General features: G+C 40.6%; 1 protein-coding gene across 7 annotated transcripts; it reads left to right on the top strand.

Moving 5' to 3' along the window:
• The first annotated feature begins 2,607 nt into the window (after nt 1-2,607).
• atf7ip (activating transcription factor 7 interacting protein) lies at nt 2,608-58,362 on the top strand. 7 transcript variants are annotated; one of them, XM_065001447.1, is made up of 16 exons: nt 2,608-2,913; nt 12,288-12,369; nt 36,380-36,425; nt 37,367-37,912; nt 38,120-38,612; nt 38,888-39,075; nt 39,245-39,382; nt 39,586-39,657; nt 40,170-40,228; nt 42,500-42,558; nt 42,740-43,360; nt 45,169-45,273; nt 45,466-45,561; nt 50,582-50,655; nt 53,197-53,294; nt 53,940-56,619. In XM_065001447.1, exons 1-16 carry the CDS (start codon nt 2,715-2,717, stop codon nt 54,106-54,108), a joined length of 3,045 nt encoding a protein of 1,014 aa, XP_064857519.1. In that variant the 5' UTR covers nt 2,608-2,714; the 3' UTR covers nt 54,109-56,619. The 7 variants fall into 7 exon arrangements, 6 of the variants coding, with proteins under 6 accessions (XP_064857519.1, XP_064857520.1, XP_064857518.1 ...); XR_010458726.1 differs by lacking the exon at nt 53,940-56,619 and adding an exon at nt 51,035-52,442 and having other exon boundaries at nt 2,618-2,913; nt 53,197-53,273; XM_065001448.1 differs by lacking the exon at nt 53,940-56,619 and adding an exon at nt 57,343-57,589 and having other exon boundaries at nt 2,623-2,913.
• The last annotated feature ends 13,727 nt before the right edge of the window (nt 58,363-72,089 follow it).

Raw genomic sequence — 72,089 nt, forward strand, 5'->3', positions numbered from 1 at the left:
CTAGGCAAGTAAATTCTTATTTACAATGACAGCCTAGGAACAGTGAGTTAAGTGCCTTTTTCAGGGGCAGAAAGACAGATTTTTACTTTGACAGCTTGGGGATTGTTCTAGCAACCTTTTGGTTATTGGCCCAATGCTATAACCACTAGGCTACCTGCAGTTTACAAAGCATAATGAGGAATAAAAATATATTTGATTGAACTTGTTTGCAAAAAATTGGTTAGAGATCTTAAATATTACTTTAATTTGTATCTCCTGTAGCTTTAGAATCGTGTCAAAGTTAGTTCTTGTTTCAGTAAAGTCTTTGGTCAAGTTTGCGTGAGTCAACCAAAAACACCCGAATGATTGGCTGACAAATAGTGCCTCAATGCAGGTGATGGCTGCATGGTGCGGTTGGTTTGAAGCAACTGCAGCGACTTGAAGACAACTTCGTTAAAGACTGTTAAAGAGGATCAAAACTGCAATGTATCATGGGTAAATTGTGACTGACTGACTGATCTACAAATAATAATGAGCAGTTATTTATTAAACAAGGTTCTTTGTAGATCAGTCAGTCGGCATTTGCCTGCACTGTCGGCTGCAATGTTAAACAAGCCCATTAACGGCATGCCCTTTGATCACATGGTTTTTGTAAAGTTCATGCAGTCCACATGTAGGCGCAAGTCTGACAATTTTTGTCTCCATAATGCAACACAGTTGAGCTACTCGAACCATAGAGAATGATAGATGGCCTCTAGTGGCCAAAAGTCTGTGTTAGCATGGGAAGCACCATTGAGAGCTTCCACCATCTTAATGTAGTTAACTGGGTGGGACTTCCAACTTCATTGGCTGATCCCTCCTGAAGAAGAACAAAATGTACTACTTCAAAATGGAGATTGCCTCAATGGCGCTCCCAATGCAGTCACCGATGCTAAGATGGCAAAGATAAAGACGAGTCCTCTATCTATCTCTATGGCTTGAAGGTGCCCATTGTTTGTCTGTTTTTCAATGCCAGTTCTGCTTAATTTTAAGCTTGTCACACAGCTGGCTAGGGCTGGAAGCACCCCCTCCCTTTGTGGAGAACGGGGAGGAGCATACTACAGTCACTCTCTCACTGATGTTTGCTTGTGTGTGTGTTTGACTGTGTATGCGTGTACACCTTTCTCCAAGTTAACTGTGATGCAGTAAGTTTTAGCAGTGAGGGGGAAAACAATTATAAAGAATAGGCAGTTTACTCCTGATTGGGTTTTCCCAATTGGGGGAGGGGGGGGGGGGCTTATATACAATGAATTGAATGTGCGAGACAGATTTTTAACATGGTGATTCAATCAAATAAATCACCCCCCCCCCCCCCAAAAAAAATTAAGCGGTTCGCTATGGAAAGTGAATATAATCAATTCCAGAAAAACGCACAAACCAGGAGATTAACCGAACAAATTAAATACAGTGGCTACACAATAAAACGTGTTAATATGATAAATAAAATTCCAGACATTTCAGGCATAAACATTTTAATCACATATATATTTTTAAAGACCTCTATTGGTCATTGGTGGAACTACAGTGGCACAAGCAGACATTTTAATTGAGAAAGAGTTTGCCTGCAGAGGGGCCAGTGAGTCAAAATGGCCGACCTGAAAATAGCTCATAGGATGTGCGAAAATAAGTAAATGTCAGTAAATGTAATTTTTCTCAATTATGAATAAGTTAGCATATGTTATTTTGGCACTGGATGTGTTTATTGATCACATACATTGTACATATAGTCCTACTAAATCACTTTAACCTATGACCAGAACAATTTAGCACTTGAAGCAGTTGAGCATCTTTTTTGTTCAGTCTGGCCTAAAACGAGTCTTACCTTTACGATTTAGATCCTAAATTTGAAGCCACAAAACTAACAAATCACCACTGTCTATAGACATTTCGATTTTTAGACACTTATGTTGCTTTGCTACTATGAACAATTATAGCTTTTGAACAGTTTAAATGTTTAAACAGCTACCAAGAGAGCCCACAGATCACAAGCACTGGAGTTTCAGATGAAACTTTTCTAGGACGTGGGATGAATAAAAAAAAAAAGTACAATACCTAATTTCCACCAAAGATGTAATACTTTACTATAATTATAAGCTGTTATAAGTATACTTGTGTTGCCACTGTTCTTAAACAGACTCCTCCCACTTATGAATTCCACCCCTGCTCCCTTCATACTTCCCTCACCCTTCCCCCATCAGAAAAGACCACACCCCATCCCCCTCTTCTTGCCATGTCAGAAAACAGTCTTTAGCTCTTCCACTATGGCAGTCTTGTGACTAATGCTGTCTATTCTCCTAGTAGAGCAGGTAGTCTGTGAAAGTCTACACAAGTCTTTCATACCCTCAGGTGATCAGGTAGTCTGTGAAAGTCTACACAAGACTTTCTTAACCTCACAGATCTAAGAAAATCACGTTAGACCTGGTTCTGTTCTCTCTTCAACATATATAATTTCCTTCAACTTCTACTTACCTTGTTGAATTAAAAAAAAACTTCATAGACGACAGTATTCATACTGTACCTGATTTTTTTAAAAGCTACTCCTACCAGCTTTCACGTTGTTTTCTGTCATGGACGACATCTAGTAGGAGGTGCCTAGACTGCTCTCACGCACTCAACCCCCTCCCCTTGACTACGAAGGAGGAGGAGCTGGCAACACAGTGGTGGATGACTGACTGTTGTCGCTGAGAACAGTCTGCATGCACAGGTTTTGTTTTGGTGTTGTTTCTAGCCAGTGTGTCAGCGTCACTATCACGCTCATATTTACGTTTTTTCTCTCCCTTGGTTCAGTTTGCTATCCTCTGCACATTATAAACCGATATTGTGAGCGAGGAGCACATTCGGCTCGTGCGGATACCGGCTATATTTCGCGGGAAACAGGCAGGTTCAGAAGCATCGGTGAGTTAGCTAGCATGCTAGCTGTCTTAACTGTTTTTACAGATCATTCCAACAGTTTTGTTTTTGTCTATTTAAAATGTGTCACTTTCTCTATAAAATAGACGTTTCATTTTTTTTCTGTCATGTTCTTGAACGAGTAAGTGTAAAACATTAGCTTGCGATGTAGACTGGTCTTGGCAGGGACATGGACTAGAAAAAAAAATTGAGGTGGGGTGAAGGGGGGCGCTAGCTAGCTAACGTTAACTGTTAGCAAAATCATTTGAGATTTTTGCCTATTGAGTAGCGAACTACAATTGTTTGTTTATATATATATATATATTTAAAGATATATATATGTGTATATATATATGTGTGTTTATATATCTACCAAAATATATATATAAAAAAATGCACACATTTTTAATAAATAGATATATTTAAAGATGTGTGTGTATATATATATATATATATATATATATATATATATATATATATATTTTTTTAAAGGTGTTTGTGTGTGTGACACACACATTTTTTAAATATATATCTTTTGGTAGATATATATATATTTTTAATGTCTGTCTATACACACACTTTCATAATAATATATGTATGTGTGTGTGTGTACATATCTACCAAAAAATGGCTGCAAATGTAATCATATTTAGTATTTCTTATGTATGCTTTGTATTTGGCTGTAAATGTTTTGTTGTTGCCCAAAATGTTATGTTTCTTTGAAGACAAAAATGTGCTTTCATTGAAAAACATGTATCAAGTACAAGTGAATGTTGTCACGCTAACTACCATACTTTATATTTTTTGGTGTCAAATTTGGAAATGCACACGCCATCCATCATAACCTAGCCCAGTGATTCTCAATTGATGGGTCGTGACCCAAGGAGGTTTTGAGTGGGTCGCGGATGTCTGGAGTATTAAAAAAAAAAAAAAACTCTCGACTTAAACCAGGTAGAACATGTGTAGTATAGCAACACTATTTTGGTTGATTTTGTGATCTAAAGCCAGTGAGTTTATTAACATTCTTAATCAAGGACATTGGCAAAGTTGTATTATTGAAAATGAAAGCGTTGGGAATGTTGTTTCCTTGTCATATAATTACTGCATTTACTATCAATATAGCATAAAAAAATGTTTTTCAGATTGTGTTTTGGCAATGCGAATATTGGGTCGCAACTGAGACAACAGTCCCGGGGAAAAAACAGTTGAGAACCACTGATTCAGCCTATGTCCATGCACTCAGAATCTAGACAACCCCATTGGTTGAGATGATGTGATCCCCTTCAACCTTGACAACTTCTTTATAACCATGACGGCCACCAAACATTGACAAAGTTGTGAGTGCGAGACACTGGGGCTATAACAATAAATGTTGCTTCTTGCTATATAAATGAAGCAAGGAATTTGTTTCAAAAGGAATTGTCAATGATAGTAAATTAAAAGATTTATAAAATGTTTGCAGGGAAGCATGGAAGAAGCCTATGTAGGATTGGGTGATGCTGGAGGGTGTCAGATGAGATGTTGCAGTATTACGACGAAAGGGGTTATCTGGCTTAAATCATTTTGGTAATCAGACTGATTCAAGATCAGAATATTTGCAAATATTGTCAAGTTTGTAAATAGCCATCAACCATTTCAGTTTCAAAACTAGCAACCAAACAAAGAGCTAGTAATGTCAAACTACCATGAGATATTGAGACAAAGTGTTGGTACACACACTATGGAAACACAGACACAACATTGAATGACAAAAGGGAAAAATGGACAAGACTGGTCAGGATCTTTTCTTTAGAGCCACTGTATGAGGAGTCTCGCTCTAACATCATCAATAACATGTCAAATGTATGAGTAGGGTATAAATACATTTAGCATATGTCTAATTCAGTACCAGTAGGAACTTTAGGAAGCAACCTTAATGTGACTGCAAAGTATTTCCTGACATTGTTACAAATTGGGGATCAAGCACATGGAAAAAACCTACAGCAACTATGGTGGCCATTTTGAGTTGCTGCAATAATAAGTGGCACCGTCAGAAAATGTGGCAGCGCAGTGTTTGTGTGTGGGGGAGGGGAAGGGATAGTGAATAGTTAGCACTCAGCTAGCTGCATTAGCCTCCCAGGAAATACATAATAATTATGAACATAACTACATGATAACATTTTAGACAATCTGTTACTTTCAAAGTCTTGGGTCTTTGAAGAATACTGCCATTTTTGTTGTTGTTGGCTGTGTATAAGGCATGTTGAATATCTGCTCCCAATGTGCTCTCTATTGCAATTGGAACATTCTTTCGTCTCAGGTCTACAGAAATAGAAATGATGGTGAACGACACAATTACTTTCCGTAACACGTTTTCATTACATTGGAAAGATTATTATCAGATTAGATGTGGGCATAGGCCTAGAATGAGCTTTTCTCCTTCTGTTTCCACACAGTCCTAAAATGAACAGTATTGTAAACTGTGTGACTTACATCGAGGGCAGACACATCTCTCTTGGAGACATATTTTGCGCTGGAATTGGAATGCTTGTCTCGCTGTATGTACTAGCATACGTGAAAGGCTGTTCATGCTTGAAGAAACCTAGTGCACCCCTGGAAGCATCGTTTCAGGTAGGCCTAGATGTTTTTTACGCAAATTGTAATGAGTTTGGAACCACATTGGTTTTGAGGTAGTCTGTCTATTAGTGTAACGTAAAGCGTACGTAGAATTACAGAATTAATAGGCAATCTCCTTTAATGTGAACTATTTCAAGTTGTTTTTGATAAATATTGAAACACCTGTTATTGGTTTAGTTTCTTATATTTTTTTATATTTTTGAACGTAAAAAAATGTGTTTTTAATGTTCTAGCATTACTCTCCCCTCTTGTCTTGTTATTTGATCTCAACCCCCCCTGGCTTCTTAAAGTGGTACGGCCCTGGTTTGCTGTACTTTTCCACTCAGTACACAGTCAGTCTGTGAGTGACTGTGTTAGTGAGGGGGAGGGGTGTTCCAACTTCTCCTGTGTAGACCAATCGTTTACTGGATAGGTGTGTGTTTTTGTTTTGTATATTTGATCTATTGGTGCAACTTTCTGCGTGTGTGTTTTAGGCAAAATTGGGCTTTAAAAATAAGTTGTTTCAGGCACATTGGTGAATTAGTTCATGTTAATTTGTGTAGAGACTGAGATTACATTCGTTCTGGGGGGTTTTCAGTTCCCTAGTGTAAAGTAGTTTATTACCTTGAACGTTTCATTGTAAATATGAGTACCAGTAGTTCCAGTTTGTTCACACCAAGTGTGTGTGCCCCCTCATCCACTTTAGTCTCCCCTCTGAGGAAGATGGTACAGTCCTGCAGACAGTTATCCCTCCCCCATTGCTTTTCCAGGCTTCCATATGCCTGCGGTTTCGGGGCTAGCTGAAAAGGAGGCAGAACTCAGGACAAAAGCTAGGCTTAGCCTACCTGTCCTTGCGGTTGTCATAGACTATGTTAATATTTTATATTGACTAGTTAATAGCTATTGGGCGATTCCATGCCAGCGGGAGCGAAAAATATTTTTGTTATCTCCGATTGTTTTGGCAATTCTCACATAGAAACTTCATTGGGAGTTTTTTTTTACATTTGTATCACAAATCATATGATGAAAGTGTACATTTAAGGCCTTTTTTTTTAGACCTATACATGCTTCCTGTAAGACTATGATCAATGAACCATACATGATATTTCGGAATGTACACATACTCCATATTTCAGAGAACAATATAAGGAGGAAGATGTTGTCTGGATCATGCACGGTTCACAAATCATCGTGTCTTACAGGAGGCGTGTATCGGTCTAAAAAGGGCCTACATTGGCCACTTTAGTCATGATTTTTCTCAAAAATGGTTAGTGATACAAATGTTAAAAGTATTTTCAAACATTTTTAATCCCAATGAAGTTCTATGTAAGAATTACCAGAAAAATCTGATGTACCCAAAATATTTTTCGTTGATGTGGAATCGCCTTATTGCTAGATGAACTACCTTTGTAATAATACATCATTGTTGAATAATTACCTAATGTTAATAAAACATATGCACATTTTTGTAAGAAAAAACAGGTAAGCGTTCTTGTGTCATCCTAGTTTCAGATAAATAACTTTGTAGAAATGACTGTTGTAAGTTTTTCATATATAACGATAGCATGGCGAGTTTCTCCACATAGACACTATTTTGAATTTGGTTAACAAAGACGTTGTTGAGTTTATTTTGGTAAATTTTTCAATCTGGTTCAACAAGACACTTAACTGTTTGTGGTAGTTTTGGACTGTAACTGGTTCGAAACAATCCCTCTTTCACCTTCTGTCAAACCAAGATGTCTGCCTCAAGCAACCTCACCAACCCTGATCAGTCATACCCAACCTGTCTCGGGACCCAGAGTATGATCTAGCCTTATAATAATATATACCATTTAGCAGACTTTTATCCAAAGCGATTTACATCAGTGTGTGCATACATTTTAATGTGGATGGTCCTAGAGGGAATCAAACCCACAACCCTGCGACACTCCTTGATCAACCAGTTTCAGAATCGAACAGCCAGTTAGTCTATGGATGAACTATAGAGATCAGCTGGAGATAATCGCTGGCAGAACATAACCCAAGGGAGGGACTGACACCAATGCAGCACAAATATGAGAAATGTGCAATCAGTTCTGTGTGGGCAATCAGTAGCAAAGCAAGGAACCCCTGTCTGGCCTGGGAGGAAAACAGTCTCCAGATACTCACTTCATCAGTGCTTTGTTGTACAGTTTAGGCCTTCAAATTTGACAGACATTACAATAATCGGAATACCATTCAGATGCCTGTATTCTGTGATTCCTTTAGTTTTTTTGCATCGTGGAAGGTATTTAGTTCAGAAGTATGAAAGCTCAGAATACCAGTTGTGTGCGTAGTATTTGAAAATATGTGTTATGTACTTCATCTCAATCCGGAAATATTTAGGCTAGTGAGTGAGGTTGGACCACTTGAAGACTGCTACCACGTTGTGACTGTTGCTGTGAGTCGCTACAGAATTGTCGTGTGGGGGATGGGCAGCATAAAAAACGAGAGCAACATTTCACTCAAGATAGCCTACACTTAACAGGATTTGTGGAGTAACATTTGTGTGAAGGCCTACAGGTCAAGTCTATAACAGAACTATAAGGTGCAGCCACTCCACCCCACCCTTGAACGTTTTACACGTTCATGTGATAGACATCTTTAATGGTACTTTACATAACAGAAATATAGGCCTAACACCAGCATAACGTCTTGTACTAGCCTAATCCCATTTGTGGTCAGTTAGCAATGTAGGCTAGTCACTTACATATATTTATCTAATATGCATGTAGGCTAATGTAGGAAACGTATGCCATATATCACTCCTTGTTCTGGATCCCCGGGGCTATTCATGCCAGAATTCTTCAAAACTGAAGGTCGGAGTTAACACTGTAAAGTAGGAAGTAGAGTATTGAATGATTCTTCCCTTGTCTAAATAACATTGCTTAAACTGGTTTCAGCAGGTTCTAGCTGGTTCCTTTTACACTGCATCTGGATTGGCTAACGACCTGATTGAGAGAGCAGGGGGAGGAACATGTTCCCAATGTGGTCTTGAGTCAATATTTATGTTAGTCTTTGGTGCTTTGGACATTTCATGAATCATTTATTGTTTTATATCCCAAGGTCATTTAAACAGGTGGTTATTTAAATACTTAAAACATTTTTATGTATGTGTGTGTCAAAATGTCTGATGTACAAACTTGAGAGAAATTATGTGTTTATTGTCAGTGAGGAACGCATGAACCAACCTACATTATGGACGACAATCAGGTCTAATTATAATTACAACAATTATTATTCTGCTTATCACAGGAGTCATTCACATAAAGCCATGAACTGCTATTGAATAAAATACTTCATGGCACTCATTAGACCAGTAAAGAATATTATGTACAGTCTTGCAGATCTATAATAAGTGTCTATAATAAAAGTGTTCACAGAACCCCCAGGGTGTAATGTAGTGGTATATGTACTGTGTTGCTCGGGTCTAATGATTGCACCACTATCAGTTACTAGTATAGGGCCCTATAGAATCTGCATTGAGGAGAACAAGGACAGAATCACGGAATCCAGATATTAAAACAGAATTTATCAATATTCAAAAATATATTGAACTTAGTAGGAAATCAACTAAATGTATTGAACTTATTAGAAAATCCATTAAATTGCCCAAATTAATCATAAAACAATTCCTGCACTTTCTGAAAAGATACAGGAATGCCCCTCTGTATGTATGTTTGTGTGTGTGGTGCGTGCATATGTCTACACTTTGTGTTGCAATTAGCGATGATGCTAATGATAACCTTCTTCTGATAGCGATGGAAAGGCTTTCCTAAAAAAAAAACAACTAAATGTTAACTACAAAGTAATATGCCTACCTGGCAGAATGATATCATGATTATTTGCATCAATCCAGTGGCCATTTTGTTTTGCACACACTGCAAAGTGCAAGAGAAATGTTGCTAACCAAACAAAGGTCTCTTGCTGGTGCATTAATGGGTAACTACACCCCAAAATCATTCTATTTTTCTCAGACCTCGAGGGGTCTCCTGATGAGGTTTAAGCATAGTTGTGGACTTAGAATATCCAATTTTTTGTTTTTCTATAAATAAATGTGTGATTTTTGAGAGCGAAAACCTGGATAATCCCAGTGGGGGGGCAACTGAATTTGGGGGGGAAACTAAACGAATCAGGCAAAAAATAAAACATATTTTATAGTGCCCTATGTCTGTAGGCTACTTCAACATATTTTTTTTGTGGTAGCTCGTTAGCAAGGAATTTCTCGAATTGTTAGCAATATTTGGACTTTCAACATACAATTGATTTTTAGACAGATTGGGTAGTTCAACTTGAAATAGAACAACCTTGTGGATAAAGATGCCAGGGATTTTTGGGGGTTTGGCAGGGTTATAAATCTAAATTACACATCAGACTACTGAAATAAATCAAGCCCAAGGCATTTTTTTAATGACAATATAGGTCAGTTGTTTGTATTGGTTCAGACAAGACTAGATGAGACTTAGTTACATAAGGCCTGTTATGTTGTCAGCTTTATGTAAAAACAAAAACAGTGATCCGGAGGCTACCATATACACAGGGTGGGTGCCATGCGTCAAAAATTTGTTGCGGATTGAAGGCTAGATGTGACCAATGTTCTCGCTAAGCTGCGCTCTTGCACTCAGTATTTCGTACTTGCACACAGTATTTCTGGCAGTGCGGAACACAGGAAACAGAAGCCTGTGCAGATCCACGCATGGTGTCATGCTGATGGGATTCGATCTTGCAACCTTTCGGTTACTAGTCCAACGCTCTAACCACTAAACTACCTGCCGCCCCACCATTCTGACCCTGAACAAGGCAGTTAATCCACTCTTCCTAGGCCGTCATTGAAAATAAGAATTTGTTCCTAACTGACTTGTCTAGTTAAATAAAGGTAAAAAAACAAAACAAATGCAACTCCCATCTGGTTGAACATTCACTTAAGGTCACACAGCCTTTTGGACAGCTCTCAATTGCATAATTAATTTAACCAGGTAGGCCAGTTGAGAACAAGTTCTCATTTACAACTGCGACCTGGCCAAGATAAAGCACAGCATTGAGTATTGTTTTTGTCACAAAGCACCTAATCAGAGGGAACATTGGACCGACAGGGTAACAATTGGAAGTGGGATGGACGCCAAAGACTTGGGCTTTCCTACAAACCCAGAATTTGTGAACAATCGTTATTGTGTGAACAATTTGGACAGCTGTCATTAATTTAGCCCTTCTTTAACTACTAGAATATAGAGTAACAATTCCAAGCTTGACTGAATTCTAGAGGCACTCTGAGGTCAATGGTCAAGTTCTAAGGAGAACCCCAATGGTGAAAAAGAGGACACAAAGCTCAGTAAGATACTGGAGGAGGTCTGTAAACTGCATGAGAGCTGTTCAAATCAGTATCTCAGTCAAAGAGTCAGCGATCTTTCGGTTTCATTGATAGCGATAGGTTATGAATTGCGATCTTTCGGTACAATCCCCATTGTATGTATAATTATGGTAAGAATAAAATGATACCTTAAAGTAGGAGGAGTTTAATCTCTAGTCCTCCTGCACAAGTGAATGTTTCAGCCAACAGCTGCCAAGTGCTAAACCTGGCTGCGCACAGCAGCAGCACTGGCAGACATTTTGAGTTTCTGCTGGCAGTCCTCACGCAGTCTATGAAAGAGGAAGGGAGTGGGGGATGGGCATACTACGCAGTGAGCTATGAGCTGGCTAGTGTTCTACTGAATAACTGTAATATCAGCAGCATTTTTAAATGATCTATTTTATGTTTCATCTTGTAATCCAAGAAATATGCAAGAAACAGAAAACATAGTTTACCCCTTCTTGAGAGTCAGGACTATCATATTTTGTTTATGCATGTTCGCTTTATCATTGTATTGCTATTGCCATTAGTGATTTATAGGCCTTTTTAATTAAGTAAAAGTTATTTCTATATTTTTATACTTATCACTTCTCAGAAATTGTGTTTTCACCTGTGTTACTTGTGTAGCTTTTCTATCTGTAGTGTGCTCAGCTGCCATAATATTCCATACCGGTGTTCAGGTACAAGGAACATGATTGATCCCTGTATTGATTGATATTTGTCAAATTGTACAACTCGCAAACATTGATACATTTGATTATGGTGTCTAAGGTTATGTACTCTCTCAGGCTTTTTTTAAACATAACAGTTAAAGGTCCTTATTTTCATTTGCGTTCTTATTTTAGGACAGAAGTAATCTAGATATCTGGTGGTTAATTAAACGGTCCTCTCTAGCACCCTCTCTAGTTGGAGAAAAATCTTCTCCCCCTTCCTCTGTCAGAATGGTTTAGTCCTAGCTAGGCTGTAATTTTCCATGTAGCTACAGACTGCTAGTGTGGGGGAGGGGTGGTGCTAAGTGTGTCAGGCTGTGCACTCTAGTACTGACTGCGCTGCTAGCCTGTTGTTTTGCGTGCCAAAAACCAAGCTCTGTGCTGCATGCTTCTGCCAAAGTTACAAAAAAAAAGTATATTTTGCTTTTGTTTTAATAACTTAAGATGGCCACCCTGGGGTAAATCCCAAAGGGAGAAAATCCTTTTGTTTCCATCCTTTTGTTCTGAGTGTGTTACACTGTGCAGTTTCTCAGCCTGTGCTGGGTCAGTGTTGCCTGTGCTGGCTGTCTTGAGCCACGATGCTGAGATTGATGGTTTCACTGTGCGCACAGCCTTGTACAATAACACTCTATGCTGAAACAGATGGAACAGTCCAACCTTAGTCCCCCTCACCCTCCTGCTTTTTTTCTTCCTCCCTCTGCTGTTGCTAGTACAATCAACACAGCCAATCGAATCACGCGTACGACCACTGTCCAACGGAAGGCCTTCTTCTCCATACTACTCCTGTTCAAGGTTTACTTGATTTTCTTTATTTTTTTGAAGACTGTTGTACAGCTATAATGATGTTGCTCGGTTCTGACTATGATTTTTGGCCTACATTTCAGTATTTAACTTAGCCATTGTTCTATATATATTTTTAACGTTAAGTAGTGTTATGCTAACCACGATTCCGAAACGTAGATAATATATGTTTTTTTAGAATATGTTATTTAAACAAACAATTTTTCTTTTACAGAAGTGCTGTATTTGTGTTTTCTATTAGTAGAAAATATTTGTATATATTTACTGTCGTAAAAAAGTATAATTTTTGACATTTAGATTGTCATGCCCTGCTATTTAGGTGTGAGAACATGAGAGGGTTGGGGGAGAATGCTAGAAGACTTAAGTATTGTTTTCGCAGCAATGCTTTGCAATCAGTCCGAATGTGTAAAAATCTTTGTCTGACAAGTGAAAAAGGTCTTGAATCATCATTGGCACCAGAATAAGAACAGGAGCTTTAACAGGGAGGTAATATCTTTATATCTACCAATATTTTCTCATATTGTTTTCTTGGCTAATGGATTCTTATGGGAATCTATAAAAAAAAAAAACGACCAGACCACAAACTGGCTCCGATCAATACTGGGATATGAACACTGATCAAAGTTCATGTTGCGCTGGCTCCTCCCGCCTTACCACTAATTGAAAAACACACCTGGGGTTTGAAAGGTATAGGGGCGGCAGGTAGTCTCGTGGTTAGAGTGTTGGGTCAGTAACTGAAAGGTTTCTGGTTCAAATCCCAGAGCTGACAAGGTAAAAATCTGTCGTTCTGCCCCTGAACAAGTCGGTTAACTTGCTGTTCCCTGGTAGGCCTTCATTGTAAATAAAAACGTGTTTTTAACTGACTTCCCTAGTTAAATAAAGGTTCAATACGAAATGTAAAATCATCTTGGATGGAGTCCAATTAACAAAAGTTTCATTATTCAGATGCTGCTGTTTGGCCACATACCCCTCTAGAATTGTTATGAGCTATGAACAGAACACAGTACTAGTCAAGTACTACTAGCCTAGTAAATCACTAGTGTTGGTCAGAGGAGACAAACATTACCAAAGAAATAGAAGCAAGGACAAAATGGTGATGAGGAGTCTTTTTTTACTCCAGTTTGGAGGTATACAGCGTACAGTTTATCATCTATGGCATCAATTATCTATGGCCCACATCAATCAGTAAATGCTGTAGTATATAGTACAGTGGAGGAGGACTAGCTTGAACCGCATCATGGGAGCTTCAGGAGAAAATATACCCAAACTAAATATATTTAACCTAATTGCTCAGCATAAATTAACACAAAATGATGTGGGATGGATGAGGAAGTAGATCATAACTACTTTGAAAAAGAAACTTATCCTACTTTTTATACAAATAAAAACGAATGAAACAGCCTGTGCAAAATTGGCATACAGAGCACATAACATATTAACATGAAGGTGATGTAACTTGATACACTGTTGTACTACAGTGGATTGGATAAGTGTTCAGTTAGCAGTGTGTGATGGCTCAGTCTAGCTGGCTGTTCAAACAGCAGAGTTGGCGGACATTTTGTTTTTTCTGCAGTGAATCCGGAACACGTGTAATGAAAGAGGAATGGTCAGGGAAAGCCTGCGCACAGTTTGCAGTAACATTGGAATGTTAACAGAGCTGTTGTAACATAGCAGTGATTTTATTAGTTTTGTATCAAGGTAACTCATATCAGAGATGAAAAAATAACATGTTAATAATTATTATAGTAAAGTTATGAGGCAAAATGTTACTGAACATATTATTTTTCATCTTCCATTCAAAGGACATTTTGGTCAAATAAGTATCTCAATCAAAGTGTCAGCGTTCTTTTGATTTCTTTGTTCGCAATAGGAGTCCATAGAACAGACAAAGAATGTCATAAATTGCGATCGTTCGATACATTCCCTATTTTATGTATAATTATGCGACGAGTAAAATGATACCTAAAAGTAGGAGGAGTTTAAACTCGTCCTCTTGCTCAAGTTGATGTTTCAGTCAACAGCTGCCAAGTGCTAAACCTGATTGAACACTGGCAGACATTTTGAGTTTCTGCAGGCAGTCCTCACACAATCTATGAAAGAGGAAGGGAGTGGGGGATGGGCATACTACGCAGTGCGCTATTAGCTGGCTAGTGTTCTACTGAATAACTGTAATCTCAGCAGCATTTTTAAATTATCTAATTTTGGTTTCGTCTCATAATCCAGACACTATGAAAGATACAGAAAACAGGTTAGACCTGCCTCTCAAGAATGATGTTTTTATTGGTGTTTACTTTATCATAGTATTGACATTGCCATTAGTGATTATAGGCCTATTAACTAATTAAAAATACTTATTTCTAAACAATTATCATCTCACTTTCTTCTCAGAAATTCAAATTCAAATCACATTTTATTTGTCACATGCACCGAATACATCAGGTGTATACCTTACAGTGAAATGCTTACTTACAAGCCCTTAACCAACAATGCTTTAAGAAGTTTTAAGAAAAATAAGGATTAAGTAAAAAATGTAAAATATAAGTAACAAATAATTAAACAACAGCAGTAAAATAACAATAGCGAGGCTATATACAGGGGGTACCAGTACAGAGTCAATGTGGAGGCTATATACAGGGGGTACCAGTACAGAGTCAATGTGGAGGCTATATACAGGGGGTACCAGTACAGAGTCTATGTGCGGGGGCACCGGCTAGTCGAGGTAATATGTACATATAGGTAGCATTAAAGTGACTATGCATTGATAATAAACAGATAGTAGTACTAGTAGTAGTAGTAGTAGCAGTAGCAGCAGTGTAAAAGAGGGGTCTAGGTAGCGCTTTCATTAGCTGTTCAGGAGTCTTATGGCTTGGGGGTAGAAGCTGTTAAGAAGCGTTTTGTACCAAGACTTGGCGCTCCGGTACCGTTTGCTGTGCGGTTGCAGAGAGAACAGTCTATGACTAGGGTGGCTGGAATCTTTGACCATTTTTAGGGCCTCCCTCAGACACCGCCTGGTATAGAGGTCCTGGATGGCAGGAAGCTTGGCCCCAGTGATGTACTGTGCCGTACGCACTACCCTCTGTAGTGTCTTGCAGGTCGGAGACCGAGCAGTTGCCATACCAGGCAGTGATGCAACCAGTCAGGATGCTCTCGATGGTGCAGCTGTAGAACGTTTTGAGTTTCTGAGGACCCATGCCAAATCTTTTCAGTCTCCTGAGGGGGAATAGGTTTTGTCGTGCTCTCTTCACGACTGTCTTGGTGTGTTTAGACCATGATAGTTTGTTGGTGATGTAAACGCCAAGGAACTTGAAGCTTTCAACCTGCTCCACTACAGCCCTGTCGATGAGAATGGGGGAATGCTCGGTCCTCCTTTTCCTGTAGTCCACAATCATCTCCTTTGTCTTGGTCACGTTGAGTGAGAGATTGTTGTCCTGGCACCACACGGCCAGGTCTTTGACCTCCTCCCTATAGGCTGTCTCATCGTTGCCAGTGATCAACACTGTTGTGTTGTCTGCAAACTTAATGTGTTGGAGTTGGAGTTGTGCCTTGCCGTGCAGTCATTAGTGAACAGGGAGTACAGGAGGGGACTAAGCACGCACCCCTGTGGGGCCCCCGCGTTGAGGATCAGCATGGCAGATGTGTTGTTACCTACCCTTACCACGTGGGGCAGCCCACCAGGAAGTCCAGGATCCAGTTGCAGAGGGAGGTGTTTAGTCCCAGGATCCTTCGCTTAGTGATGAGCTTTGAAGGTACTATGGTATTGAACGCTGAGCTGTAGTCAATGAATAGCATTCTCACATAGGTGTTCCTTTTGTCAAGGTGGGAAAGGATAGTGTTGAGTGCAATAGAGTTTGCGTCATCTGTTGGGGCGGTATGCAAATTGGAGTCGGTCTAGGTTTCTGGAATAATGGTGTTGATGTGAGCCATGACCAGCCTTTCAAATCACGTCATGCCTACAGACGTGAGTGCTACAGGTCGGTAGTCATTTAGGCATGTTACCTTAGTGTTCTTGGGAACATGGACTATGATCTGCTTGCAATATGTTTGTATTACAGACGGTCAGGGACAGGTTGAAAATGTCAGTGAAGACATTTGCCAGTTGGTCAGCGCATGCTTGTTAACGCAGATGAAAAACACACAACAGGTTAACATTCACAAGGCCGCAGGGCCAGACGGATTACCAGGACATGTACTCCTGTGTATCTTTTCTGTCTATAGTGTGCTCAGCTGCCCTAATATTCCATACTGGTCAGGGCTCGACATAAATGCTTGTCCTCTTGTCCAGGAAAAGTTTTTTTTAAATTGTCGGACAAGAAGAATATAGATTTAAGTTGTCCGAATGGACAAGTAAAACAAATCACAATAAATTCACAATATCAAACAAGGAGGGCCCTGATACAATATTCAATAGACAATGGCTTAATATTAAAATCTATTTTTCATGTACATAAATAATAAAGACTACATGTCATAGGGTAGGTGACATGCACATTGGCTACAGCCTTGTGTCCAAACCTATGCTGACATGAGGGAGACGCCAGAAAATGTAGCAAAGTTTTAATGAGATTTTTAATTGCATAAATATAGGCTAAGCGGCCGTCTAGTTTGACAAATATTTTGAAGGATTATTAGCCTAACATTAACATCTAAAGGCTTGATTCTGTTGACATAGGCTACACGAGTCAGGGTTTGTTCAGATTAAATGGTCACAAAACCGGAGAGTGAAGGACAGTGCCGGGTGCCAGATCACACACCTTGAATCTGAGCAGAGGCAGGCAGCATTTTGAAACTATTTAACCATAAATGTAATTGTCTAAAACTTGGAAGTTTTATGTGTCATATTAGTAACCAATGCTAGTTGATGCATCTTTAGATCTCCCCTCCCCTCGATATTTTCATCTCTGTCACATGAAACCACTTGGTATTTTCCTGCTAATTGCATTTTAGAACATTTGATGTATTGTTTATTCTCCCAGGAATTATTTTCTAAAGACATAAAAAGTATTTGGTTGTAATTGTAATGTTGCAATATTTTATTGGCTACGGAAAATGGCCAACCATCCTCCAGAAGAGCCTTAAAGTTGTATTTTGAGACTTGAATGTGCAAAGAAGCCATTAGGCTGAGTGTGGCCAACATTTTTGTCTGATTCTCTATGGTAAAAAAAGGTTCCTTGCGTCATACAATGATGTAAAAATTGTGTCACAGACCTTTTTTTTTTGGAACAAGTGTTTGAGCTTTTGGACAAGTAAAAAATGGCTAAAAAAAGTTCATGTCGAGCCCACCTGGTGTAAAGGCACATGGAGAATAATTGATCCCTGTAATGATTGATATCTGTCCAATTTTACAACTCGTAAACATTGATACATTCGACTATGGTGTCTAAGGTTATATACTCTCGGGATTTTTTGAACATAACAGTTAAAGGTCATTACTTTCATTAGCGTTCTCATTTTAGGACAGAAGTAGTCTAGATTTCTGGTGTTTTAATTAAACGGTTTTATCTCTCCAGCTCCCCCTCTAGTTGTGTAAAAAAAAAAAAAAAAAAAAATCCTCCCCCTACCTCTGTCAGAATGGTTTAGTCCTAGCTAGGCTGTAATTTTCCATGCTGCTGCAGACTGCTAGGGTGGGTGAGGGGTGGCCGCTAAGCTTGTCAGGTTGTGCGCTTTAGCACTGACTGTGCTGTTAGCCTGTTTTTTTGCAGGCAAAAAGAAGTCTCTGTGCTGCATGCTTCTGCCAAAGTTACTAAATAAGTAGTCTATTTTGCTTTTGTAGTAACTTTTAAGATGGCCATTCTGAGGTAAATCCTAAAGGCAGAAAATTATTTTGTTTCCATCCTTTTGTTCTGAGGGTGTTACATTGTGCAGTTAGTCAGCCTGTGCTGGGTCAGTGTTGCCTGTGCTGGTCATGTTTAGCGATGAGGCTGAGACTGATGGTTTCACTGTGCGCACGTGTGCACAACCTTGCAAAAGAACACACTATGGTGAAACAGATGGCACAGTCTGACCTCAGCCCCCCTCACCCTCCCGCTTTTTTCTTCCTTCCTCTGCTGTTGCTAGTTCCCTCAACACAAACTAATCACGCCAAACTAATCACGCGTACGACCTCTGTCCAACGGAAGGCCTACTTCTCCAGACTATTCCTTTTCAAGGTTTACTTGAATTTCTTATATATATTTTTAAAACGCCTATACCCAAGTTACACTATTCTGACTAGTATCTACACTTCAGTATTTAACTTAGCTACTATTCTATTTGTTTGTTTGTTGGCTAAAGAGTGCTACGTTAACAGTGCTTCCAAAACGTAGATAATGCGTTTAAAAAAAACGTATTTATGTAACACTAATGCCGTTTTATTTGGTCATTGTGTGTTTTGTCTTAGGAACATTTGTATTTTTGTAAAAAAATATGCAAATTTTTGGCATTTAGATATTCATGTCCAGCTATTTGTATGATAGAGGTGAGAGGGTCTGAACAGTTTGGGGACAATACTAGAAACCTTAAGTATTGTGATAGCAGCAATGCTTTGCCACAATTTTGTCTGACAAGTGAAAAAGGTATTGAATCATCATTGGCACAAGAATAGGAGCTTGAACAGGAAAGTGATACCTTCATATCTACCAATATTTTCTCCTTAGTTTCCCGGCTAATTGAGTCAAATGAGGATCTTGGAAAATTAACTGTAAAAGGCGACAAAACCACAAACGGTCTTTGATCAACACTGGGATATGAACACTCATCAAAGCTCATGTTGTGTGGCTCCTCCCGCCTTGCCACTAATTGAAAAACACACCTGAGGATTGAAAGGTAGAGATCATCTTGGATCTGGTCCAATTAACAAAAGTCTAATTATTCAGAGGCTGTCAAGTCATTTGTCCTCGCCGAGGCAGTGAAAAGTAAGTGGAGAAATTCTTTAAGATTTCTGCAGACCACCCACCTCAGCCAAATCAGTTGTGAATGTAAAATTCAACGTACAATGTTTACTCAACATTGCTGAGACTGATCGCCTACCTTGTGTATTGGGAGAGGTCTAAAAGGGGAGGGAATTTTCACAGAAATTGTAATCTGAAAGGAGTTTCTGAAATGTATGCCGGCAGACAGAGGATGCAGCTCACATAGGTCTAGCAACAGAACATTAGAGCACTCTGCACTTGGATCAGGGCCTTATTTAACAGGAGAGAACATTCACTAAATAAAACTATCTTGGACTAGGCTTGAAGCCCAGCCCGTCTCTGCTAACTTTTTGGTTTGACCATATCCTCTCACTGCTGTGTAGCAAGACAGGCGAGTTGTATTTATTCACTTTTTACTTCGTATTGCCCTATGCTAATGCTAATGATTGACAGATCAGCAGTATTTTACAATGACAAATGAGAGGACTTGCCTTCCTGTATACCTGCATAGTTTTTGAAAGTAATTTTCAGATGTTTGCCAGTGCCTGTGTTTTCATACGGATGAATTCAGGAATGGGCAGATCGCTGGAAATCTATTTATAATGCGCTCCAATCACAGACGTGCCCATGAATTTTCAAGGCTTTCCCTGATTTTACACATCTGTGAATTATTGTGCTGCTGTGTAGCCACATATCCATCTGGAATTGTTGTGAGCTATGAACAGAACACAGTACTAGTCAAGTACTACTAGCCTAGTAAATCACTAAGGTTGGTCAGAGGAGACAAACATTACCAAAGGAATAGAAGCAAGGACAAAATGGTGATGAGGAGTGGGTTTTTTTCTCCAGTTTGGAGGTATACAGTGGACAGTTTACAGCCATTGCAGACCAGAAACCAATCATCTATGGCCCACATCAATCAGTAAATGCTGTAGTATATAGCAGAAGATTAGCTTGAACCGCATAATGGGAGCTTCAGGAGAAAATATACCCAAACGAAATACATTTAACCTAATTGATCGGCATAACCAAACAGAAAATGGTGTGGGATGGATGAGGAAGTAAAAAGCAAACTTAACCTAAACCTTAACCTAAAAAGCTAACTTAACCCACTTTTTATACAAATAAAAATGAATGAAACCATCTATGTCAAATTGGCATACAGAGCAAATAATTTAACATGAAGGTGATGTAAGTTGATGCACTTTTGTACTCCAGTGGATTGGATATGTGTTCAGTTAGTAGCGTGTGAGAGCTCAGCCTGGCAGTGCACACAGCAGAACTGGCGGACATTTTGTTTTTTTCTGCAGTGAATCCAGTTTTTTCTGCAGTGAATGAAAAAGGAGTGGGTGGGGAAACGACGCGCACTGTGCAATAACATTGGAATGTGAATAGCGCCATTGTAACATAATAGGATGTGATTTCACCTCATTCGTTTTATATCAAGGAAACTCATCAGAGATTAGAAAATAACATGTTAATAATTCTTATTGTAAAGTTTAGGAAAAATGTGACTAAACAATTTTTCATCATCCATTCGAAGACATTTGGGTAAAATCAGTCTTGCAATCAGAGAGTCAGCAACCTTTTGGTTTCTTTGTTAGCAATAGGAGTCCATACAAGAGACAAATAATTATCAATCTTTCAGTAGAATCAAAAATATGAATGCAACATATGAAGTGTTGGTCTCATGTTTCATGAGCTGAAATAAAAGATCCCAGAAATGTTCCATGTGCACTTAAAGCTTATTTTTCTCATCTTGTTGACCAATTTGTTTACATCCCTGTTAGTGAGCATTTCTCCTTTGTCAAGATAATCCATCCACCTGACAGGTGTGGCATATCAAGAAGCTGATTAAACATCATGCTCATTACACAGGTGCACTTTCTGCTGGGGACAATAAAATGCCACTCTAAAATGTGCATTTTTAACACCCAACACAATGCCACATGTCTCAAGTTTTGAGGGAGTGTGCAATTGGCACGCTGACTGCAGGAATGTCCAACAGCTGTTGCCAGAAAATTGAATATTCATTTCTCTACCATAAGCCGCTCCGGCATCGTTTTAGAGAATTTGGCAGTACATCCAACTGGTCTCACAGCCGCAGACCACTTTTAACCATGCCAGCCCAGGACCTCCACATCCGGCTTCTTCACCTGTGAGATCGTCGATGAGACCAGCCACCCGGACAGCTGATGAAACTGTGGGTTTGCACAACCAAAGAATTTCTGCACAAACTACCAGAAACAGTCTCGGGAAGCTCATCTGCGTGCTCGTTGTCTTCACCCGTGTCTTGACCTGATGACAGTTTTGCGTCGTAACTGATTTCAGTGGGAAAAGGCTCCATTCGATGGCCACTGGCACGCTGCAGAAGTGTGCTCTTCACGGATGAATCCCGATTTCAACTATACTGGACAGATGGCAGAGAGCGTAGAGTGTATGGCGTCATTTGAGCGAGCGGTTTGCTGATGTCAACGTTGTGAACAGAGTGCCCCAGGGTGCCATTGGGGTTATGGTATGGGCAGGCATAAGCTACACACAACGAACACAATTGCATTTTATAATTTGCGATTTGAATGCACAAAGATCTGCCGCCATCACCTCATTTTTCAGCATGATAATGCACAGCCCCATGTCTCAAAGATCTGTACACAATTTCTGGAAGCAGAAAATGTCCCAGTTCTTCCATGGCCTGCATACTCACAAGACATGTCACCAATTGAGCATGTTTGGGATGCTATGGATCAATGTGTACGACAGCGTGGTCCACATCCCTTCGATATCCAGCAACTTCGCACAGCCATTGAAAAGGAGTGGGACAACATTCCACAGGCTACAATCAACAGCCTAATCATCTCTATGTGAAGGAGCTGCATGAGGCTAATTGGTGTTCACACCAGATACTGACTGGTTTTCTGATCAATGCCCCTACCTCTTTTTTAAAATAAATATGTGACCAACAGATGCATATCTGTATTCCCAGTCATGTGAAATCCATAGATGAGGGCCTAAATAATTAATTAAAATTGTCTCATTTCCTTATATGAACTGTAACTCAAGTTAAATCTTTGACATTTTTGCTTGTTTTTGTTGTGTATAATTATGTGAAGTGTAAAATGATACCTAAAAGTAGGAGGAGTTTAAACTCTCGTCCTCCTCCACAAGTGAAAGTTTCAGCCAAGTGCTAAGCCTGGCTGCGCACAGCAGCAGAACTGGTGGACATTTTGAGTTTCTGCTGGCAGTTCCTCAGGCAGTCTATGAAAGAGGAAGGGAGTGGGGGATGGGCATACTACGCAGTGAGCTATTAGCTGGCTAGTGTTCGACTGAATAACTGTAATATCAGCAGCATTTTTAAATTATCTATTTTTGGTTTCACCTTATGATCCAAGAACTATGCAAGAAACAGAAAACATAGTCCTGACTTTCACGAAGGAGTAAACTATCAACTACCATCTTTTTTTATGCATGTTTGCTTTATCATTGTATTGCTATTGCCATTAGTGATTTTCAGCCTTTTTAATTAATAAAAATACTTATTTCTAAACAATTATCACACTTCTCAGAAATTGTGTTCCACCTGTGTTACTTGTGTACCTTTTCTATCTATATTCCATAATGGTGTTCAGTTACAAGGAACATGATTTGATCCCTGTATTGATTGATATTTGTCAAGTTTTACAACTCGTAAACATTAATACAGTTAACTATGGTGTCTAAGATTATGTACTCTCTCAGGCGTTTACATTTTTATTTTTTTATTTTTATTTTTTACATTACACCAAAGGATCTTATATTCATTAGCGTCCTTATTTTAGGACAGAAGTAGTTTAGATTTCTGGTGGTTAATTAAACAAACGGTTCTCTCTCTACCTCCCTCTCCAGTTATAAAAAATATCCTCCCCCTACTTCTACCTGAATGGTTTAGTCCTAGCTAGGCTGTAGTTTTCCATGCAGCTGCAGACTGCTAGGGTGGGGGAGGGGTAGTACTAAGTGTGTCAGGCTGTGCACTTTAGTACTGACTGTGTTGCTAACCTTGTTTTTTTGCAGGCAAAAATATGTCAGTGCTGCATGCTTCTGCTAAATTTACTAAAAATATTTACATTTATTGTTGTGGCTTTTAATATGGCTACCCTGAGGTAAATCCCAAAGGGAGAAAATCATTTTGTTTCTATATGTTTTGTTCTGAGGGTGTTACACTGTGCAGTTTGTCGGCCTGTGCTGGGTCAGTGTTGCCTGTGTTGAGCCATGAGGCTGAGACTACGGCGCTTTCACAGTGCGCACAACTTTGCACAAGGACACTCTAGGCTGAAACAGATGAAACAGTCCAACCCTAGCCCCCCTCACCCTCCTGCTTTGTTTCTTCCTCCCTCTGCGGTTGCTAGTTCCCTCAATGAACACAGCCAAATGAATCACGTGTACGATTTCTGTCCAACGGAAGGCCTTCTCCAGACTTCTCCGGTTCAGGGTTTACTTGAATTTCTTTATTTTTTTGAAGAATGTTGTACACCTATAATGGTGTTGCTCTATTCTGACTAGTATCTTGGGCGACATTTTAGTATTGAACTTGGATATTGTTCTATTTTTTGTTCCGTGAAGGAGTGCTGTGCTAACCCCAATTCCAAAACGTAGATGTTTTTTATGAAGTGTTCTTTTTTTAATAATATTTTTTACAATATACAATAGCGCTGTATTTATGTTTGTATTAGGAAAAAGTATTTTTATTTATTTTCTGTAGTAAAAGAGTAGTAGCTTTGACATTTAGATTGTCCATGCCCTGCTATTTGTGTACAAGGAAGTGAGAGGGTCAGAACAGTTGGGGGGGAATGCTGGAAGTCTGAAGTATTGTGTTAGCAGCAATGCTTTTCAGCCAGTCCGAATGTGTAAAACTCTTTGTCTGACAATTGAAAAATGTCTTGAATCATCATTGGCACCGGAACAAGAACAGGAGCTTTAACAGGAAGGTGATATCTCTATATCTACCAATATTTTCTCATATTGGTTTCCTGGCTAATGGAGTTCTATGGGGATGTTAGAAAAAAAAAAAGAACGCTACAAAACCACAAAATGTCTCTGATCAACACTGGGATATGAACACTGATCAAAGCTTGTGTTGCGTGGTTCCTCCCGCGTTGCCACTAATTGAAAAAAACACCTGAGGTTTGAAAGGTAGAAATGAGCTTGCATCAAGTCCAATTAACAAATGCTCCATTATTCAGAGCTGTCAACAGTAATTTGTTCTTGTCGAGGCAGTGAAAAGTAAGAGCAGGAATTCTTGAAGATTTCTGTAGACCACCTACGTCAGCCAAATCAGTTGTGAAATTCAACATACAATGTTTCATCAACATTGATGAGACTGATCGCCTACCTTTGCCTGTGTCTTGGGAGAGATCTGAAAGCGGAGGGAATTTTCACAGAAATTATAATCTGAAAGGAGTTCCTGAAATATATGCCATCAGCCTGAGGATGCAGCTCACATAGGCCTAGCAACAGAATATGAGGGCACTCATTTAACAGGAAAAAACATTCACTAAATAAAATGTAGCATGGACTACGGCTTGGAGCCCATCCCAACTCTGCTAACTTTTTGGTTGAACCAAACCTGCAAGACAGGTTTTTTTCTTCGTATTGCCCGATGCTAATGATTTTAAAGATCAGCAGTGTTTTATAATGACAAATGAGAAGAATTGCCTTCCTGAATAACCAAAATGTTTTTAAAAGTAATTTTAAGATGTTAGCCGGTGCCTGTGTTGTCATACGGATGAATTCAGTAATGGGCAGATCACTGGAAAGATATTTATAATGCGCTGCAATCAGAGATCTGCCGATAAATTGTCAGGTCTTTCCTTGATTTTACACATCTGAATTGTTTTGCTGCTGTTTGGCCACATCCCTCTGGAATTGTTGAGAGCTATGAACAGAACACAGAGTACTAGTCAAGTACTACTAGCCTAGTAAATCACTAGTGTTGGTCAGAGGAGACAAACATTACCAAAGGAATAGAAGCAAGGACAAGATGGTGATGAGGAGTGGGTTTTTTCTCTCCAGTTTGGAGGTATACAGTGGATAGTTTACACCTATTGCAGACCAGAAACCAATCATCTATGGCCCACATCAATCAGTAATTGCTGCAGTATATAGTACAGCGGAGGACTAGCTTGAATCCCATCCTGGAGTTTCAGGAGAAAATATACCCAAACAGGAACACTAAAATAACACATCCTAGATCTGAATGAATGGAATATTCTTATTAAATACTTTTTTTCTTTACAAAGTTGAATGTGCTGACAACAAAATCACACAAAAATTATCAATGGAAATCAAATGTATCAACCCATGGATGTCTGGATTTGGAGTCACACTCAAAATTAAAGTGGAAAAACACACTACAGGCTGATCCAACTTTGATGTAATGTCCTTAAAACAAGTCAAAATGAGGCTCAGTAGTGTGTGTGGCCTCAACGTGCCTGTATGACCACCCTACAACGCCTGGGCATGCTCCTGATGAGGTGGCGGATCGTCTCCTGAAGGATCTCCTCCCAGACCTGGACGAAAGCATCCGCCAACTCCTGGACAGTCTGTGGTGCAACGTGGCGTTGGTGGATGGAGCGAGACATGATGTCCCAGATGTGCTCAATTGGATTCAGGTCTGGGGAACGGGCGGGCCAGTCCATAGCATCAATGCCTTCCTCTTGCAGGAACCGCTGACACACTCCAGCCACATGAGGTCTAGCATTGTCTTGCATTAGGAGGAACCCAGGGCCAACCGCACCAGCATATGGTCTCACAAGGGGTCTGAGGATCTCATCCCGGTACCCAATGGCAGTCAGGCTACCTCTGGCGAGCACATGGAGGGCTGTGCGGCCCCCCAAAGAAATGCCACCCCACACCATGACTGATCCACCGCTAAACCGGTCATGCTGGGGGATGCTGCAGGCAGCAGAGCGTTCTCAGAGCAGAGCATTTGTGGCCTGCTGGAGGTCATTTTGCAGGGCTCTGGCAGTGCTCCTCCTTGCACAAAGGCAGAGGTTGCGGTCCTGCTGCTGGGTTGTTGCCCTCCTACGGCCTCCTCCACGTCTCCTGATGTACTGGCCTGTCTCCTGGTAGCGCCTCCATGCTCTGGACACTACGCTGACAGACACAGCAAACCTTCTTGCCACAGCTCGCATTGATGTTCCATCCTGGATGAGCTGCACTACCTGAGCCACTTGTGTGGGTTGTAGACTCCGTCTCATGCTACCATTAGAGTGAAAGCACTGCCAGCATTCAAAAGTGACCAAAACATCAGCCAGGAAGCATAGGAACTGTGGTCACCACCTGCAGAACCACTCCTTTATTGGGGGTGTCTTGCTAATTGCCTATAATTTCCACCTGTTGTCTATTCCATTTGCTCAACAGCATGTGAAATGTATTGTCAATCAGTGTTGCTTCCTAAGTGGACAGTTTGATTTCACAGAAGTGTGATTGACTTGGAGTTACATTGTGTTGTTTAAGTGTTCCCTTTATTTTTTTGAGCAGTGTACATTTAACCTAATTGATCAGCATAACCAAACAGAAAATGGTGTGGAATGGAGGAGGAAGTACATAATAACTACTTAGAATTTTTTTTTTTTTTTTTTTGTACAAAGTAAACTTAACCTACTTTTTATACAAATGAAAACGACTATGCAAAATTGGCATACAGAGCAAATACTTTATTAACATGGAGGTGATGTAACTTGATACAGTGGATTGAATATGTGTTCAGTTAGTAGCCTGTGAGGGCTCAGCCTGAATGGCTGTGCACACAGCAGAGCTGGTGGCCATTTTGTTTTTTTATGCAGTGAATCCAGAACACTGGTAATGAAAGAGTGGGGGAGGGGAGGACTACGAGCACTGTGCAATAACATTGGAATGTGAACAGCGCTGTTGTAACATAACAGGATGTGATTTCACCTTTTTTAGTTTTTTTAACAAGGAAACTAAAATTAGAAAATAACATGTTAATAATTTGTATTGTAAAGTTATGAGGAAAAATGTTACTGAACATATTGTTTTTCATCATCCATTCGGAGGACATTTTGGTTAATCAGTATTTCCATCAGAGTCAGTGATCTTTTGGTTTCTTTGTTACTAATAGGATTCAATACATGAGACAAATAATGTTACAAATTGCGATATTTCGGTACAATCCCCATTGTATGTATACTGAAGAAAAATATGAACACAACATGTAAGGTGTTGGTCACATGTTTCCTGAGCTGAAATAATAGATCCCAGACATTTTCCATATGCACAAAAAGCTTATTTCTCAAATTTTGTGCACAAATTTGTTTACATACCTGTTAGTGAGCATTTCTCTTTTGCCAAGATAATCCATCCACCTGACAGGTGTGGCATATCAAGAAGCTGATTAAACAACATGATCATTAACAGGCCACTCTAAAATGTGCATTTTTGTCACACAACACCAATGTCATGTGTCTCAAGATTTGAGGGAGTGTGCAATTGGCATGCTGACTGCTGGAATGTCCACCAGAGCTGTTGCCAGAGAATTTAATATACCTTTTTTTTCTAACCATAAGCCGTTTCTAACGTTGTTTTAGATTGTAGTACGTCCAACCGGCATCACAACCGCAGTCCACGTGTAACCACGCCAGCCTAGGACCTCCACATCCGGCTTCTTCACCTGTGGGATCCTCGATGAGACCAGCCTCCCGGACAGTTGATGAAACTGTGGGTTTGCACAACCAAATAATTTCTGCACAAACTACCAGAAACAGTCTCGGGAAGCTCATCTGCATGCTCATTGTCCTTACCAGGGTCTTGACCTGACTGCAGTTTTGCGTCATAACGGATTTCAGTGGGAAAAGCCTCCGATGGCCACTGGCACCCTGCAGAAGTGTGCTCTTCACGGATGAATCCCGATTTCAACTGTACCGGACAGATGGCAGGCGGTGTAGCGTGTATGTGTGGGCGAGTGGTTTGCTGATGTCAACGTTATGAACAGAGTGCCCCATGGTGGCGTTGGGGTTATGTTATGAGCAGGCATAAGCTATGAACACAATTGCATTTTATCGTTTGCGATTTGAATGCACGAATATCTGCCGGCATCACGTCTTGTTTCAGCATGATAATGCACAGCCCCAGTTCTTCCATGGCCTGTATACTCACCAGACAGGTCACCCACATGTTTGGGATGCTCTGGATCGACGTGTACGACCGCGTGATCCAGATCCCACAGGCCACAATCAACAGCCTGATAACCTTTATGCGAAGGAGATGTTGCGCTGCATGAGGTTTTCTGATCTATGCCCCTGCCTCTTTTTTTTTTTAAGGTTTCAGATGCATATCCCTGTCATGTGAAATCCATAGATTAGGGCCCAATTAATTTATTTCAATTGACTCATTTCCTTATATGAACTGTAACTCAGTAAAATCTTTGACATTTTTTGCTTGTTTTTGTTAAGTGTATAATTATGTTTAGAGTAAAATTATACCTAAAAGTAGGAGGAGTTTAAACTCTCAGGTCCTCCTGCACAAGTGAATGTTTCAGCCAACAGCTGCCAAGTGCTAAACCTGGCTGCGCACAGCAGCAGAACTGGTGGACATTTTGAGTTTCTGCTGGCAGTCCTCACGCAGTCTATGAAAGAGGAAGGGAGTGGGGGATGGGCATACTACGCAGTGAGCTATTAGCTGGCTAGTGTTCTACTGAATAACTGTAATAGCAGCAGCATTTTTAAATGATCTATTTTTGGTTTCATCATGTAATCCAAGAACATGTAATCCAAGCACATCATGTCATCCAAGCACATAAAACAGTTTAGTCCTGACTCTCAACAATGAGTAAAAAACAATCAACAACCATCTTTTTCTGTACATGTTCACTTTATCATTGTATTGCTATTGCCATTAGTGATTATAGGTCTGTTAAGTAAAATCCTTATTTCTCAGAAATTGTATGTTTTCACCTGTGTTATCTTTGTATCTTTTCTATCTACGGTGCCTTCGGAAAGTATTTAGGTTACAGCCTTATTCTAAAATGGATTAAATTGTTTTTTTCTCTTCATGAATCTACACACAATACCCCGTAATGACAAAGCAAAAACAGGTTATTCGATTTTCCCCCCACATGTACATAAGTATTCCGAGCCTTTACTCAGTGCTTTGTTGAAGCACCTTTGGTAGCAATTACATCCTCGAGTCTTATGACGCTATGAGCTTGACACACCTGTATTTGGGGAGTTTCTCCCGTTCTTCTCTGCAGAACCTCTCAAGCTCTGTCAGGTTGGATGGGGAGCGTCGCTGCACAGCTATTTTCAGTTCTCTCCAGAGATGTTCGATCGGGTTCAGTTCCGGGCTCTGGCTGGGCCACTCAAGGACATTCAGAGACATGTCCCCGAATCCACTCCTGCGCTCTGTGCTTAGGGTTGTTGTCCACCTTCGCCCCCACTCTGAGGTCCTGAGCACTCTGGAGCAGGTTTTCATCAAGGATCTCTCTGTAATTTGCTCCATTCATCTTTCCCTTGATGCTGACTACTCTCCCAGTCCCTGCTGCTGGAAAAACATCCCCACAGCATGATGCTGCTACCACCATGCTTCACCGTAGAAATGGTGCAAGGTTTCCTTCAGATGTGACGGTGGCATTCAGGCCAAATAATTCATTCTTGGTTTCATCCTACCAGGGAATCTTGTTTTTCATGGTCTGTGAGTCCTTTAGGTGCCTTTTGGCAAACTCCAAGTGGGCTGTCATGTGTCTTTTACTGTGGAGTGGCTTCAGTCTGGCCACTCTACCATAAAGTCCTGATTGGTGGAGTGCTGCAGAGATGGTTGTCCTTCTGGAAGGTTCTCCTATCTCCACAGAGGAATCTGGAGCTCTGTCAGAGTCACCATCGGGTTCTTGGTCACCTCCTTGACCAAAGCCTTTCTCCCCTGATTGCTCAGTTTGCCCGGGCGTTCAGCTCTTGGAAGAGTCTTGGTGGTTCCAACTTCTTCCATTTAAGAATGATGGAGGCCACTTTGTTCTTGAGGACCTTCAGTGCTGCAGAAATGTTTTGGTTCCCTTCCCCAGATCTGTGCCTCGACACAATCCTGTTTCAGAGCTCTACGTACAATTCCTTCGACCTCATGGCTTGGTTTTTACTCTAACATGCGCTGCCAACTGTGGGACCTTATATAGTATGTGCCTTTCCAAATCATGTCCAATCAATTGAATTTACCACAGGTGTACTCCAATCAAGTTGTAGAAACATCTCAAGGATGATCACTGAAACAGGATGCACCGGAGTTAAATGTTGAGTCTCATAGCAAATGCTCTGAATACTTATGTAACTAAGGTATTTCTGTACGCAAAAAATCTAAACCTGTTTTCGCTTTGTTATTATGGGGTATTGTTTGTAGATTGCTGAGGATTTGTTATATAATCCATTTTAGAATAAGGCTGTAATGTGGAACAAGTCAAGGGGTCTGAATACTTTCCGAAGGTAGTGTATAGTGTGCTCAGCTGCCCTAATATTCCATACTGGTGTTCAGGTACAAGAAACATGACTGATCCCTGATCGATTGATATTTGTCAAATTGTACAACTCGTAAACCTTGATACATTTGATTATGGTGTCTAAGGTTATGTACTCTCTCAGGATTTTTAAAATCATTACAGTGAAAGGTCCTATTTTTCATTTGCATTCTTATTTGAGAACAGAAGTAGTCTAGATTTCTGATGGTTAATTCAACAGTTCTATCTCTCTACCACCCTCTCTAGTTAGAAACAAATATTTCCCCCCTACTTCTTTCAGAATGGTTTAGTCCTAGCTAGGCTGTAATTTTCCATGCAGCGTTAAACTGTGCTAGTGTGGGGGAGGGGTGGTACTAAGTGTGTCAGGCTTGTGCACTCTAGTACTAACTGCGATTCTAGAGTTTTTTTGCGGGCAAAAAGCAGTCTCTGTGCTGCATGCTTCTGCCAAAGTTACCAAAAACGTATATTTTGCATTTGTTTTACTAGGTGTTAGTATGGCCACTCTGATGTAAATCCTAAAGGGGAGAATCATTTTGTTTCCATCCTTTTGTTCTGAAGGTGTTACATTGTGTAGTTTGTCAGCCTGTGCTCGGTCAGTTTTTCCTGGTTTGAGCCATGAGGCTGAGACTATGCCGGTTTCACTGCGGGCACAACCTTGCACAAGAACACTCTATGCTGAAACAGATGGAACAGTCCAACCTTAGCCTCCCTCACCCTCATGCTTCTTTTCTTCCTCCCTCTGCTGTTGCTAGTTCCCTCAATCAACACAGCCGAAAAAATAGCGCGTAAGACTTCTGTCCAACGGAAGGCCTACTTATCCAGACTACTCCTGTTCAAGGTTTACTTGAATTTTTTATTTGAAAGAATCTTGTACACCTATACCCATGTTGCTCTATTCTGACTAGTATCTTGGACTACATTTCAGAATTTAACTTGGCTACTGTTGAAATTAGTTTTTTTTTGCTAAAGAGTGCTACAGTAACCACGATTCCGAAACGTAGATAATATATGTTTTTTGTGTGTTATTTTTAAATACTATTTTGTGCAATGGGGCTGTTTTGTTTTGTATTAGGATGAATATTTGTATATATTTTCTGTATTTGTAAAGTAGCATTTTTGGCATTTAGATTTTCATGCCCTGCTATTTGTGAGAGGAAGTGAGAGGGTCAGAACAGTTTGGAGAGAATGCTGGAAGCCATAAGCATTATGTTAGCAGCAATGCTTTGCAATCAGTCCGAATATGTAAAAAACTTTTGTCTGACAAGTGAAAACTGTATTGAATAACCATTGGAACCGGAACAAGAACATAAGCTTAAACAGGAAGGTGATATCTTCATATCCACCAAAATGTTCTCCTATTGGTTTCCTGGCAAATGGAGTTCTATTGGGATCTTAGAAAATAAAACTGTAAATGTGACAAATATCCGAACTAGGTCTGATCAACGCTAATCAAAACTCATGTTGCATGACTCCTCCCGCCTTGCTACTGATTGAAAACACACATGAGGTATGAAAGGTACAGATCATCTTGGATCGAGTCCAGTTAACAAGCGTCTCATTATTCTGAGGCTGTCATTAGTCTTTGTTGAGGCAGTGAAAAGTAAGTTCTTGAAGATTCTTGAAGATTTCTGCAGACCACCTAAGTCAGCTAAATCAGTCATGAATGTAAAATTCAACTTAAAATGTTTACTCAACATTGCTGCGAGCGATAGCCTCCATTTTCCTGTGTCTTGAGAGATCTGAAATTGAAGGGAATTTACACTGAAATAGTCATCTGAATGGAGTTCCTGAATGCTGGTAGCCTGAGGATGCAGCTCTCATAGGCATATCAACAGAACATTAGAGCACTTTGCACTTGGGTTAAAAGGCTCTGGGTTAAAAAGCTCTGAGAAAACATTCACTAAATAAAACTGTATCTTGAACTAGGCTTGAAGCCCAGCCCGTCTCTGCTAACTTTTTGGTTTGACCATATCCTCTCACTGATGTGTAGCAAGGCAGGCAAGAGTTTATTTAGTTTGTGTTCGTATTTAATTTGTGTTCGTATTGCCCTATGCTTATGGTTGTAAGATCAGCAGTATTTTACAAGGACTTACATTGACAAATGATAGGAATTGGCTACCTGTATACCTGCATACTTTTTAAACGCAGCCATGCAATCTCCATAGACAAACATTGGCAGTAGCAGGGCCTTACTGAAGCTCTCAGTGACTTTCATCTTGGCACGGTCATAGGATGCCACCTTTCCAACAAATCAGTTGGTAAAATGTTGGTAAAAAGACTGCCCTGCTAGAGCTGCCCCAGTCAACTGTAAGTGCTGTTATTGTGAAGTGGAAGTGGAAATGTCTAGGAGCAACAATGGCCCCAGCTGCGAAGTGATAGGCCACACAAGCTCACAGAACGTGACCGCCGAGTGCTGAAGCACGTAGCATGTAAAAATTGTCTGTCCTCCGTTGCAAAACTCACTTCCGAGTTTCAAACTGCTTATGGAAGCAACTCGGAAGCTATGGAAGCAACTTCAGCACAAGAACTGTTCGTCGGGAGCGGCATGAAATGGGTTTCCATGGCCGAGCATCCGCACACAAGCTTAAGATCACCATAAACAATGCCAAGCATCGGCTGGAGTGGTGTAAAGCTCGCCACCATTGGACTCTGGAGCAGTGAAAACGCATTCTCTGGAGTGACAAATCACATTTCACCATCTGGCAGTCTGACGGATGAATCTGGGCTTGGTGGATGCCAGGAGAACGCTACCTGCCTGAATGCATAGTTTCAACTCAAGTTTGGTGGAGGAATAATGGTCTGGGGCTGTTCATGGTTCGGGCTTGGTCCCTTAGTTCCAGTGAAAGGAAATCTTAATGCTACAGCATACAATTACATTCCAGATGATTCTGTGCTTCCAACTTTGTGGCAACAGTTTGGGGAAGGCCCTTTCCTGTTTCAGCATGGCAATGCCCCTGTGTACAAAGCAAGGTTCATACAGAAATGGTTTGTAGAGATTGGTTTTGAAGAACGTGATTGGCCTGCACAGAGCCCTAACCTCAACCCCATAAAACACCTTTGGAGTGAATTGGAACGCCAACTACGAGCCAGGCCTAATCGCCCAACATCAGTGCCTGACCTCACTAATGCTCTTGTGGCTTGTGGCTGAATGAAAGCAAGTTCCCGCAGCAATGTTCCAGCATCTAGTGGAAAGCCTTCCCAGAAGAGTGTAGGCTGGTTTAGCAGCAAAGGGGGGACCATTTTGGAATGAGATGTTTGACAAGCAGGTGTCCACATACAATTCCACATCTGGAATTGTTGTGAGCTATGAACAGAACACAGAGTACTAGTCAAGTACTACTAGCCTAGTAAATCACTAGTGTTGGTCAGAGGAGACAAACATTACCAAAGGAATAGAAGCAAGGACAAGATGGTGATGAGGAGTCTTTTTTCCCCTCCAGTTTGGAGGTATACAGTGGATAGTTTACACCTATTGCAGACCAGAAACCAATCATCTATGGCCCACATCAATCAGTAATTGCTGCAGTATATAGTACAGCGGAGGACTAGCTTGAATCCCATCATGGGAGCTTCAGGAGAAAATATATCCAAACGATATACATTTTAACCTAATTGATCAGCATAAATTAACACAAAATGATGTGGGATTGATGAGGAAGTACATCATAACTACAGTTTTTTACTAAATTATTATTTTTTCCAAACTTAAACTAACCCTTTATACAAATAATTTACGAAACCTTATTATTAACATGGATGTGACTTGATACACTATTGTACTACTGTGGATTGGATGCGTGTTCAGGTAGCAGCGTGTGAGGACTCAGCTTGGCTGGCTGCGCACACATCAGAGCTGGTGGCCATTTTGTTTTTTCTGCTGTGAATCCAGAACGCGGGTAATGAAAGAGTGGGGGAGGGGAAGACTGCGCAGTGTGCAATAACATTGGAATGTGAGTCGTTGTAACATAATAGAATGTGATTTCACCTTATTAGTTTTATATCAAGGAAGCTCATATCAGGGGTGAGAAAATCATATGATAATAGTTGATATAGTAAATGAATGAGGCAAAATGTTATGGAACGTATTATTTTTCATCATCCATTCGAAAGGCCATTTTTTAAGTTGAAGGACATAATAAAAATGTTTGATAAATGATCAAACTCAAAATAGAACTCGAAAACCCCCCTTATCTGTATTGATATGAGGGGTAGCTGTGCGCTTAGTTGTAACAGAGTGTCATTGGTATGTAGGCTAGCGTAGCCTGCAGCTCTGTCTGCCTAGAGCTGTAACTTAGTTTGCACAGTCTGTGTAAAGGACACGCTCTCTCTGTGTGTAGGTTGCTTAACGGATGTTGTAAAATTTCTGTGACTGTTTGTCATGTGATACCAGGCTGCACATTGAAGTCAAAGGCACATGGGGTGGGGCCACCAGCAACGTGGCCTATTTATATAGCTGTAAGCAGTCTACTGCAGTCTGTCTAGGCAGCAATGCAGCAACAATGCAGTAGACTGTTGTACCTGGAACTGATACAATAATGCAGTTTCTTGGGCCTGGAATTTATTGAGTTTACATGGCCAAACTAAAGCACCTGATGACCTAGCTCAATTTAATATGCTGGGTGAAAATCAATTGGTTCGGATAGCAGTATCTGCCAATTTCTGAGAAACATTTAGAAAAAATAACCTACTCCTCACCTCAACAATATCATGGTTATTTTGTTGTTTCGCAGATGTGTTTGTTATTTGGAAATCACTGCATTTTGATGAGTGGTAATGTCATTCAGTGACGTGCGTAACCTGTCCCTATGGAAAGTAAAATGTCACTAGGGATCAGACAGAAATGCTAGGTAACGGTTTCACTACGTCAACTAGAATGGTGTATCGTAACTAGGCTAAAGGCCTATTGCTCTATGTCTAGATTACTATGACCAAATAGTTTGAATATTTTTGTATAGTATTAGTCAGTTTTTATATTTTTTATATCGTTTTTATAGTATTTTACAGTTTCTCTGACTGCTGTCTGTTTCTGCTCATATGTGGAGTGTTCAGGTGAGGCAGATGGCTAAACATCCATTATTCACACTAGTTTGTCTGTGCCTTTAGCTTGGAATTCATTATTTTTATGTTTTATCTCTGTATTGATCCTATGGAGCCTTCTGCATAAACTGATCAGTTATGTACCGAAAATGTACTTTCAATGCTTCATTTTGTCGTCATCCTCTGTGTGAAGCCTGTTGTGCAAGTTTGTCTGTATGTTTTGGTGGTTGTTCTAGAAAATTGTGAAAAAATGATCTGGACATTTCAAGGTGTATCTTGAAGCACAGAAGCCTAAGTAATGGTAGTAAATCTCTTTCGTGAAGACTAGCCTACCCTTTTTTGGCTGGTTTTTGGCCATTGTGAAATATCCTACTTGTAAAACGTCAAACTGTCAGGAGCTTTGCAACACCCGCGGCCTGTTCTATTATTAATTATTACGGCCACCATCTCTTGACTAGTAAAACATGTCTGCAACTTGTTTTTTTTATGATGTACTTATTAATGAAAGGCTCTATATGTTGCTGAAATGTGCTTTAAGTCGTTACATTGAATTAATAATAAATACATTTTCCCCCTCCCCCTCTAGGTTATTGGATCCTTTTGGTGTCAAATTCATGATCGGAAACCTCCAGGTGAGATATTATTTTAAATCTAATATAATATAGGACCACTGACACCCCTAGGTCACATTTGACTAAATACAAAAATCCATATGAATGTCATATTTTGTATATTGGCCTATTGTTCTTAAAGATTGTGTTAATGTCACTGTGACTATGAGAAAATGACTGTCAGCGAAATATAAACTCCATAAGCACAAATTGGAACCTAGCCCCGACGCTGGAATGCGTTCGACAATTGGAACTGTATAAGGTAAATCATGCAGTCCTTGCATAACTCTTCCTCCCTGTTGCCAACGGAGCCTGTATCTAGGGGCCCTGATTGGCTGAGGAAAAGGACCAATAAGAGCGAAGGGGAGGGACAAAAGCAAGTAATGTTGCTGCCATCCTCTGGGATAATGTCATATCCATGCAGACTGGACCGGCTGTGTTGGAATTGACAACGCAAAAGCTTGTCAGCCAATTGAAGAGAGGGATAGTGTTCTTACAGTGAAAAGTATAGTCTTCTGTCATGTTAGTGTGTTCATCACCCCTGGACCACATGGCATCTCAAGTTCGCAATCCTGAGGATAAAAAGTTGTGAGCGAACATGCGGGACTAAACTTCAGTGGAGAGGAAGCTGGACTTGAGACCATTTTGATAGACTTCTGCTGAGTCACTCTTTCTGCTGAAATTGACTCTTGTATAGAATGGTTCTGTATGCTGAGCTCACAGGGAAAAAGAACCTTCTAGAATAGAACAAAGAGGGGGAAAAACATACCAACAGGGTTCTACAGTGACCCCTAGTGGTGTCCCAGAACACTGCATCGGTTTGGCCTTAAAGATAGCTCATCTGTACCCATTGTAGTGGGTAGAAGCTAGGTGGGTGGCGCAGGTGCTGTTAACATTCCCGAGGAGGATTCTTTCGTGACCCGTTCCAACTAACATCCCCATCCCTCCTTGTCACTCCTCAGGTTAAAATGGAAGTTGCTGTGGCAGAAGAGAAGAAGAAGATATTCCGAGCCAGGAAAACCATGAAGATAAGCGACCGCCAGCAACTGGAGTCTCTCCACAGCACATTGTCGTCCCCCGTCCCGCCCCTGTCCAATTCCAATTCCAGCTCTCCCCCTCCCCGTAGCCCACTGACGAACGGTACGCACACAGAGGATGCACAGAGGGGGGCAGACAGAGAGCAAAACGACGTTGCGGTGACGTCTCGTTCCACAACCCCAGTCCCCCCTACCTCCCTGACCTCTCCATCCCCTCCCCTTGCTCTGTCCCTATCGTTGTCTCCCTCCCCACCAACCTCCCAAAGCCCCAAAGCCAAGGAAGATGCCACTCCCTCCCCCTCATCGCCATTCCACAACCTTAACGACGTGCTGAAAAAGATGGAGGAAGAGGGAAAGAAAAAGGAGTGTTCCACGTCCCCTTCCAATAAGGACAAGGAAGGAAAGGATACAGAGATGGAGGTGGCAAAGACGGACGAGAAAGAAGAGAAAGCACCTGAGATAGAGAAAGAGGTTTGTATGAGAAAGAGTGAGAGGAGCTGAAATAAGGATAAATGGGAAACATTGGAAGTTAAGGAAAATGGGGGTTATAGTTGGAAAGTGTTGAAGTTGGCATTGTTAGGGGTCCAAGCACCGCGAGTAGGATTTCTTTTTTTTCTCCATGTGTTTGTTGAGTTTGGCGGCTAAAATACAAACTTACCTGGATGTTCTCTTCTCCAGGAGGCCTGCACTACAACTGGAAAGAGCCATGAGGACCAAGCCCCTATGGATCAGTATCCTCTGGACTCTCCGTTCTCTCCCGTCTCGCTCGCCACGTCTGACAAAGAGTCTGGGAAGGAAAAGAGGACAGAGCAGAAAGAAGACACCGTGGCCATGGAAACGGAAACGGATACGGACAAGGACCATACAGAGACCAAGGCCTCTGAGACCTCCACTTCCACGGAAGAGAGACCTTCCTCCCCCAAGGCCGCTACCATGGCCTCCCCTGTCCGCACCCCCTCCCCCTCTGCTGCCCCTGAGCCGGATCAGGACATCAAAGAAGAGGTGGTAAAGAAGGGAGAGAAGAAGAAAGACGATAGTCAGAAAGAGAAGGAAGGAGTAATGAAGGAGGAAAAGATGGAGGTAGTTTCTGTGAAAAAGGAGAAACAGAATGTTGCCGGGTGTTCTACCTCGTCTCTTGCCTCTTCCACCTCTACATCCACAAGTGACAAAGGTATGAAATGATAGAATCTGCAAGATCTGAAAAATCATCCTGAGTTGACTGATAGTAGTAGGCACTACTATGTCAGCTATGTTTCATTTTCAACCTTTTTGGGATTTATAACAAAATATATAATCTGGGAATACTTGTATTTTACAAATAAAACAACACAGGAAAAAAATCTAAAATGAATAACATACACACAAGCATACTGCACAGGACATTATCACATGACCATTAACCAAAATAATCTGATTAAACTAAACCAGAACACTTTGTCTCAACAGGGGTGAAGGTGAAGGAGGAAAAGAGCTCCTCTTCTGGACAGAAGCGTCCCCTGTTGGAAGGTGACGAGAAAGATGGAGGGAAGGTTGAAAGAGACGGGAAGAGGCAGAAGGTGCAGGGCGTGGAGTTGGAAGCTCAGCTCGAGTTGAAAATCACTGCGAAAGGTGGCAGTCGCCTAAAACTTGAAAAGGTTGGTCTGGCAGGAATTGATGATACCTATTCTCACGTATTAGCATTTTACCCACAGGTTTAAGACTTTACCCCCAGTCAGGTATAAAGTAACACTCAAACAATATTGTCCCACACTATCTAGCCCTAAATTGCATCTTGAACTCATCCTACGTTTCTCTTCTTCTCAGGTTCTGCAGAAAATGGTTGAGGAGCGGTTGAGGGCGCTGCAGCTCACCGTCTTCGACCAAGGTTTACAGGAGCTAAAAGACCGGGTAGAAAAGATTGATTGTGCCACAAAACACCAGAGCACCCTTAACACACTACAGGTAAGATAGCTACTTGTTAAACTACTAGCAACGGGTATGTTACAAGTCTATTTGACAATAGTCACAACAGTCAGAAATAGTCGTCAATGGTTATAGTCAGCAATAGTCATAGTTTTCAATAGTCACAAAATTAAGCAATGCTAATTCAAATCCTTACAAATGGAAAGTCTCACAGGTTCTCACTGTTTCTTACCCTTTTTCAGGCCAAGATTGCCAGATTAGCAAAGAAATTCGGAGAAGCCAACCAGGCCTCGGAGAACAAAAGAAAACAGGAGGTAAGAAATGTTGTTAATGTATGGGACCCCAGTGTCTCAGATATATTTTTGTAAGTCATCTACTAGTCATCGATATTAGTTAAAGCTGCAATATTTAACTTCTTGTGTGACCTGACCAAATTCACATAAAATTGTGAGTTATAGAGATCTGTCATTCTCATTGAAAACAAGTCTAAGACGCGGTAGTTCTGTTTATTTCTATGCTTCCCGTTCTAAATATTTGTTTTGCGTCTTTTGCTTTCGGTTTTATACACCAGCTTCAAACAGCTGAAAATCCAATATTTTTGGTTATGGAAAATATTTTTCACAGTGGTTTAAATGGTACAATGATTCTCTACACTATACTTGCTTGTTTTGTCACATACACTAAAATTAGGTGAACAATTAGAATTTTAGCAACCAGGAAATGGCGGAACGAATTCTGCATATTGCACATTTAACATCAAATAGACAATTAAATAAAAATTGCTGAGGGTGTTAGCTAAAGGTGTCACCATGGCGTGTGTTCGCAGGCGCTAACGTCCCCTGTTGCCAAGACTGCACCTGCTACAAACACCATTCCGACACAACGGTAAGAGTTCGGTCCTACTGCCAATGTACTACTTCCTCATTTAGAAAAGCTTTTAGTCATTTGTATGCATTTCCTCCTGTGAATCACAAGTGAACAGTAATCAAAAACAGGGGATTGCATTGCCTCTAGTCTTATGAAGATGTTAGATTCAATCATTATTTTCGTTTGTTTGCAGTCTTGTGTTAATCACCATTGGCAATCATGGATGACAATTCCAAAACTTTCACATATTCCATAGTTTCCTTTTTTTCATCTCTTGTGACAGCACATTCCCATTGCTTGTATTTTCCAGCATAAAAATGTATTTTCTGTATTTGTAATTCAAATCATGCAGAAGGAAAGCTTTGTGTTAGTCATTGCATGGGGCTATACTAGCTATCATTGTGCCTTTGTATCAACGTGACAATACCGGCCTGAAGCCAATGAATGCCACACGTGGAGTCAATCACAACGTGTGATTGAATGTGTGGTGACTCTGCACAGGATCGTTGTCAATAATACTGAGGCTGGATTAAATTCTCGGGAGATTGGATTAAAAAGCAACAACATCCGCTAAAAAACATAATAACGGGAAACAAAGATGATACCTTTCGAGGGTATTCTCTGATGTACAAGACTGACTTCTCTTTTGATCGCTTAGTGCCTACCCGTCAGGCATTTTCAAACCAAAATCCCCACATGAAATCAATCATCATTTTGTTTTGGATTAAACAAACAAACAGCGGTTCGGGTTTTTGCGTCTTTTTTCTTTTGCACACCACCATGGTTCCAGGTCCTGAGTCTTGTGACGTTATACAATGCGCCAAAGCTTAAGAAAACAAGCTTTTAAAAGCTGTGCAGACAGTGTTCACAGCACCCGATCCAACTGCACCTCTCCTCTCAACAGCGTGCTCCGAATGCATCCAAAGCTGGAGCTGCAGTCTGAAGAGGGGGCATGGCAGAGAGGGGAGCTGGCGACCTCTATTGGTTGGATTAAGAAGGAAGTGACGGAGGATGAAGAATCCGAAGAAGAGTATGAAGAGATATCTGAGGAAGAAGAATTTGAGAAGCCTTCATTCAACCTAAGACACCAGCCTGCTAGAAGAGATGGGTCACAGCAGCAGTCACCACAGCAACCGAGTGGAGGAACTAGGGTTTGTTCAGACATAATGCTGCGTCCCATCTCCACGGACAAGGAGAGACAGCTTTACCTGCGTTCTAAGAATGCTGCAAGGAAGGCCAGATCCGATCGTTACGCAGTATTCCTGTTCCGGAACCTGGTCTCGTACGAGAACTACGTGAAGTGGGTCACCACGGTGAACTACGTCGGAACGTTGGGCAAAGACGCGCTGCCTGTTAACCTGCGCGAAACCATGAAGAAATATTTGGAACAAAGGTTCAACAAACTGTATGCCAGAGACTGGAAAAAGATCAGGGACTCCATCAATGAGATCCTGAGAGTGAAGAGACTACAGTTCTTCTTTGAATCAGACTTTAATTTGACTTAACATGTTTGATTGGGAAGGTGCCATTTTCCACAGTAGTCGTGTTGCACTTTTATGTTTTGTATGGAATTATGGAAACGACATAGTCTTGAGATAGTTGCAATCGTCACTTTTATTTTTATTTTACCAACGTTAACAGTAATATAATTGCATTCTAGCCCCCATGAAACATTTGATTTGTTCATAATATTCCCAGTTCCTAATGTACTGAACGAAATAAAGGTCTGGATTACAATATAAAAAAAAACATGTTATATCATTACAACACAAATGTATACCAAAATGTTTTATTTAATGTACAGTACCAAAAATGTTAAACGACCTGCAAACACTTCATGATTTTCATGACAGAATACCACAAACAACTCAAGAATGATACCTATACACTAAACAAGTCCTAAATGAATCAACACTTTTTACCCTCTTTTTTGTGATATGTGTAGATTTTTGGGGGGTTGAATTCGTCAAATTCAATGCAAAGAAGAACAAACTACAAAATACACATAACAAACACTCAATTTAAATTAAAAGAAATCAGTAAACTCAATGTTAAAAACACAGGGGGGAAATGTAAGAAGACCGAGCCAGAAGACAGAATAATAGTAAACTGGCAAAGTAAAGTGTGGCAAAGAGGTTGCCAAATTACAGGAATACTTTTTCTCTGGTGTGTCTCAATATGATCTCTGACCTATTTTTAAACAAACCAACTGAATGCAAATCACATCTCTTTCAATTACCTTTAAAAAAATATATTAAAACCAATGCAAACACACATCTTTTCCAACAGGCCAGTAGCAACTGTTGTAAAGCAGCCCATGACCAGCCCAGTCTCTACCAACCATACAGGTAAGTTCTCCCTTCTTCTTCACCTTCTCCCTTACCTGTCAATAGGATGTTTCACTTATCATGGGGATTGAACGACCCTGAGATCAAGTTACAAGATAAAGAACGACACCAACTGATAGTGTGTTCTGACCAGTCAGGAATAAACTCACCATTCCTTTCCTCTCTCCTGTTGTCTTTCCAGTTTCTCCGGTGAAGCAGGCCAAACCTGTCCCCACTACCACTACGGCCACTGCCATGGTAACACAGGGCTCCATTCTGCAGCTGATCCCCACCTCCTCTAGCTCTGCCTCCCTGTGCACCGTCACCTCCCAGAGCGGCCCCACCGGCACCCTGCTCCTCAAGACCACCTCGGGCTCCAACGTGGTGGGCCAGAATGGCCAGCCGCTCCTCATCCAGCTTCCTCTCTCTGCCATGGCCAACGGCGGGGCGGGAACCCTGGTCAACATTCCTGTGTCCTCCTTCGCCGCAGCCAACTCGCTCAACAAGGCCAAGACCACTACTCCCACCACTACCTATATCCTTAAGGCCGGCCCCACCACCTCCACCATGGCCGGCCCCACCACCTCCACCATGGCCTTGCAGCCCATCTCCTCCACCACCCAGCTCTCCCCAGCCATGTCCCCAGCTCAGATGACCCTGGCTCGGGCTGTGTACCAGGGGGGCACTGGGGGGATCAGTACGCCCAGTGCTGGGATGTCAGTGACCACAGCCAGGGTGCCTGTTCAGGCGTCCTCTGGTCCAGCCGCTACGGGCTCGGCAGCTCCAGGACCTCCTTCGGGGACAGCTATGACGTCAAAGACAGGTGAGTTTTCTACTGTATGTGGACAAGAATAATAATTGCATTTATATATATAGTTGAAGTCGGAAGTTTATATACACTTTAGCCAAATACATTTAAACTCCGTTTTTCACAATTCCTGACATTTAATCCTAGTAAAAATTCCCTGTCTTAGGTCAGTTAGGATCACCACTTTATTTTATGAATGTGCAATGTCAGAATAATAGTAGAGATAATGATTTATTTCAGCATTTATTTATTTCATCACATTCCCAGTGAGTCAGAAGTTTAAATACACTCAATTAGTATTTGGTAGCATTGCTTTTAAATTGTTTAACTTGGGTCAAACGTTTCGGGTAGCCTTCCACAAGCTTCCGACAATAAGTTGGGGGAATTTTGGCCCATTCCTCCTGATAGAACTGGTGTAACTGAGTCAGGTTTGTAGGCCTCCTTGCTCGCACACACTTTTTCAGTTCTGCCCACAACTTTCTATAGGATTGAGGTCAGGGCTTTGTGATGGCCACCCCAATAGCTTGACTTTGTTGTCCTTAAGCCATTTTGCCACACCTTTGGAAGTTTGCTTGGGGTCATTTAAGCCATTTTGCCACAACTTTGGAAGTATGCTTGGGGTCATTGTTCATTTGGAAGACCCATTTGCGACCAAGCTTTAACTTCCTGGCTGATGTCTTGATGTTGCTTCAATATATCCACATCGTTTTCCTTCCTCATGATGCCTATTTATTTTGTGAAGTGCACCAGTCCCTCCTGCAGCAAAGCACCCCCGCAACAGGATGCTGCTACTCCCGTGCTTCACGGTTGGGACGGTGTTCTTCGACTTGCAAGCCTCCCCCTTTTCCTCCAAACATAACGGTGGTCATTATGGCCAAACAGTTCTATTTTTGTTTTATCAGACCAGAGGACATTTCTCCAAAAAGTACAATATTTGTCCCCATGTGCAGTTGCAAACCGTTGTCTGGCTTTTTATGGTGGTTTTGGAGCAGTGGCTTCTTCCTTGCAGAGCGGCCTTTCAGGTTATGTTGATATAGGACTCGTTTTACTGTGGATATAGACACTTTTGTATCTGTTTCCTCCAGCATCTTCACAGGGTTCTTTGCTGTTGTTCTGGGATTGATTTGCACTTCTCGCACCTAAGTACGTTCATCTCTAGGAGACAGAACGCGTCTTCTTCCTGAGCGGTATGATGGCTGCGTGGTCCCATGGTGTTTATACTTGCGTACTATTGTTTGTACAGATGAACATTGTACATTCAGGCATTTGGATATTGCTCCCAAGGATGAACCAGACTTGTGGAGGTCTACATTTCTTTTCTGATTTATTTTGATTTTCCCATGATGTCAAGCAAAGAGGCACTGAGTTTGAAGGTAGGCTTTCAAATACATCCACAGGTACACCTCCAATTGACTCAATTGATGTCAATTAGCCTATCAGAAGCTTCTAAAGTCATGACATTATTTTCTGGAATTTTCCAAGCTGTTTAAAGGCACAGTCAAGTTACTGTATGCACACTTCTGACCCACTGGAGTTGTGATACAGTGAATTATATGTGAAATAATCTGTCTGTAAACAATCGTTTGAAAAATGACTTGTCATTCACAAAATAGATGTCCTAACTGATTTGACAAAAAAAAAATTTGTGGAGTTGTTGAAAAACTAGGTTTAATGACTCCAACCTAAGTGTATGTAAACTTCTGACTTTCAAAGTGGTCAAAGCACATCCACTCACGATGTGTTGCAGCAAAATCCCAAAACCTGTTGTAAAAGAGAATATTATCTAACTGTTTTCTTTCCTATGTCTGTTACATCCCTTTCAGATAACCAAGCAACAAGCTCTACTCCAAACAAAACAGGGGCTCGAACCAAAGGCTCCTTCATAGACCTCACTGAGGAGGAGGAGGAGGAGGATGATGATGTGCTAGGTGAGAATGAATCCCAAAACATCTCCAAATTCCTCCCTCTCAACTCAACAGAGAGGTCCCTAAATGATTGATTTATGTCCTCTAAAATAGTGACTATTGTTGCTAATGATGTGAACGATTCTGGATAAATAAATATTTATTGAATTCCCTCTTCTGTCCTCTATTCTTTAATCCTTCTCTTTAATTCTGCAGTGACTGGTGTGAGAAAGGCCATTACGACTGCGGTATCGTCCTCTTCAGTTACCCAGCGATCTACTGGACCTCCTCCGCTGATCAGCACTCCTAGTGGTGAGGCCTGCACGTTACATAATCATTGATATTGACAATATACACAGACAGTTAGGAAAGCTAAGGCTAGCAGAAATTTGCATCCTGTAGCACAAACTCAAAAAAGTTCTGGGACACTAAAGTCCATGGAGAATAAGAGCACCTCCTCCCAGCTGCCCACTGCACTGAGGCTAGGAAACACTGTCACCACCGATAAATCTATAATTGAGCATTTCAATAAGTATTTTTCTACGGCTGGCCATGCTTTCCACCTGGCTACCCCTACCCTGGTCAACTGCCCGCCCAAACCTCCCCGATTCCTCCTTCACTCAAATCCAGATAGCTGATGTTCTGAAAGAGCTACAAAATTTTGGACCCCTACAAATCAGCCGGGCTAGACAATCTGGACCCTCTCTTTCTAAAATGATCTGCCGAAATTGTTGCAACCCCTATTACTAGCCTGTTCAACCTCTCTTTCGTATCGTCTGAGATTCCCAAAGATTGAAAGCTGCCGCGATCATCCCCCTCTTCAAAGGCGGAGACACTCTAGACCCAAACTGCTACAGACCTATATCTATCCTACCCTGCCTTTCTAAAGTCTTCAAAAGCCAAGTTAACAAACAGATTATCGACCATATCGAATCCCACCGTACCTTCTCCGCTATGCAATCTGGTTTCAGAGCTGGTAATGGGTGCACCTCAGCCATGCTCAAGGTCCTAAACACTATCATAACCGCCATCGATAAGAGACATTACTGTGCAGCCATATTCATCGACCTGGCCAAGGCTTTCGACTCTGTCAATCACCACATTCTTATCGGCAGACTAAACAGCCTTGGTTTCTCAAATGACTGCCTCGCCTTGTTTACCAACTACGTCTCTGTGCAGTGTGTCAAATCGGAGGTCCTGTTATCCGGACCTCTGGCAGTCTATAGGGGTGCCACAGGGCTCAATTCTCGGACAGACTCTCTTCTCTGTATACATCAATGATGTCGCTCTTGCTGCTTGTGATTCTCTGATCCACTTCTATGCAGACGATACAATTATGTATTTTCTGGCCCTTCTTTGGACACTGTGTTAACTAACCTCCAGACGAGCTTTGATGCCATACAACTCTCCTTCCGTTGCCTCCAACTGTTCTTAAATGCAAGTAAAACTAAATGCATACTCTTCAACCGATCGCTGCCCGCCCGTCCAGCATCACTACTCTGGACGGTTCTGACTTAGAATATATGGACAACTACAAAATACCTAGGTGTCTGGTTAGACTCTAAACTCTCCTTCCAGACTCATATTAAGCATCTTCAATCCAAAAATAAATCTAGAATCGGCTTCCTATTTCGCAACAAAGCATCCTTCACTTATGCTGCCTAACATACCCTCGTAAAACTGACCATCCTACCGATCCTCGACTTCGGCGATGTCATTTACAAAATAGCCTCCAACACGTTCAACAAATTGTATGCAGTCTATCACAGTGCCATCCGTTTTGTCACCAAAGCCCCATACACCACCCACCATTGCGACCTGTACTCTCTCATTGGCTGGCCCTGGCTTCATACTCGATGCCAAACTCACTGGCTCCAGGTCACCTACAAGTCTCTGCTAGGTAAAGCCCTGCCTTATCTCAGCTCACTGGTCACCATAGCAGCACCCACCCGTAGCACCCTAGCAGGTATATCTCACTGGTCACCCCCAAAGCCAAATCCTCCTTTGGCTGTCTTTACTTCCAGTTCTTTGCTGCCAATGACCGGAACTAACAGCAAAAATCACTGAAGCTGGAGACTGGAGGTCTACCGATTATGATTTTTCAATACCAATACTGATTTATTGGAGGACAAAAAAACGCCTATAACGATTAATCGGACGATTTTTATATATATATTTGTAATGATGACAATTACAACAATACTGAATGAACACTTATTTTAACTTAATATAATACATCAATAAAATATATTTAGTCTCAAATAAATAATGACATGTTTATTTTGGTTTAAATAATACAAAAACAAAGTGTTGGAGAAGAAAGTAAAAGTGCAATATGTGCCATGTAAAAAAGCTAATGTTTAACTTCTTGCGTCGAGCCATCCCGGATCCGGTATCGTGACTACAGCCTCAAGCTCATTACCATAACGCAACGTTAACTATTCATGAAAATCGCAAATGAAATGAAATGAATCTATTTGCTCTCAAGCTTAGCCTTTTGTTAACAACACTGTCATCTCAGATTTTCAAAATATGCTTTTGAACCATAGCTAAACAAGCATTTGTGTAACAGTATTGATAGCCTAGCATAGGATTATGCCTGTCTTTCAGCATGCAACATTTTCACAAAAACCAGAAAAGGATTCAAATAAAATCATTTACCTTTGAAGAACTTCAGATGTTTTCAATGAGGAGACTCTGTTAGATAGCAAATGTTCCGTTTTACAAAAACATTATTTGTGTCGACATTATTCGCTCCGTTTTGTTCATCACGTTTGGGTAAAAATAAATAAATAAATAAAGTCATTAAAACGCGAACTTTTTTCCAAATTAACTCCATAATATCGACAGAAACATGGCAAACCGATGTTTAGAATCAATCCTCAAGGTATTTTTCACATATCTATCGACGATAAAATCCTTCGTGGCAGTTGACTTTCTCTTCTGAAGAAATGGAACGCGCATGGACCTACAGATTACGCAATAATTTCGACACAGGACACCGGGCGGGACACCAGGTAAATGTAGTCTCTTATGGTCAATCTTCCAATGATATGCCTACAAACACGTCACAATGCTGCAGACACCTTGGAGAAACGACACAAAGGGCAGGCTTATTCCTGGCGCATTGACAGCCATATAAGGAGACATTGGAACACAGCGCCTTCAGAATCTGGGGCATTTCCTGTATGAAACTTCATCTTGGTTTCGCCTGTAGCATTAGTTCTGGGGCACTCACAGATAATATCTTTGCAGTTTTGGAAACGTCAGAGTTTTGTCTTTCCAAGGCTGTCAATTCCATGCATAGTCGAGCATCTTTTCGTAACAAAATATTGCGCTTAAAACGGGCACGTCTTTTTATCCAATAATGACATAGCGCCCCATAGGTTGAAGAGGTTAAGTTCCTTGCTCAGAACATGAGCACATATGAAAGCTGGTGGTTCCTTTTAACATGAGTCTTCAATATTCCCAGGTAAGAAGTTTTAGGTTGTAGTTATTATAGGACTATTTCTCTCTATACCATTTGTATTTCATATAGCTTTGACTATTGGATGTTCTAATAGGTACTTTAGTATTTCCAGCCTAATCTTGGGAGTTGATAGACTTGAAGTCATAAACAGCGAAATGCTTGAAGCACAGCGAAGAGCTGCTGGCAAATGCAAGAAAGTGCTGTTTGAATAAATGCTTACGAGCCTGCTGCTGCCTACCACCGCTCAGTCAGACTGCTCTATCAAATCATAGACTTAATTATGATATAATAACACAAAGAAATACGAGCCTTAGGTCAATACTATGGTCAAATCCGGAAACTATAAATTCGAAAACAAAACGTTTATTCTTTCAGTGAAATACGGAACTGTTCCTTATATTATCTAACGAGTGGCATCCATTAGACTAAATATTGCTGTTACATTGCACAACCTTCAATGTTATGTCATAATTATGTAACATTCTGGCAAATTAGTTATGGTCTTTGTTAGGAAGATATGGTCTTCACACAGTTCGCAACGAGCCAGGCGTCCCAAACTGCTGCATATACCCTGACTCTGCTTGCACAGAACGCAAGAGAAGTGACACAATTTCCATAGTTAAAATAAATTAATGTTAGCAGGCAATATTAACCAAATATGCAGGTTTAAAAATATATACTTGTGTATTGAATTATTCAATGATAAGAACCACTTATCTCCACATATAATGTTTGCAAAACTTGTAACTCCATTATAACGTTTTTTTTTTGTCAAATAGAAATTGTTTACTGACGTAGATTTTTTTTTTTTTTTACTATCTGATTTTTTTGGTTGATACGATGATTTCATCCGACATTGACAATATGCTTGTTACAGACCAAGCCGAACAAATGTAAACCTTGAATTTGGAGGTTTAAAATATCTCTATTGGCAAAGTTATTTTATGAAATCCCATCGGTTGCCTTCAGAAAGTGTTTAGTTAGACCCCTTGACTTTTTCCACATATTGTTGTGTTTCAGCCGGAATTTAAAATGTATTAAATTGAGATGTTTCTTCACTGGCCTACACACAAGACCCCATAATGTCAGAGTGTAATTTTTTGGTATGTTTACAAATTAATACAAAATGTAAACATGTATTGACTCAGGGGTTGAATACTCTAATCAAGAAATTTTTCATATATTTTTTAATACAAATATTAGAATTTTACTTCCACTTTCACATTTAGTATTTTGTGTAGATTGTTGACAAAAAAATGACAATGAAGTCTATTTTAATCACACTTTGTAATACAGCAAAATGTGGAAAAAGTCAAGGGGTCATACTTTCTGAAGGCATGTAAGTCTAAGATCTTTGATTGGCTGAGGCAGAATTTGTGACCGTAAATAATAAACGCCAGCTGGTCTTGTTAGCATATGGCTAAGTGTGCCAGGATATCTAATTGGAATAGCTACATGTAGCGTTCTATCACGTGCAAGTACATAGACCATTTTAAATTGCAGATGCGTAGTTGGACAAAAAGTTTACGTTTAAACATTTTCTAATGTTCATATATGGACCCCATATCACCCTGATATTACTATAACACTCATTAGATTCTAATCTTAATTGCTGGATGTTTTATGATTGTGGTCAGTCAGTTGACACAATTTAATAGAATTACAAGGATATCTATTAGCCTAGCCATGCCTGTTATTCAATGTGTTACAAGTCAGCTCTATGTCTATTTGCTCTGTAAAAGTGGTTCTGAGTAAAAGTTTGCATATTGTTTTTTTTACTCAAAGAATCTTGTGATCAACGCAGATTTGAGGAGGAGATGCTTATTATGTTATCTAATTTGACATATTGTCCTCTCTTTACAGGCACAACATCAAGAGCATCTCCTCAACAGTCAGTTGGTGGTCCTCATCTGACAGTTCACTACCGCCCCCCTCTGGTGAGTTTGTTACCCCTGAATCTATTTCACATGTTCATATTTTTATTTGATTAATTTGAGTTCCTTTAAGATTATTTTAATGCGTTAATTTCTCAACATTTTAATGAATACGAAACAAACACAACACAATGAAATACAAATAGGCAGCTCCTTGGCCACCTATATAAAGTAATGACCTTGACCTTTAAAGATTATCCTTACTTTTCATATTTAATATAGATTTTTGTAAAAGAACAAAAGTATATTTTCTGTTGTACTGAAGGACATGTGTTTTTGTTACAAAGGTTACTAGAGGGTGAAAGGTGAAATCATCAAATATTTCAGAAAGATTTACTCTGCAGTAATTTTGTTTTTTATGTATTATTTCTTACATTGTTAGCCCAGAAAATCTCAAGTGTTATTACATACAGCCGGGAAGAACTATTGGATATAAGAGTGACGTCAATTTACCAACATGACGACCAGCAATACGCCTTTCCCGAAGCAAATCCTTTGTTCGGACCTCCACCCATTGGATATAATCCCAGAGGCCAACTCAAAACAACATCGTCACTACAGGAGAGGCAGACGGAGCGGCCTCCTGGTTAGACTTAGAAGGCGAGCACACCACCCACCACTTCCGAGCATATTAGTCGCCAATGTCCAGTCTCTAGACAACAATGTGGAGATTTTAACATTCTCTGTTTCACGGAAACATGGCTCTCTCGGGATATGTTGTCAGAGTCGATACAGCCACCAGGTTTCTTCATGCATCACGCCGACAGAAACAAACATCTCTCTGGTAAGAAGAAGGGCGGGGATGTATGCCTCATGATTAACAAATCATGGTGTAACAATAACAACATACAGTAACTCAAGTACTTTTGTTCACCTGAACTAGAATTCCTTACAATCAAATGCCGACTGCATTTTCTCCCAAGAGAATTCTCTTCGATTATAGTCACAGCCGTGTATATCCCCCCCAAGCAGATACCTCGAAGGCCCTGAAAGAACTTCACTGGACTCTATGTAAACTGGAAACCATATAGCTGGGGATTTTAACAAAGCTAATTTGAGAACAAGGCTATCTAAATTCTACCAGCACATTGACTGTAGTACCCGCTCGAGCAAAACACTGGACCACTGCTACTCTAACTTCCATGATGTATACAAGGCCCTCCCCCGTCCTCCCTTCGGCAAATCCAACTATGACTCCATCTTGGTCGTACCGTCCAATAGGCATAACCTCAAATAGGGCGACGAGAACCATTCAACACTGGTCTGACCAATCGGAATCCACACTTCAAGAGGGCTTGAAAATGTTCCGGGAAGCCTCCGACAATAACATAGATTTATACGCCGACTCGGTGAGCAAATTTATTAGGAAGTGTATTGGAGATGTTGTACGCACTGTGACTATTAAAACCTACCCCAACCAGAAACCGTGGATAGATGGCAGCAATCGCGCAAAACTTAAAGCACGAACCACCGCATTCAACCATGGAAAGAGGTCGGGGAATATGGCCGAATATAAACAGTCTATTTTTTCCCTCCACAAGGCAATTAAATAAGAAAAATGTCGGTATAGGGACAAAATGGAGTCGCAGTTCAACGTCCCAGACACGAGACGTATGTAGCAGGGTCTACAGGCAATTCGACTACAAAAAGAAAACCAGCCACGTCATGGACACCGATGTCTTGCTGCCAAACAAGCTAAACGCCTTTGCCTGCTTTGAGGATAATACAGTGCCACCAACTCAGCCCGCTACCAAGGACTGCGGGCCCCCCTCTCCTTCTCCATGGCCGACGTAAGACATTTAAATGTGTTAACCCTCGCAAGGCTGCTGGCCCAGATTCATATTCCATCCCTTTACATTTGTGTGTATAAGGTAGTTGTTGTGAATTTGTTATATTACTTGTTAGATATTACTGCACTGATGGAACTAGAAGCACAAGCATTTTGCTACACTCGCATTAACATCTGCTAACCATGTGTATGTGACCTGATTTGATTTGAATTATGCTATGGGTGTTCATTTATATTTTTACGATTAATTTCTACATTTTAAAATCACTTTTGTCATTAGAATTTTAACTCGGACAGTTACACTGAAGGACATTTTGACACTTTAGAGCTCAATACCTCCCTTAATTTAATAGTTTGCAACACAAATATTTCTGGGTCAAAAGAAGGGTAAGAGTTGAGTGATTTTAATATTATATTTATACATATTTATTTATACATATTCATCTTATGTAAAATGAATGGCCTTCAGACACCAAATTTACACGTCTCGTCTTTGACCCATATAGGTTTATGTATGAAATCCGTCCTTCAGTATCACGCTTTTTTTGTCCTTTGGCACAACACAAGTTTCATGTTATACCACAATGTCACCTGTTATGCTGAATGACAGTAATTTTGTTATCCCATGTTTTCACTAGTTTACAAAATGTAATCATGCAATTCATATTTACTTGTTGTATGAATACTGAATATTATAATTGTAAACTATTTTATGGCATTTTAAGGTATTTCAAGGAACATTATCTTTACTGTAGATGCCATTGTCTAATAAGGAGAGGGCTGCACGGCACAGACAAAAGATTAACGCAGATCCAGTTGCTAGGGAGGAAAGACTAGCCAGAAGAAAAGCAAGGTATTGTTTTCATGGCTTCATGCTACTGTCAGCAACAGAATAGGATATAATAGGATATAAAGCTGGGTGGGTAACACTTAACTTAAGTTGCATTATTACACTATAGTTAATGTCTTATTGCACCGCAGTTAAGGTATAACTGATGAATTATATTAGTTAATATAATATTACACACACACACACACACAAATATGGATAATTAATTATATTAGTTAAATGCTGCTTCACATTTGGGGGACTTTATGAAAAATTGAGGCTGTACAAGTTTGAATTGAAGTAGTTTGATGGGCATTTTATCTATCTATTTTGTGTAGGTATCTTGAAATTGCATTTGTGAACCTGGATTGAATATAAATTTACCAGTTACAGTGTAACAATGCATAATACTTAACTATCATGTAATAATGCAACTTAATGCAATGTAAAGTGTTTGCCGCAGGCTCAAATTATAGTAAAGTGATTATTAATAACATTAGCAGTGAAATGGTAACAAAACATGTTTGGGAGAGGGAGTTTATTTAACTTTTTAAACTTTTATAAAGTGTTATCATTGTATAGCCTACTATTAATAGACTACTAATAATATTTAATGGATGTGGATCCTATTCTGCGCCACTGTCATAACTATAACATTTTCGTTTTTAGCTATCAGAGAAGAAAGAAGGATGTCAATCCTGATCATCCACCGATCCATACAATGACACAATCTGATGCGGAAAAAAAGAGGGAAAAATGGAGATTAAATCAGAGGAGGCGGCGTGAAAAAAATAGAACAAATTATTGTGGTGATGAATTTAACTCCAGTGTCCACTGAAGGAAACTATTTTGAGCAGCCCCCTGAACAACTTGTACAACATGAACCTGCACCTCCAGAGCTGGTGCAACTATTCTTGACTCCAGAACCTTGAGCAGCCCCCTGAACAACTTGTACAAGTACAACATGAACCTGCACCTCCAGAGCTGGAGCAACCATCCTTGACTCCAGAATCTTGAACCTCAATCTCAAACACTGGAGCAACCACTTGCTTCCTCTACTCTAAAAAAAGTGAAAAGGGTATCATAGCGTTGCAAGCGGCTGCAAAAGGAAAAACGAGAACTAATGAAGAACATTCTCCAACTGGAAATGCAACTAAAACAATCGCAACAAAAAAGTGACAAATTACGAAAGGGCATGCAAAGGTCAAATAAATTCAAATGCTGAAAAATACAGGCCACGAGGGAAAAATAAAATGTCTTCAGTGAGGAAAACACTGGTCATTGCATTTCTCAATAGAGATGAAAATAGTGGCCTTTTCTCAGGGAAGAAAGACACTGTCATGCAAAAGAAGGTTTAGAGGTGCATACTCATGACATCTCTAAAATAACTCAATGCAGAGTACAATTCAGAGGTGGATGGGACACTCGCTGTCATAGACAGTTTTTACGACTGTGGCCATTTTGCATTACAGAGCAAAAGGCACATGACCTCAACGCCTGTGCGTGTCTCAATCACGAGAATGTGAAACTTCTAGTTGACAGGTTGAGCCAAAGTGGGTTGCTGCAAACCTCAAGCGTTTCCGAGTTACTGTCTTCCATTGTCTGTGATCTCAAGAACAAGCAATGCATGTACCGTCTTTGTGCAAAGTTATGCTATGATGAAATAGAGCTGGCCCTACCTGAAGAGAATGACTAATTTCCTGGCAACAGTGGCAAAGGGAGAAATCGAGCAATGGAGAAAGGTCCTTCTCAAATTTTGTGGGAAAAAAAACAGATGGGCACGGGGCTCGATCTGGTTAAAAACTTAAACAAGTAACTGGATGCTATTGCGAGGCACCAGTTTAACTGGCTGCACCAAGTTGAGCAGTGCTGAAACTTAAAAGACACACTTAAAGAACACAAGGTTGTAATCCGCATGGACTTTTCTGAAAATTATGCATCAGCTGCATACAGAGGTTCAGGCTTTTCATTTTGGGGGCGGCCGTAAGAAGGCAACTATTTACACAAGTGTTGTGTACACACCACAGGAATGACAATCCTATGCCTCCATTTCAGAGTCCCTCTGGCATGACGAGCGTGCCGTGTGGGCTCATCTGAAGCCTGTCTTGGATGATAGGAAGGGAAAAAAACATCCCCGACTCCACTACATGCATGAGTGATGGCCCCGTCACGCAATATAGAAATAAATATAATTTCTACCTCCTGAGCACGGTGTCATTTCTCATGGGGTTCAAAGAGGTAATTTTTCTGAGAAGTCCCACGGAAAAGGTGCACTCGATGGGGTTGGTGGTTCGGTTAAACGTTGTGCAGATGAGTTTGTCAAAAAGGGCGGTGACCTCCAGAGCCCAAAGGAGCTCTACACCATGCTGGAGAAAACGCAGTCAAGTGTAAAGTACTTCTGGATTGCTGAGGATGAGATTAAACGATTTTGATGAAGCAGTTCCAAATGAGTTGCCAGCTGTCAAATAAACCTTAAAAATCCACCAGATCATCGCAAAGGAACCTGGAAAGATCCACCATCGGGAGGTGTCCTGCAATGGTGAAACCACCAGAGGACTTAAAAGGAAAGTTCATAATAGTCCATTATGATTACCAGCTATTTGTTGGACAAGTTTTGACGGTTGTAGGAGAGTAGATGGAAATCAGTTGCATGCAACAAGCAGCTGAAAGAAAGAATGAATTTGCTTGGCCCCAAGTTCAGGACATCACATACTACTTCAAGTCGGATGTCCAAGCAGTGATCTCCGAACCAGAGCCGTGTACTACAAAACGAAGGAATTCAAAATTCTGCAACTCTGACTGGGAAAAGTTTACAGAGCTTTATTAGTCCTAATTCAAAGTTACACACCAGTTAGGCTACAGAATACTACTTAGGCCTACACAAGAAAACGACATACACAAGCAATCTAAAAAGAAATCCATGTTTTAAAGATGTTATTGAATGTTCAAACAATGGATTTGGTTAGTATTCTGATGTTCAGAATACAGAAATGTTTTGTTTTGATGTTGGTGGAATAATTGTTTGTGCATTTTTTTTTCAAATGCATGATGTAATGTCATGACATTACTTTGAGAAAGATATCCACTGTTTCGTGATGATTTTAAGCAAAACTACAGTTTTTTTTCCCAATGTTTATGGAATGTTTTTTAATGAATGCTTTGTTTGAAATGTTCAATGCTGATTTAATCCTATGTGAATTAAATTGTACCTCGTGTCAGTTAAACTATGTTGTGTAGTTAAACCCATGTTCTTTGTGTGTGGCATATGGGTAATTTCTCTCTCTCTCTCTCTAGTATGGAAGAGATTTTATGTTCAGTTAGCCTGCACATTTTAAACATCTTATCCAGTTTTTTTACAATCGCTTTATAACAACAAAAATAGCTAAAAGAAAAATACTATTTCTGCTACTAATAATAGTTCATAGGATCATTATTGTTGTTGCTTAAGGATCACATTTAATCAATATTTGTGAGCCGTAGTGATGTCATTCAGGGTAACAAAATATTGTCATACAGTATAACACCAGTTTTTATTAAAATACAATAACTTGCTTTGGTTGACTCAGACAGACAAAAACAAATCTCAAAGGATGAAGCGAAAGATATTTTCATAGATTTTAGCATTTTTTTCAGTGTAAGGCAGGAAGTTTTGTAGAAAAAACCTTTTGAGTTGATACAATTGAGTTGTACCTGTGACACATCAAATATGTGGTATTCAAAATAAAATAATGTCATTTTTTCTGGGTAGTTATAATTCTGCCAGTCTAAGCATGGATATATAACCTTGTGACTTATGAAGAGGAAAAAACAGTGCTGTACTGAATTACATTTTACTAGGGTACATTCATATGAATCACAATAAAAATGAATTATTGACTTTATTCTTGAATATAACTAATATAAGGGAATAGGGATAGGGAATTGTAATTGCTGTTAGATTTTTTTCCTACTTTGAAAACCTTAAGTTTATGACCTATATATTTGTATTTTTTGAAAGCTATACATTTGTGATATGTTTTTCTGCATATTTCTTGCCGTAATTCATTTCCATCTCCTCTCATTTCCCTCCCAGGACTCCCCATCCAAAGCACGCATGGGAAACAATACCACTCCAACCAAGCCCCCCCCTGTCACCCTGCCCCCGTTACCCTTGGCTCCCTTGCCTCCTGGCCGGCTACCCATGGAGGCCAACCAGACCACACCCCCACAGCAGCCCCAGCTGAAGTTGGCCAGGGTGCAAAACCAGAATGGCATCGTCCTGTCCTGGTGCGTGGCAGAGACTGACCTGACCTGTGCAGGGGTGGAAAGCTACCATCTGTACGCGTACCACCAGGACAACGCTGGGTCGGCCGGGAATGGCCCTGGAGCGGGGCAGCACTGGAAGAAGATTGGGGAGGTGAAGGCACTGCCACTGCCCATGGCCTGTACTCTCACCCAATTTGTCTCTGGATCTACGTATTACTTTGCTGTCCGGGCCCGGGATGTGTACGGGCGCTTTGGGACTTTCTGTGAGCCGCAGTGCACTGACGTCATCAGCGCGACGACTCCTAGCTGAGCCAACCAGGAATGGAAAAGGCATTTCATGTAACAGGAAGTTGATAGCATTCCACCTGCTTATTTTTTAAGGTGATCTGGAGGACCCTGACTGAGATTGCTTTAGTGTTAACACTTGTGAACGTACACAAACACACACCATGAGAAAACATCTAAATGTACACTGTTGGACTCCAGACTACTCTGATTGGAGAAAGGATATGGCAACGGTTATCGTTGTGCCTATCGTTGTATATTCTTTGTGAGTTAAGCTATTGTACATAAGTGAATTGTTCCCCATGGCAGGTCAGATATTTATATGTTGACTTCTGTTACCCTTGTCCAGATGTTTTTATTATAATTTTTTTTTTTTGGCTTTCTAAAAAATAAGTGAAAGAAAATACATTTTAACGTTCACAGAAATTGCACAGGAATGCAACATCGGTGTTAGAACTTAAATGATGTTAGAACGATGATAGTAATTTTGTATGTATTGTCTGGTAACCAGACTTAATAGGAATGACAAATTCAATAAAACGTTTTATTGGAAAGTTTACAAGTGTTGAGATTCATTTTGTTAGCCTGAGTTTACACAGCTGTCCCCATAGCCAATTTTGTTGTCTGTTTTACATGTGACCCATATCATATTTGCTCGTTTTCACTGATGTAGCCTCTGAAATAGCCACAATTCCTTTACATTTTTGGGTGATTGTCTTGTCAGCATAGAAATTGTATATGAATTGAGAATCACATACTTAATGTGGTAAGAATCTGAACAGATTCCATGTTTTTGCTGATGTTTACACAATTGGGAAAAGGTCCGATATGAATCGGATATGCCCATACATAAGAATTTGTTGTGATGTGTAAACCAGGCAGATTTCATGCCTGTGTTTACACAGGCAGCCCAATTGTGTCAATTATTTGCAAAAAAAGCTGATCTGGTCAAAAGCTGTTTTTAAAAAAAACAATTAGTGGAAAAATATCAGAATTGGTCTGCCTGTGTAAACGCAGCCATGGAATCTGATCTTTTGACTTCCAATTTATACCACCTCTATATGTGGATCTCAATCCTGATACAAACCATATCCTCCATATGCGACCTCTGTCTGGAGGCTCAGATTCTTTGATCTGAAGTGTTATTTTTTGCACATGACCTGCCATTATCATGACAACCACCCCAAAAATGTAAAGGAACAGTGACAGGAAATGAGCATTGCATCTGTGTGCTATCCGGGGATCCTTAGGACTACTTCAGAGGCTACATCAGTTTGAACGCAAATCGGATGTGGGTCACGAAACTGAGTAAACAAAAATAAAAACGATTGGATGTAGAAGGAAAGTCAGATTTGTTTTTAGAGTGGCTGTTAAAACACAGCCTTCGTGTCATAGCTTTATGTAGTGTACTGAAGTTGTCATTGATTGCTTTTATTACATACCGTTATGCAGTAAATTAATTCAGTATTAGTCAATGTTGCAAGGAATTACTTGCATTGCAGACCAATATTAATGTTTCTTTCTCTCCAGCCAACAATCTGACATTAGGCTTTCTTATGGCACCTGGAGGCACTTTTATAGAAGTTTCCTGTCAGCAGCTGAAGAGATCCGGAGGGTGGCAGCCATTCAGAAACGCACCAATAAAGCTGTCATTATCCAACACTGACACCAGCTTCCATGACCATCCCTCTCCACACATGATCTACAAGAGTGGCACTTAAGGTATGAAAGGCTGACACTTGTGTGTTTCCCCCCTATTGTCCTATATATGAACATGTGCTATGAATAAAGCACTGCACAACATGAGGATGTTCTATTCCAGAGGCATGATAAGATTCCACAGCTGGTGCTTTGGAGTGCTCAAAGAATTCTCAAACAAGCTGTGAAGTAGAGAGGTCAGGAATAAGGTGTTAATTAGGTTTTATATTTGTAAGCCTAGCTGTCTTTAGTAGGTATTTAACATAGAGATAGATAGAGGACTCATCTTTATATCTGTGCCATTATAGCATCTGTGACAGCATGGGCAGAGCCATTGAGGCTACAACCCATAGGAATCCCCACCCAGTTGACTACTTTGACTACTTTAAGATGGTGGAAGCCCTCAATGGCGGTGCCCATGCTAAAATGGCATTTTGGCCACTAGAGACCTCTATCTTTCTCTATGGACATTTACACCCTTGTCACAGCTTTTATGTTGAGTCCAACCATAGGTTAGTTAGCCTACACAATCACAGTCCATAGCATATGACTAAGCTCAGCTGGGATAATATGGCAAATAAAGGTAGCATAGGCTATATTTACACAGGAAGCCCAATTCTGATATTTTGCCCAATTACTGGCAAAATATGTGTTCTGATTGGTCAAAAGACCAATTAGTGTCAAAAGATCAGAATTGGGCTGCCTGTGTAAAGGCAGCCATAGATGGAGATCCATCTTAAATTGGCAAGAGGAAAAATGAGTCAATTACATAGGAAAATCTTGACCTACATTTTGACTGAAATCTTCTCATCAACTTCTTCTAAGCTTAACTGTCAGAATTCCTGCCATGATGAGCCTACTAAGTCAAACAGCAAAAGCACAAAGCACTTTTAGATTGATCCCACAGACGTTTCTGCTGCAAAATTGTGCTTGGGAGCTTACGGATGTTGTAGTAAATTGATTCAGAAAACCTAATAATGACATTGTTTTAATTTCCCTTCGTCAACATCTTCAGTAAATATAGCTAGGTAAGTTAGTATTTCCATGATACTGGTGAGTTTACCTCAAGTTTACTGCATGTGTAGAGCACACGTTTTCAGAGGTATTTAGCCTATTTCTCCTTTTGAACTTGCTAGCATATCTTCCATATTTCCAAAATATTTTGATGAGTACAGCAAAACACTAGCCTATTGTTTTTACTTTGTGGTTTGACTTTTATTTCCAAGAGAGACAGTCCTCAAATGATGGTGAGTTCTCACCATTTAGGCCCATAGGCTACTTTGCCATGTCCACTTATCTCACTCCAGATCGTCAATGTTGTTCATCAAATGTTTTATTTATTTATTGAAACAGAGGCGTCATGCCCATAGAGGGCACAGAGGCACGTGCCCCCTCAGATTTGTCCTGTTTTAAAACGTTTCAATAAAAACATTTATACAAATATGCTTTTGTTTATTTCGTTGTTGTTGTTTCTTTGTAATACTGCCAGCCACCTAGCAATTTTATGAAGATGGCTTTATCTAGCCCAGATAAGTCCAAAATCTCTCAATCTCTCAACCTTATAACCAGATACCAAAAAGCCATTACAGGCTATCAATCGAGTTAGAGTAACTAACTTGTCTAACTATCTTAGCTGGCAAGCCTGCTGGCAAGTTTGGTGGACTTTAGAAAAGCAAGCAATTACTAAATGTACTGAATAAGACTCAATCTTTTATGCAGATTTTATCAGAGATTTAGTTTCTTTAAAAAAAAATCACCACCAGTAAGGAGGATACAGACAGCTTAGGAGTTATGCTTAGATATACAGAAAAATATACACTGCTCAAAAAAATAAAGGGAACACTTAAACAACACAATGTAACTCAATGTAACAAGTCAATGACACTTCTGTGAAATCAAACTGTCCACTTAGGAAGCAACACTGATTGACAATAAATGTCACATGCTGTTGTACAAATGGAATAGACAACAGGTGGAAATTATAGGCAATTAGCAAGACACCCCCAATAAAGGAGTGGTTCTGCAGGTGGTAACCACAGACCACTTCTCAGTTCCTATGCTTCCTGGCTGATGTTTTGGTCACTTTTGAATGCTGGCGGTGCTTTCACTCTAGTGGTAGCATGAGACGGAGTCTACAACCCACACAAGTGGCTCAGGTAGTGCAGCTCATCCAGGATGGCACATCAATGCGAGCTGTGGCAAGAAGGTTTGCTGTGTCTGTCAGCGTAGTGTCCAGAGCATGGAGGCGCTACCAGGAGACAGGCCAGTACATCAGGAGACGTGGAGGAGGCCGTAGGAGGGCAACAACCCAGCAGCAGGACCGCTACCACCGCCTTTGTGCTTACAGCCCAACACCGTGCAGGACGTTTGGCATTTGCCAGAGAACACCAAGATTGGCAAATTCGCCACTGGCGCCCTGTGCTCTTCACAGTTGAAAGCAGGTTCACACTGAGCACGTGACAGACGTGACAGTCTGGAGACGCCGTGGAGAACGTTCTGCTGCCTGCAACATCCTCCAGCATGACCGGTTTGGCGGTGGGTCAGTCATGGTGTGGGGTGGCATTTCTTTGGGGGGCCGCACAGCCCTCCATGTGCTTGCCAGAGGTAGCCTGACTGCCATTAGGTACCGAGATGAGATCCTCAGACCCCTTGTGAGACCATATGCTGGTGCAGTTGGCCCTGGGTTCCTCCTAATGCAAGACAATGCTAGACCTCATGTGGCTGGAGTGTGTCAGCAGTTCCTGCAAGAGGAAGGCATTGATGCTATGGACTGGCCCGCCCGTTCCCCAGACCTGAATCCAATTGAGCACATCTGGGACATCATGTCTCGCTCCATCCACCAACGCCACGTTGCACCACAGACTGTCCAGGAGTTGGCGGATGCTTTAGTCCAGGTCTGGGAGGAGATCCCTTAGGAGACCATCCACCACCTCATCAGGAGCATGCCCAGGCATTGTAGGGTGGCCATACAGGCACGTGGAGGCCACACACACTACTGAGCCTCATTTTGACTTGTTTTAAGGACATTACATCAAAGTTGGATCAGCCTGTAGTGTGGTTTTCCACTTTAATTTTGAGTGTGACTCCAAATCCAGACCTCCATGGGTTGATAAATTTGATTTCCATTGATCATTTTTGTGTGATTTTGTTGTCAGCACATTCAACTATGTAAAGAAAAAAGTATTTAATAAGAATATTTCATTCATTCAGATCTAGGATGTGTTATTTTAGTGTTCCATTTATTTTTTTTGAGCAGTGTACATGTTTTTTTTTACATAGAATTAAGCATAATGATTAGGGCTCTAGATTGCAGGAAAATGCTTTTTCAGGTGTGAGAAACAGCCTTCCTCACGTACTTTGTGCCCACACAGATTTTTAGGGGTGCATGACGCCCCTGAACACGATGTTAGTTTAAAAAAAAAATGTCAGGTAGAATGTGTTCATTATTGACAATAGGGGGAGCCATTCTCCTTATTATATTAGATTTTCATAGACATTTGTTGCAAATGAGAACCTGCATCCCTTAAATTCAAAATCCTATAGAGGGACCCACCTCCACACATCTCTCTCTCTCTCTCTCTCTCTCTCTCTCTCTCTCTCTCTCTCTCTCTCTCTCTCCCTCTCCCTCTCCTCCAGATGAGTGGGTGGACAGCGAGTCAGCGCACTTTGAGTTCTACATTCTAAGGCAGATGGAGGTGCTAGTTGTACGTTGTCTCTAGCTCTGGGTAGTACCTCAGCATGCCGCCTGTTTGACACGTTTAACAGTTGTCCCAGAGAAGGCTTTACATCTTAAATAACCGGAAGGCTCCTGGTTTTGGCGGAAAAGGAAGAGATGAAGAAGATTTGTAACAGTTGGAGAATTTACTGATAACCCTCCTCTCAGCTCACACAAACCGCCGAAACGGAAGGCTTTGGAGTATTCAATTTTGTTTTTTCGTTGTATGTTTTTTCTCTTCCTTATCGTGGTGCTGGGAGGTGCTTCATCTTTTCATATATTCGCTCTCTCCATCATTTGCCTCCTCATTTATTTCTCCATCTACCTGCTGTACAATTTCCTCTATTTATGAGTGAGAGAGAGAGGAGGGGGAGTTTTTATTTTTATTTTGAGACTTTTTTTCTTTCCCTTGTCTCTTTCCTCTCTCCCTCCTCACCATTCCATCCCTTTCGATCCTTATTCCTTTCCTTCTCTCCTCTACCCTTTTCCACCAGTTCTCCAGAGCACATTCCTCTCCCTCTCTTTCTCTGTCGTTAAACTCAAATGTAAATTAACTTGGACTGAATTTTTTTTAAAGAAAGAGACAACTAAACAACAACTCTTCTTCAATGACTCCTTTTCCCCCATTTTCCTTCTCTTCCTCCTCTGGTCCTTCCTCACCCACATCCTATGCATCACAATTTTGCGGGGTTCTTAAATTGGTAACTAGGTAGGTTTACTATTGTTTAGTGTCTGTCTATCTGTCTGTCTGTGTGTGTATTTGTGTGTGCTTTACGTATACATAAAACACACATACACACACACTCACACACTAAACTATGGCGAAAAGGAGAGAGATTATATCTGGTACTCATAGTCAGTTGATGTTGGTCTCACAATTCTCCCATGCCCATTCTTTCGCCGCGTCAGTTCAGTCAAACTTCATCCATTTTTAATTGTTGTCTTTGAGGAATACAGTTATCTATCTTGGTGTTTTCTCTGTCTCTCCTTATACATTGCATTTCTCATATGTACCTGATGCCATTTTGAGTCTTAATTGGAACATTAGCACAAAATGATTACGTTTTGCCTGAAGTTTTGACTTGTGATTTAGCAAACTGTGTATTTGGACAGTGATCTTGAAAACTGCCAGTGTTGGGTAAGGTATTATTGGACCCTATGATTATTTCTGGTTCTTTGACGGTTGATGCTTGATTTTCAATTTCTTTCATTCAGCTGGTCCATCACCTGTATTTAGCTTTCTTTCCCCCACCCACCCACTTGCCCCCTCTCTCTCTCTCTCTCTCTTCTCTCTCTCTCTCTCTCTCTCTCTCTCTCTCTCTCTCTCTCTCTCTCTCTCTCCTTCTCTCTCTCTCTCTCTCTCTCTCTCTCTCTCTCTCTCTCTCTCTCTCTTTCTCTCTCTCTCCTTCCCTCTCTCCTTCCCTCTCTCTTTTTCTCTCTCCTCTCTCTCTCTCTCTCTCTCTCTCTCTTCTCTCTCTCTCTCTCTCTCTCTCTCTATGAATTATTGACACGCACACATTACTCAAAAGTAATAAACGTCCCATACCAATTTCAATTCCATTTGTTTCTGCATTTTTCATTTAGCGGCCCCCTAATTATTTCGATTTGATGTTTTTTCAACTAGAATGCACTGTTCTCCATTAATTGTCTCTGGAGCTGTTTCTTCCACTTCCTTGTATTCCACCTCTCTTGTATCTTAAAAGGCACGTAAATCAGGAAAGACTTCCGGGCTTAGTTGTTGAAAAGTAGATTAAAAAGCTTGTAAAGCCTTGGATTGTGACACATCTGAAGAACACTGTTCACAGTGTGTGTGTAGGTTTGAAATAGTGACAGAAATCAGTAGGAGAAGAATGTTGTTCATCTCTGTTCTCCATCTCTCTCTGTCAAATTCCCCTCTTTTTTTATGATGGTTCTTCTCAGCATCTGAGTTGTATGGCTTATGGGAGATCAGTTCATCCAAAATAAGTTATTAATGTAGCCCTTGTCTGTCCATCGACACACACACACACACACACACACACACACACACACACACACACACACACACACACACACACACACACAGTTTATGACAAACAATTTCAATCAATAGCATTTACATCTTCAACTTTTGTCTTTTTTTTCTTCTTCTTGTGGATTGAAAAGGGGGTTCAATTAAAACAAACACCCCATGTTTATTGCTTTGAGCGGGATTTCACCATGAAGGACTAAGGAACCCACACCACCTTTTGTGTTTTCAAGTGGCAGCTCTGTCTTTACTGTTGTCTCACTCCTCTGATCACCACTAAATTAATAATGAGTTACAGACAAGAGTTAAATAGGTGAGTAGTGGCTTGAACTGTGTGTGTACGTGCCTCTGCTTGCATGTATGGTGCGTGTGCTTGCATGCATGTGAGAAATAGTATAAGTGTGTGTGCTTGCAGGCGTGTGAGAGAGAGTATAAGTGTGTGTGTGTGTGTGTGTGTGTGTGTGTGTGTGTGTGCGCAGGTGCGCACTAGCATGTAGGGTTGTCTGTGTGTGTATTCCGGATGAACTTTGATTAGTAGGTTGCGTTCGAACGGGGTGTACAGTATCTAGATCTCCCTCGGTCCTTTTAGCTCTATCCTCACCACACTGTCTTATCGCAGCTTCTGATCTTAATGAGTGTTCTATACATTTACCCTCTACATGAACTGTACTGTATAGAACAGCTCATTGTGTCATCCAGGGTTGCCCAACTGGTGGCCTGCAGGCCGAATTTGGCCTCCCAAGTGGTTTGATTTGAGCAAAAACACATAAAAGTCTGTAAAAACAGTATTTTGGAACGCATTTCCCATGCATAGAGAGACACGTGATCATATGTAAGCAAGGTTTGAAAATATTATGTTTTAGTCAAATATTATATCTGTTTGAGCTTCTTGCGGTCAATTTGCAGTCTAGGAATGATTTGTAATTATGTTCCAGTCCCCCGACCATCCGCTCAAGAATCGTCCCGTGGCTGAATCTAGTTGATGATCACTGATGTGGTCTTTAGGCCTGCCCCTCCTCTCCTCTCCTCTCTCCATCTAAACACATTGTTTTGTGTCTATATATAACTCACTCAATTAGTACATCAAATCAAATGTTATTGGTCACATGCACAGTAGGCTACAATACAGAGTGATACTGTTCATGTATAGATGTAGGATCCTAATTTGATCACTTTTGTTGCTGAGAAGTATTGAGCTTTGTGATTTACATCAATTCACTGATAACCCACACTAACACAAAGTTATATACTTTTGTGCTATTGTATATTGTATATATATATATATATATATATATATATATATTAGTACCAGTCAAAAGCTTGGACACACCTACTCATTCAAGGGTTTTCCTTTATTTTTACTATTTTCTACATTGTAGAATATCAAATCAAATCAAATCAAATGTATTTATATAGCCCTTCGTACATCAGCTGATATCTCAAAGTGCTGTACAGAAACACAGTCTAAAACCCCAAACAGCAAGCAATGCAGGTGTAGAAGCACGGTGGCTAGGAAAAACTCCCTAGAAAGGCCAAAACCTAGGAAGAAACCTAGAGAGGAACCAGGCTATGTGGGGTGGCCAGTCCTCTTCTGGCTGTGCAGGGTGGAGATTATAACAGAACATGGCCAATATGTTCAAATGTTCATAAATGATCAGCATGGTCGAATAATAATAAGGCAGAACAGTTGAAACTGGAGCAGCAGCACGTTCAGGTGGACTGGGGACAGCAAGGAGTCATCATGTCAGGTAGTCCTGGGGCACGGTCCTAGGGCTCAGGTCCTCCGAGAGAGAGAAAGAAAGAGAGAATTAGAGAGAGCATATGTGGGGTGGCCAGTCCTCTTCTGGCTGTGCTGGGTGGAGATTATAACAGAACATGGCCAAGATGTTCAAATGTTCATAAGAATAATAGTGAAGACATCAAAACTATGCCACTCGGGAGCCCCAAAATAATTGAAATCGTTATGGAGCGGGCAGACCAAGCCTCAACATTTTGAACCCGACGCATTGTGCAATACTTGGCTGTGTCATCACACAGTTTCATGGTTAGTGCAGGCAGTAGATGAGGGTATAACCTACTATTGTACACTATACTCCCTATTATAATTCTATGTACAGTAATCTTCCAACATTACCATGGGTTGAAGAACTGAATGTGACAATTTTCAGAATGAATCAAACCACTGTTTTCTTTCTTTCGCTCATGAAGGCTCTCCACACCATTTTTAAAAAAATGATTCATAAATACTTTCCTAAGTTAAATAATATACAATATCAGAGCATTTTTAAATCTACAAATTGCATATATTTAGATGGCTTTCCTTCATTGATCCCTAATATTCTAAACCCGTTCGATATATTCTGTTGTGTCCGTTAAAGCCACACCTTATTTATAAGGCTTAAGATAAAGGTACTGACAACCCTATTGAATAAAAACTATACAAGAAACTCTGTTGGCCAGCAAGTGGGAGGGTTTTCAGAAGTTGAATAAAATGTATTGAGTGTGCGCAAGGGAACCACGCTTGCAAAGCCCGTTACGCACCTTCATAAGATAAGTCTGAATACCAAGTGCATAGGAAAGGCGTGCTTAACGAATACGTCATTTCCTAAGTCGGAATCGGGCCCATATAGCCTAGCCTATATCTGTTATGTACAATACAGAGTGTACAGGTCATTTGACTGTCCTTTTGCAATGTGGTCCGTTGTGGCTGCATTATGGCTTGTTTCGATTTGGTTTTAATTCAGTATCTCTATCTTATTATGATATTTTCAGATATTTAGCTATATTTCCTCCCATGCTTCCCCTTAAATTCAACTCTGTGTGATGAATCTGTTTAAATGAGTGGTACAGTGAATCGTACACCAGCCAGGGCGTTCTTGGTCCTCTTTGAGGCCCCCTAAAGTGTTGATTTCAGGCTGCATCATAGGATTCCCGTGGTGGTTCACTGCAGGCTTGAGTGTCCTAATGCCGTTTGTTGTTTTTCTTTTCAATAGACCCCATATGCCTATTAGTCATTTCTGAGAAATTCACTTTAGCTTCTAATGGAGATGGGGTCTAAAATGGAGGTTGGTGCATGGTGAAAACTGTGCTTGTGAATGTAATTCATATTCCCCCAAAATGTGAAATTCTTGGCTTGCTTTTCGTTATTTTCATATTAGAGGCAGCATATATAACTGCCACAGCTCCTACTTAGTCATTACCCAAGACCTAAGTATTGATCAACTAACTTTCAAGTTATCTACAATTCTACAAAATGTCATATACTGTAGTATCAAATCTGATTCTTATCTTAAGTGGTTGAAGTCAATCAGTTGCAAAGTTTAAGTCAATGTCAGATGTTAGTGGATGTGATATATAATTTTAAGTCCAGACTTTCCTTTACGAAGGCCTTGGATTAAGCTTTTTTAACTAATTCTCCTTCCTAGTCCTCCGTCTTAATCATTAGAGCAAAAGTAGTCTCTCAAAGTTACAGCGCGTTGATGTTAATTGAGTATAGTGTACTGTGGACCCAAGCAGTCTGAATGATTTAGGTAGGCTTTTAAACCAGCACAAGTGAGGAGGGATGACACTACGCTTGGAGAGTGAGCTCTTATTACTATTTATAATACACAATGTTCCTCCCAGGTACATTTTTTGACAATGTCTCCGTCTCAAATGGCACCCTGTTCCCTATATAGTACACTACCTCTGACGAGGGCCCACAGGGGTTTGGCCGAAAGTAGTACACTGTATAGGTGATATGGTGCCATTCGGGACTCAGACAATGTCTTCCTGTCTCTAACTCACAAAGGGCATCCATCCACCCCTCCATCTCAGTTCTAAAGGATTAATGCTATAACAAAGCTGTGGCGCATGGTGAGATTATGTTGCTGCATTTGAGAGACATGGCTAGCCTAACCTATACGTTCAATTTGTGACATTTTTGTTCAATTCTGTAAAGACATGATACTGATTTGCATTTACTGTATGTAGGCTATAGACCTAGCACTTTTTATTGAGTCTCAAAGTGATTTACATTGTATGCCAGTAACTCACATATTTCCTTTATCATATGCTATGCGTTCCATTTCTGAAGGGGGCAGAGGAAGTTATAATTATGTATTTAGCAAGGAGACTCCAATCTGCTGCACTTTCCAGATAGATATTAATAATCAGTAGTTTTGTTTAATCTATTTTACTATCACCACAATATATCATATTGTATATTTCTGAATAATTGTCTATGAAAGTCGTTGTAGTGAGGCTAGGGCTGGCCGGCTTACTTGCATGTGGTACAGTATTTAATTGCCGAAGTGTGTGTATGTTTCTTTGAGCCCAATACATCATTTGCACTATTAATGTCATTTAAATACTACTGAAGGAGTTTGAGATAATTACAGTTGGAAAGAGTCAGAGCAAAAGATGGGTTTTGGAAATAAAATGTGTTGAATACATAATTTATCACTCTGCCAGACAGGATAAAAATTCCTTACACAGTGATATCCTTTGACATTTTTCCCAGGGCTAAAATGTGTGTACACACACACACACACACACACACACACACTTCCTAGAGGGCAACATGGTAAAATTCAGCGGGGAAATGCAGGACACAACCCATCTACAAAAGTGGGAAGGGGATGAAGGCAGGAAGAGAACATGAGAGAATGATGCATATATTACACGGACAAGATCAGAGACTAGTGGGTGTTAGGCCAAAGTTACTTCTTGAATACTTATCATCAAAATTGGCAAAGTGCTTCCTATTTGTTGAACCCATTTTATATGTCTGTTGTGTATGGAACTTTTTCCAGAAATCTAATGTTGAATGTCCTGAATGTTAGGCTCAAGTTAAATCTACCCATTACAAACCTTGAATACTTAAAGGGCCAATGCAGCCGTTTGTTGTTCAATATTAAATCATTAATTCGTAGCAATCTAGTACCTTACTGTGATTGTTATTAATTAAAATAGCAAAAAAATAAACAAAAATAGCTTTTTTAGCAAATATACATTTCTCAAGCAATAGTTTTGCTAGAACTGTTTGTTATTGGCAGAGAGGTTTGGAACTCTTTTTCTTATTTGTCTATTAACTAATTTATTGCCTGGTGATAGGCAGGCCAAAACTCCATCCCACCAAAACAGACGGCCTTTCAAAAAGCTCTTACACTTAAAGGGCATTATTGTAATTGTCACAATCTCTCAGTATTATTCCAACCACATATTGTGGAAATATACATAAAACACACGATAATCAAGTTTTTGACTTCACTGGGCTTTTAATGTCAACATTGGCAAAGTGGTTACTCTATGTTTTACACATTTCGTATGTCTGTCAATGTAATATATGGGATATTTTCTGAAATTTGATTTTAAAAAGTGGTATTTAATGTTAGGCCAGAGTTGAATCCAACCACCAGACAAAATGAACTAAGTACCATTTTTCTTTTGCACACATTTTGTACTGTCTGTCAATGTATTATATGGAACTTTTATAATATATGATAAGAAGATAAATCACACTGCATAATTGTGTGTTGGCCAAGAGCGAAGTGAAAGGTAAAAAGCTGTGTTAAAAGCCTTGAACCTCTGAAGCAATTGACTTGTGTATACAAACGACACAAAAGCATTCACCATTAAGCAGAGAAACATTCGCCCTAACAGATCATGTCTGGTTATTGACCATCTCTCTGTCTCCCTCCTCTCCTCTCTCCCCCAGTCTTGACAAAGACCCAACGTACAGACCGATGATGGTGACTAAATAAACGAGGGGAGCGACAGAAGAAACAGAAGAAGGGAAGGAGGAAGACACGCTCTGATCTCCGCATTGCCACGGCAACCGTTGTTCACACACTGAGTTGTCAGAGGAAACCTCGTCGCGCTGTATCATCCAGTGGAAGAAGACGGGAGGATGAGTCAGACGACAAGAGACGATTGAGAGAGCGCCTCGCCCCTCTCCATCTCTTTCTCCATTCGTCATTTCTCCATTTATTTTTTGAGTTCTCCTTACACACTCAAACTTGACACACGCACACTTGTTCAATCCCGGTGCTCATCCCTCACTCCATAAGCCCTCTTCACGTCTACTCCTCTCTGCACGGCTTCCTCTGTTCATCCTTCCCTCCACCCGGTGCTATGAGAGGAGTAGTTGGGTCCCAGACCACACCACCATGCCAGTTCTGAAGAGTAGAGAGGAGATCTGGGCTGGCAATGTACAAGGTAGGACCCCCAAGGCCTTTTACGCTTGACCTTTTCTCTCTGTTTCACAGATGCAGTCCATCAGTCTTAGGCCCGAAATTCAATCAAACCTGCAATGTTTATTACATTTACATTGTAGTCATTTGGCAGATGCTCTTATCCATTCATCTTAAGCTAGCTAGGTGGGACAACCAGTACATTTCCGCCCTATAAAGTAGCTATCAGCAAAGTCAGAGCTGGCAAGGGAGAGGAGAAAAAGCCAAGTGCGAGTGTTAGTTCACGAAAATGCATTTTAAAACATATAAAAACACATATGAAGTGTATTTGATAATAAACTATTATCCGTGAACATACACACTTGTTATTGTGAAAACTGGACGCATCCACCCATGAGCGGAATGTACCTGGTAGTAGCGGTGGTTTTTGAAGAGAAAGAGCGTCTGCCTAAATATCACAATGCAGGTTCGATTGAAAAGCCTTCCGTTTCTTTATGTGTGATACAATATCCATATGAGGCTGAATGTGTAACTGTCTTCCTTTGAAAGGGCTTATTTACATGTCTTTTGTGAACAGTAATGATCTAATATGACCAGTAAAACCAAAGTCCCCTCTTTTGGCCGTCAGCAACCAATGTTGTTCCTTTTTGGACTCCATTTAGTACGTACAGACAGTCATTGCACATTTTCGGGTT

The sequence above is a fragment of the Oncorhynchus nerka genome, linkage group LG15, assembly GCF_034236695.1.
Source record: "Oncorhynchus nerka isolate Pitt River linkage group LG15, Oner_Uvic_2.0, whole genome shotgun sequence".
Classification (NCBI taxonomy): Eukaryota; Metazoa; Chordata; class Actinopteri; order Salmoniformes; family Salmonidae; genus Oncorhynchus; species Oncorhynchus nerka.

Bases quoted from the DNA above. Each gene is read 5' to 3' on its own strand.
- atf7ip (XM_065001446.1), top strand. From the start codon at position 2,715: ATGCACAGGTTTTGTTTTGGTGTTGTTTCTAGCCAGTGTGTCAGCGTC. The intron at 39,383-39,585 runs GTAAGATAGCTA...ACCCTTTTTCAG, and splicing joins GCACCCTTAACACACTACAG to GCCAAGATTGCCAGATTAGC. The intron at 40,229-42,499 runs GTAAGAGTTCGG...CTTTTCCAACAG, and splicing joins AACACCATTCCGACACAACG to GCCAGTAGCAACTGTTGTAA.